The sequence below is a fragment of the Charadrius vociferus genome, unplaced genomic scaffold (genome assembly GCF_000708025.1).
Source record: "Charadrius vociferus isolate BGI_N301 unplaced genomic scaffold, ASM70802v2 scaffold43, whole genome shotgun sequence".
In the NCBI taxonomy this organism is placed as follows: Eukaryota; Metazoa; Chordata; class Aves; order Charadriiformes; family Charadriidae; genus Charadrius; species Charadrius vociferus.
Genome location: NW_009648043.1, coordinates 4,701,843 through 4,773,931, shown reverse-complemented (window position 1 = coordinate 4,773,931; position 72,089 = coordinate 4,701,843).

Sequence of the window (72,089 nt, the reverse complement as noted above, 5' to 3'; positions counted from 1 at the left end):
ACATCACATAAAACTCAGCTCGTGGCAGTGAAGGCCAAAACTTTTATGGTTAACTGGAAAAGAAGATCTGCAATGAATTTGAATAGTAATTGTATTAACAGGGCAGTGCTCTCTGCTCCTCAATTTGGACGAACAGAAAAGAAAATACATATTATAAGCTTTCCAACTCACATCACAAGCAGAGTATTGTGGAAGGATCTTTGCTCTCTTTGTTTCTATTCAAAAGGTTTTTTTAGATTGTTAAAAACCCAATAGTTTAGCCCTTTCCCCCGAAGCCCACCTGTAAAACCCACTAAGTTTTCTCCAGAAGTCAACCCTGGCCATCAAAAAACACCTTGTCAGAAACACTACCTTGCTGAGAAGTCTCTCATCTGGCTGGAGCAGCCACTGTCATTGCTGAGCTAATGGGAGGATTCATCTGCCCTAAATCCATCATCTAACAGTTAGACTTGTATATCTGAGTTTGTTACCCTTGGGTCCTTTTACATTCAGTGGAGAGAAATGTTAACCTCCCGAAGGACATTTTATCTGGCCCTCATAAGGAAGACAGTACACATGAGTCATCTGCTGAAAGCTCTTTCACTCTATTGACTATGCAGAGCCAAGGGTGATTAGCAAAGCTCGGACATGTAACTGCTAGAGGACTTCAGTTAGGGTGGATGAATCCCACCCAAAGTTTTTTTGCTTAACTACCGAACTTCTTAAAATTAGAGACTTCAGCTCTGCGGGGCGATTTCCAATGGGAGTTTTCTCGGCAGACAATGTGTATGCGCAGTGGGTCACAAAGTTTTTGCTTTGGGTCATATTGCTGAGTGTTTTACTCTAAGTGATGCCCTTCTGAAGATAATTACTCAAGGAGTAAAATGCCACACAATTTGCATAAGGAGAGAAAACTATGAAATAACGGGAACTCTTTTAGGCAGCATTGATAAAAGTGGCTGAGAAGGGAACATCTCCGTTTTCCTTCATTTGATACCACCGTATCCCTTAGTCAACTAGTTCCTTTCCACTTTCATGTATAAATATGCATATAAAAATATAAATATATCTTATGAGTCTTTCTAGCTCTGCCTTCTTTTTCTAAGCAGCATTCTGTAATTGCAGAATTCAAGAGATTTTGTATGTTCTACTTCACACAAACAAAAACCGCAGATTTATCTGCTTGAAGGTACCAGTTACTGAGGAAGTCCAGAGGGCCACATAAGAGGATTAAAGTTATAAACAGGAGGAGTTGTGTGAATACAGCTTTGTATTGCATTTTGGCTTTGTGGTCAAAAGAAAAACCCAGAAAAGTGACAGGAAGACAAGAAGGTTTCAGTTTTTAGGGTTTTTTTTAAAGAAATCAAACCGTGACACATGCCGATGTCAACACTTTTAACTCAGGAATTCTTGAAAAGAAATATTACAAATGATTTCTCTCACTTTTATGACCAAAACTATTTGCTAATTCAATCCTAGTAGCTTCAGTTTCTCTGAGATTTTTTTTCAACAAATTATCACTCCAAGAAATGTTGCCCAGTCTTTCTTCGGAGGATGCAGACTTAGTTGTTGTCTATTTCAGCTTTTCACATGAAGCAAATAATCTAAACTTAGCACCTGATCCTGTGTGTTTTGTTGCCTGATTTGAACGGTGAACCAAATAGATGCTATGTATGTGACTTCCCAAAGCCCTAAAGCTGCAACAAGTGCACCCATGCAGGGAGAATGGCAGGGCTACAGCCTTATAAATTAAAAAAAATCCCAGAAGACTTTTTCTGTGATTGTGCTACTCAGCTGTTGTGTTCAGTTTCCTAAATATACCATAACACGGCCCTGTGGGTCATGAAGCTAAATCTCTTGTGCTTTTGGTGTTCTTTGGACGTTTACAGCTATATGAAGTAGGCAGAGCAGCACTTGCTAATCAGAATTGTAATAGTTGACTTTCATTTGCATCAGCACGTTTGTCTGCAGGGATGCAAGACAGTAAGGAATCCAAACAAGAGCTGAAAAGATTACTAAGAAAGAAGCAGGAGGATACTGGAAACTTCATATTCACCTTACCGTGGTGAATTTCAGGAGCCTTCATATTGCTTAAAATGCATCCATGGAAACTTTTTAAAGGGTTTAACTAGAACATGGCTTTTGTTAACACAAAAAAAGGTAGAACAAGTTGCATAAGGATAGGGTTTAGAGTAGCTAAGGTGACACCTTTTTCATGTTAGTTATGTTTCCCAAGGAGAAATGGCTTCAGGAAGTGACCAACCAAACCATACATCCACTGGTTTGACACGAAGGTGTTTTTTTTCTTTTTTTTATATTGAGAAAGTTTTGGTTTTGTTGAATTAATTTTTCCAACCCACCAGAAGATTTGACTGCTTTCAGATAAATGATCTTTTAGCTCAAGTGCTCTATGCACAGTATTCAAATTTCTTTAAAAATGCAGTCTTCAGTCAGCAAGAATTTTTCCCTTCATGTTTCTAGGTTAGCATGGCTATCCTACAGTATTTCAAATTGTAAGGCAGCATACAGCTTAACAAACTCAGTGACCTCTTTGACCACTGCTAGAATGAGAGACTTGCAAAATGTGTCCTCTAAATTTGGCTTGCCAAGGTTATTATACTGAAGGGCATTACTTGTCAGTATGTCCTTTCTTGATCTTCAGACCCAAACATATTCTACTTAAAGAATGTTCCTAATACCAGCAGTGCTGTCTTCAGTGATGATTGAAAGTCAGGTCCAATATTAACGCACAGCTGTAGTGCACAAATGCCTGACAGAATTTAATGAATATGTTATGGCTCTGAATCTTTTCCCTTGACTTTGTGTTTCTTCTCATGACTCGCAATATCTCTGGAAAGACAGTAAATAATAGGGTCTTACTTTTTTTTTTTTTTTTTCTGTGATACTTAAGGCACTTTTAATGTTATTTCACTGCAGAGAGAAATTTGCAGTTCACACTAAGTGTAACAATCAAGGCAAACTAATTACTCCAGGAAGCATGTTGAGTTGCTCCATTTTAACACTAGAGGGAAGTGTGTGTAAAGACACTAAGGACTGTGCAGCCTGCATTGGTAATTTGTTAGATGAACGGCATTTCCTTTTAAACAGATGAGGATTTGGGAGCACTAATGATGAAAGGCAAAATAATACCTTGCATAGGGCAGTGATGTAGGGTTGAGGCAACCTGATCCTGTCACCAGCCTGCTGGGTGATTTCTGGCCGGGCACTTTACCTCTCTTTTATTTGTTTAGACTGCCCGTTCTTTCAGGGCAGCAGTTCAGACCAATTTTACAGTTGACAGGGAGCAATATACACTCCCAGAAGTGAAAACCTGCAACTGTCTTGAGAATAAGGAACAATTTGAAAATAAGAAAGAATAGAAACAGTTATGGCTTATCAGATGCAGTTCCCCTAGCTGTCAGCCTATGGTAGGATGTCCAGTTTTATGCACAGGTACTGTGGGCAACCCACCAGTCAGCTCCAGAGCCTTTCCAGAAGCATTAAGAACTTCAGTGATTTTCCAGCTCCACTTTGGTATAGGGACACTCAAGAAACCTTTGAAATAGAGGGGAAAGATTGCCAACTAAGAGTCAGAGTCTTGTAAGGATGTTTGCTCCATGGTATTTATGATGGATTAGATGTACCCTCCTCATTAACAATAAACAGTAGAATTTAATCTCCTTTGCGGGGAGAGCTTTACTCCATAAGTGCTATTCTTCACTTCTGTTGGCAGATCATGAGTTAGGAGTCTGCATATAAGTAAAGATTCCTCGGTGATTTTATGCTGACCCATGTGAATCGTGATCGAATGCCCACTTCAGCTAGAGGAGAGGGTCCCATGACTTCACTGAGCTTTGAATATGCACATTGATATACATAATCATACTGCTCAAGTGTCAGATAAAGCTGAAGAATGAAAGGAAATCAGAAGAGGCTTAGGAAGAAGAATTGCCTTCAGAGGGTAAAGATGAACTGAGAATTATTTTCCAGCTCTGGTCATCCGTGTGATCATCTGTCTCATACAAATATCTCAGCAGAGGAATTGTTCTTTCTAAAAATTTCGCATGGGAGTACCATGAGAGTCAATAGGCAGGTATGGTATATGGGCTACCTGATCAAACAGTAGTACTTCAGACAAGGTTCTTACAGTTTGTGATGGATGATAAAATAAATGACTTAAATGGTGTATGTTTAAAAAAAAAATAAAGAAACTGTCTTTTGTGTTAAATAAGCAAATAACAATGAATAACATGAGGAAAGTAGTCATTTGTCATAGCTAAAGTGTTATAAGGTTATGTTATAAGATTATGTCTTCACACACATTGAAAATATTAAAATAGGTGACCAGGTTATGCTAACACAAATTAGCACCTGTCATAAAGTCATCAGTCCATTGAAAATGCTTAGATCTTAGTCTCAGTTCTTCCTTACATCTGCACTGCTTTTGGTAACTGCTGCTTCTTCAGATCCCATGCTGTTTCTGGCCTTGCTCAGACTATGTGAGGAATTCACACAATCCTTCAACACCTCACCTCAGTCTTGTGCCACATATGGCTTCTTCAAATCCTCACAGACTATACTCCCCCAAACATGCTTGTACTGGACTCTGTTGAACCTATGCCCGACCAGTGTTTCTGATCATGCCATAATTTTTTTAAATCCTATTGTATTAAAGCTATAGGCCCATTCAATAATACTTATCTATGTGATTTTTTGCTTTTAAATGGAGAAAAGAAAGTGAAGACTTCAATTCTAATCGAATGGAAATAAGAAATTCTTCATCTTTCCTTGCCAAAAGAGTAAAAAATTGCAGTAATCCACTAATTCATGTTGGATGAAATACTCTATTCAGTCAACACCTCCCCCCCTGTGTTTTGTTTCCAAGAACTTCTCATGTAGGCAATAGAGGCAAAGATGGATTTATCATTACTGAGGGAACATTAGTGTTTTGCTCAGCTACTGGTACACTGGTTCTACTCTGCTACTGATTTACTCAGCTACTGGTTGGAGCACTTGTTTCCAATGAGTAAGATGAAATGCAACTTTTTTCTTTACCTGAAGGGGATTGAAGGTGCATCCTCTAGAACTCAATAACTACAGCTGCTTGGTAAGTCAAATATCTCTTCTGGCCAATATTATTCAATGAATAACAGTCCCCCAGATCTATTAAGAATACTTACTGCATGATATTAATAAGATGGTATGGTTAAAAAAATCTGTGGGTTTATTAAGACATTTGCTGATTGGAAGATAACAGAAAGAAACATGATGTTAGAGACCAGTCCTTTCTTATGAGCCAACAACAACATAATCACTGGATTTGGGGTATAGTAGTAAAGCTGTAATCTAAGTGGCAGAAGAAACCTTTATGAGGATCATTCAACATCATATTGAAGAAGCAATAGAGGGTGACAACACTCTGCTGGATTTGGTTTGCCAGGGTAGGAATGACCAGTATTTCCACCATACGAAGATGAAAGGAAAAGCAGACTTCAAAACCTTCTCAGAAAAAACACTTCACCTAAGGGGCACTTTTTTTCACAACATCCAGCTGAATGCGCGTGGGACTGAAGAGTTTGGGAAAGTTTGGATAAGGATTCAAACTCTGAAGCTCTTGAGACACCCTTGCCACTTGATTTTCTGTCTCATTTAACCTACAGCTGGTCTGCATTCACATGTACCTTTGCTGTCTTCAGGCTGGAATATTAACATATTCTGTGCAATTTTAATTCATTGGCTTCACTTTACTACTTACATATCTTGTGGGGTTCTGTTAGGAAACCAATGGACATGTCGCCACAACACCATTGTGATTCATTTTCCTAACCCTCATGTTTACTTCTTTTCAGCTGCCAGCATATCTGCACAATTTCCCATTCCCCCCCCCCTCATTCCCCCACCCCCCCACCCCCCTCTGAGGAGAAAGAAAAGGGGTAGGGGGAGAAACATGCAGTAGCAAATTTTAGGCCTATAGATAATGCATCAGAAATCATTCAGGCACGAGTGACCTGTTGCATCTTCTTGCATGACAGAAGAGACAAGGTCTGTAATTCAAGAGCAGCTGGAACTTGTAATTGTCTACCATCCTGTCATGCTGAATAAAAGCAGCTCAAAAACTTATTGTTTTATTGTTTAATAAATACTTTTTCGTTCTCTTTAAGGCCATTTGGCGCTTTTTTTTTTTTTTTCCTTTCCCACAAAGACATTTTCTCTCTAGTTTTCGTCTGCCTGCAGGTCTCTTTTAACATAGTAGTGGTGAATAGCTGTGGTAGACACCAGGATTACTATTTATCTGAACAGAAAAGCTGAGTGGGTGATAACTTCAGCTACCCAAATGAGAGAGAAAACTGAATACCATTGTAATGGAAATAGTTTTCACTTCTGTATTGTGGGCACTAAACACTTGCACATATCTAAAGGATTATTACTTTAACTGTTCATGAATTGTAGTTTAGCCAGAAAGGGTAAAGTGCTATCATTTCCCCCTCTGTAAGTTTTAAAAGATTTTAAGTGTTTGAGCAAATTTTGCTGCCAGGAGTTACAACAACCGTAAACATATTGACCTCAAAGAACTAGTCAAGAAGCCTAGAATGAAAAATGCAGAGGAATAAAAACATGGGCGTCCATTTAGAACCAAAATGCATGCAGCTGCATACTCAAACTGACAAGACGGGGAACCTGCTGAAAGAGAAGAGGCTCCCTTCATACCTATTTTTGTCAGAGGTACCAGGACTAGTGTGCAGCAAACCATTAACAACTTCTTTCTTCTGCCCTAGCCCTGATGCGCCACAGGTGCTCTTCAGCTTTCCTGCAGTTTGTCTCAGAGCTGTTTCTGCCAAGCAGGTTTTACAGGCTAAAGGTTTTACAGCTTCCTCCTACACCTGACATCTTTTTCTCATAGATGTATACCTAAAAGCATGGCAATGTCAGGGCAAGAGGGAGGTCAGCTAATAGGTATATCAATACTAGTTTAATGCCCAGTTGGGGAGAGGTGGGGAAGATGAAGGGAGGATTTTCCTCCCTTTACTCAAGATTATTCCAACTTTTTATTTATTTATTTATTTATTCTAAAAACAATTATGAAGGTTCCTGCAACCATGTAGACTTCTCCCAGGAAAGATCGCTCCCTCCTCTCTTCTGACTCTTTGCTATCATGGTGCGTGATCCTTTTCAGGGATGCACCTGTACATCCCATGCCTTGGAGGTGAAGGTAGTCGTGTGAAACTGGAGACATGAACACAGTTCTCCTCAGACTGACTAAAGAGACTCTTTCTGGGGAGATTTCAAGCAATGTGTCTTTCAAGGCCTACCATCATCCCCTTTGCTCTTTTTCAGTTACCTTTGTAAGACAGTCCTCCAAATGGGATGCTGTGTGGATGAAGCTATCTAACATTTCCATTTGAGTCACTTGTACTGTCAATGAGAGTAGCAGTTTGCAAATCTAAGCAAAAGGTCTTGTCCTCTTCAGTCATGTAACTTACTGGAGAACAGAGACCCTTTTCATAGAATCATAGAATTATTTAGGTTGGGAAAGACCTTTAATATCGAGTCCAACTGTAAACCTAACACTGCCAAGTCCACCGCTAAACCATGTCCCTAAGCACTACATCTACATGGCAGACGACATTCTGCAGCTAAACTTTTTCTCCATTAACTGGACAAGAATTTCGACAGTTATTTGAGGAAGGTTGGAAAAGAGCTCCTCTGCTTCCCCTCATCCAGGCCAACATGAAGCCACATTGAAAGTAAAGACACGAACTATTCAAATGGCATCCTAACCCTAATTCTCTCTTACTGACTTTAGGATCTAAGATAGAGATGGCACTGCAGGCAATACGGTCATCTTCTGCTGGCTCCCACCCTGTTGGAGTATGCCAGCTGGTACTAAGTTTGCTGTATCAACTCAGCCACAGAATTATGGGGTGAGATGGATGTGTTGTATGAATTGTGTCACAATTTCACAGAACAGAATATCTTCCAGGAATACAAGGAAAATAGTACGTTATGGAACTGGTCCAGTTATTTGTTGCACTAGTGTCAAGGAGAGCTCTTTAATACAGGGAGATCTAAGAAACTTATTTTGGCTGGACTTCTAGCAAAACAAAAAAACCCAAAACAAAACAACAAAATAGGAAAAAGCAATTCTGTTTTCTTCTACTAGCTAGTATTCAGTTGCAGCCTTATTAACACAGCTGGTAGAATTAGCACAGCTGGTAGAATTTTTTCCAGCCAGAATAACCTGACTGTCTAGTGCTGAGCACTCAGATTTCAATGCACAGCTTTCCATACAGCCATGTTTAAGTAATGAGATAGCTCCTGGGAAACACATACGCTTTTTGTATCAGAGGGAACATCTGTAGATAATCCCTTCAAGTAAAAACTTGTTTTTCAGCTACCTTAGCAAGCAAATAAACTATATGAACTGTATAACGGTCTGCCAGAAGTGTGCAGTTGTGATGAATTGGTTCCACACCTGATTCAGCTGTAGAACATAACCTTAGCACTTGCTAGACTTCAAATTTGTCAGAAGAAAATCCCTTAAAGACAAAGCAAAAATTGATTGTATGAAGTGCATAATGCTGAGAGAAGTTTATTTTTATCATAATTTCTGTCCTTTACGTATGCTGTTCCATTTTTTTTCCTAGTCCCTTATAAATACTGTAGTGATTGGTAATAATATTGAATTCTGATGAATGTTTCTATCCATTTATAGGTTGAATTGTTTTAGGAGATTAATTCCTAACCTCTTAATTATGGATGCAAGTAGATGAAATTGTTTAATCATCCACTTTTTTAGCCATGCTGTAGCATGCTTGATCAGAAATTACATCAGGATGCAACAGCTGCTGGATTTAAAAAGGAAGGACAGACTAGCAAAATGGTGAATTTCATGCTTTAAATGATGAAATAACATAAGATTATGAAAAGTAATAAATTAAAAGAGTAAATCCTTTAGATGGCGTTTATCCACTCTCTAATTTAGAATGCAATAATCATCTATGATTTCTTGATGTCCAAGCTTTGATATATCATTCTAATATAAATGTTCCAACAGAACAAAATTTAAAATTTGCATTAGGAAAAATTCCTTCAGTCAAACTATTCTGTCTTCTTGTGCTGTTCTCAGAGCAGGCATGAGCATGCTCACCAGGCTGAGCAGAGAGACTTTAGTGATAGCTAGAGGCTGGCCCAAGTCAACTTTCTATCTCAGTGAATGGTGCTGAAGAACAAACTCACCAAGATGGCCTGGAGGTGATGAAAAGGGAAAGGTGGAGAGTGTAAGAGTGAAAAAGAGCAAGGCAGAACTTCAGAAGGGTGGAGCAAAAAGGTGAAAGACCTGGAGGTTAAGTAGAATCAAGAGTAAGTGATATTGCTGGTTCCAAGACCACAGGCAAAAGGAGTCTTGATGAGTAGAAGATGAGGAAGGCTGAAAATATTAATCATGGTGACAGTTTGAATCATATTTTCAGATTATGTTCCTGCATTTTCTTGCAGGCTGATTTCTTCCTGAGCTGTCTTTACTCTTTCCTCCTCTCTTGCTCTCAAATAAGCTCAGTTGGAAGAGTTAAGAATGAAGTCAGTGAGATGAAACTGGAAGAACTGTGAAGTTACAGCCAGTAAAAGTACAAATGAAAAACTATATGCCAGCACAGTATATATAATATCCTCAAAGAAATTCTCCATTAATACAGAAAGATCAGCATCTGCAGAATAGTTTTCTGCCCATTTATCTCAATTCTTTATCATTTTTTTCTGTTCTGCTTCTCACAAGAAATGAACCTCAGTAACTACAACTTTTGCTGTGGGAAGGTTTTTAAGTAGTCATTCCTTGAAAAGGGGAAATAGTACTGACAAGAAATGAATCTTAGTGATTGTGGTTCATGCCAGGACTGACTTCCATAATACTTCAAAGCTCCACAAAACTTTTAATAGGTCTTTGCAGTGTCCTGCTTATCAAAGTATTGTCTATAGTGAGATGAAGCTAAGATGATTATATGTCACTGAGACTCCTAAGCCAAAGTGACCTTTGATCTATTTTTATCTTTCAACAGATTTTATTTGTTTATATTATAGAGAACTGATTTAGGTGCATGACATAAAATTGGCAATAGAGATTTCCCAGTACAGAAAAATTAAACATCCTTGAGTTCATTCTGTCATTTATTCATTCATTACTGCAGAAGTAATCCACTGGATATAAAGAACAAGTTATGACATTCAGAATTGTTTAAAATTTTATTCTCCATATGATCAAATGTTTTGTGCTGTACAACATTAATTTAAACGCAGCCATGCCAGGTACTAGTGAAAAATTTTCATGAACATATAGAAATACAAAAACGGCCAAATCATGAAGCCTGAAAAACAGCAATGACTTCCAAACCCTAATACTGATTAGAGATAGGCTTAATTCATCTAAATGCCATACGGAATTCAGCTCAAGTAGTATTAGTTATTTAAAGGTCTAAGCAAATCACCCAGATCCTCTTTATAATCAGAGCCAAGAGAAAGTGTCCAAGCGAAAAAGCCTTCTTTTTAACTGCTACTCTCCCTCATTAACTACAGTGGGAACAGTGAAACTCGCTCAGAGTAAATTAATTGGTTGGTAGGTCCAAATGTTACATGATCTTTAGAAAAATGAACATGTCAAATACCTACCAGAAATCAGCTTAGACAAAAGATGAGGATATGTTATTCCAAGACAGTGAGATAATACTGCAAAGGGAGTTCTATGATCCTTCAATCCTGATTTAGCCAAGGATTACGAAAGTTTGGAATTTAAGGAAGAGTGGTCAGGGTGAATTTAGTTAGGTACTTGTGAAAGCGGGTGAAGAATAGGGGTGTGACAGAATAAGTGGCAGCAAAGTTATAATGTAGGGAATGATTAGGGTTGTCTTGGGCTCTCATTTAAGCCTAATTTATAGCAGAATGACTTAAAGTAGGACTGAAAGAAAAATCAAAGACTTTTTTTACGTTGCAAGATATGATTGCTTTAGAACTGGACAGCACATATCATTTTGCCAGAGAGGTTTTTGAGGACTTTTAGCCTTCCCATCCTTTTATTGTTGACAGGTAAAAGGGGCTAAACTCTCCAGAGTCTAAAACTGGAAAACGTTTTATCTCCCCATCTCCCCCCTGCCCAGATAGGCCATATTGGGCAACTTCTTTTTGATATTAGACTATTTAGTTCAAAATATCAACAATACAACCAGCCACCCAGCCAAAAATCCTGCTTACACGAAAAAAAGCTTTGAACAAGCAAATACAGAGCTATTGCCAAATGTTATTCCCTATATTGATACTCGGAAATGCACTGCTCCTGGGTGCTCTTCTCGCTTATGTAAGGCAACTAGAGTTAAATCCTAAAATGAAATATGTATGTTTTTACCAGTAGAGGAAAAACTTAATCCAGTCAATTTTCCTTTACCCAAAAAAAGAAAATGAGGGAAATGGGCACTAAATAGAACTTTGCACAGCAATAGCTGCAGGGAACAGAGATTGATTGCCCTCTCAGTAATTAAAATCACATAATAAGCTTTCAGTCACCACCAATGCAATTATTCAGACTTCAGCAAGTGCACATTAAAGGCTTGATAAAGTTTTTAGGTGACAATTGAATACAGTGCTAAGGATCCTTTCCCCCTAAAATGGATGCAGTTAAAGATCTTTGAGTAGTTATTTTCTCTTCACCAGCTGAATAAAATAAAAAATGAAAATTCATTTAGTTCAACGAAATTTTATATTTTGGTTTATTTTGTCTTAGCCAAACCAGAAAAAAAGTGAAAAATAGTCACGTGTTTACTGAAGCATTACATTGAACATGAGCAGAATACTTGATTTTCAGACACTTTAGGACAAACAATGAAATGAAAAGCTAGAATTAATGATAGTTTAGTCATTGATCTTCTTTTATCCAATTTCTAGGGGTTAGCAAAATCCTCAGGAAGGCCAAAGGCTCATATTCGTTTCTGTGCTTTACTTCAGCAGGTTTGAGCTAAAATATCTCAGGAAGCTTCCCTAAATACATACCATGCTGGTATAAATACCTACGGTGAGGTGTCCTTCCTCTGTCTTGTTGGTCATACAGTGTTTCATATTAATATTAAAAGATTCACTGGAGCAGGGACTGGAATGAAAATGTCCTCCATCCGTTGAGAGTGCCCAGCAGATCGAGCTAGGTAGTGAAATAATTCACTCCTTCACATGATGGTTCAATGAATTTTAAATAGTTTACACTGAGCACAGGAGCTCTAACAGACTGATAGTACTTTAATAGGTGTGCAGCAGATGCGAGTTCAGATCCCTTCAGGCAGAAAGGCTTGATCCCTGGTCCCTCATGCAGTGAATAAGTGCCTAAGCCAGTGGATAAAAAGGAATGCTAGAAACACTGTTCCCTCAAATATATTTGTTTGGCTATAAAACTTTGGAGAAATTAGACCAGGTTCATGAAGAATTTCTAGTTGAAAGAAGCAACTTTTTCAATGCAAAAATAAAAATTAAAAGCAAACATGAAACACTAAGTTGCATACAGGATCTCTGATTTCTTCTGTGTTTAAAAATGTTTCGTTTCAGGGGCACATCTTGCTAAGTGATTCACGTTGTTCCATATGAGTCTTCCTTTCTTCACCATTAAAGATCACTCCCCCAGTGTTGTGCAGCATCAGTACACTGTATCAGCAATTATTTTCTCTATGACTCCAGACCAGCAATGAAAATAGTGAATGGTGGTGGACCAATTACTGTCTTCTGGAGAACTCCTGAGACATATACTTCCCTGATAGAAAGCCCCATGAACTTCTCACCTCAGCATCCTTTAGATTCCTATGCCTGAACGCTATTTAAAATCTTGTTGGTGGTCTGAAAGCTATCTTCCAAGTGGATGGGCTCCCATAAGACAAAACTTTCTTATGAGGAACTGATTGGCAGGGTTTGTTAGACACTTAAACACAGAGGAAAAAGACAGAATATACTCAACCATGTTAGAAAAGTGATTCCGACGTTTCATCTCTGAACCATATGGATGAAGCAGTAGGAGACAAGCTTTGCTGCTGTCTCACATGCCGTAGCAGTTCTTCCGTTCTGTCTCCATTATTCTTGCTTTGGTCTCACTCATCATAAAATTATGTGGGGAAAGGGGGAAATGAAGATCTGAAACTCCACATATTCTAATTAGTTAGTTCTATTGTTGCTAATCTGGCAAAGAGTAGAAGAGAGCCTGTAGAGACCATTTGAAGTCTTTTTTCAGGTACACATGCAAACCCTCCTAGCATTACTTAGTTTTCTTTAAAGGGACTTTTCTGGTGCTGGGCAGAGGAAGGCTCATCCAAAGTCTGACGTGTCTACATGGTGTCACTGAAAATAAAAACACTATACAAGAGACAAGGTTGTTCTTAAGAGTCACAGACACAATGAAATTTCTGTGTTTCCTTTTCTTTTTTCTTTTTTTTTTTTTTTATTTGCCTTGGGGTATACAGCGTAACTAAAATCCCAGAGACTCACAAGATCTGTGAAAATGTATCCAAACTGACAGGAGAGACGGCATTGCCCTCTGGGACTTTCTAGCTTTGTCACACACTTTACAATGTAAATTATGGGTAAACAAGAGAAAGCTTTTTGATTTTAAATCAGAGTTTGGTAGGCCCAGTGGGAACTCTAGCTGTGTTCTGACGTGTAATAAGAAGTAAGTTATCTGGTTACTTCAGGAGTTTTACTATTTGATGAAGAAACAGAGAACCCAGCTACCAAGACAAAATTTACTCCAGAAAGGGGAAAACTAATTTCCACTGACTTTCCATATCACATTCACTCAATGACGATGGAATGAGCAAGGCATGTGTTGGGTGTCTGTCCAAAGTATGGAGCTACATGTTCTATATGCTTTCACTGAGGTTATCATAAGTTTTTATTTTTGATATTTTTAATGAGCTGTAGTTGCTAACAGTCAAAGAAAAAAAAAATCAATGTCAGAGATTTTCTCCCAGAGGCAGGTTAATTTTTGTAATGCATTTCCTCAAATTGTAGAAGATGACAGTTTTCATTGTTTAAGGAACAGGTGTCAATATAAGAAACTGAAAAGGAAAATGTGTTTATGCTGATTTTAACCACCTTTTGACATGTACACCCTTACTGATGAGATCCACAGGGATATATATCCCTCCTTCACACTTTTCAGTCTCAGAACTCGTAGGTAAGAGATCCTGGATGTTACTGTCTCTTTTTTATATCTGGATTGCATCCTGTTTCCATTACTCTGTGCAGCTACTCGATCCACAGGAGAGCAGACAAGAATGCTACCACCCTCCTCTCGCCATCCCCACGCTGCCTGCCTGCAGATGTCAGCCATCTGCCTGTCCCATCAGCACAGCATCCCTGAGCTGGGCAGGACTGCTGCCCTCAGCGGGCAACTGCAAGCAGAAAGAGAACATATGGAGGGCTCCAGTCCCCAAAATTGGTCCCAAAAGGAATTTCCTTTAGGCAAACTATTTGGTGCAAAGATATACTGAATAGTTCAGGGTACTGTCTCTAAGGGAAACAAGTAGAGATAAGGGACTGTACGTGAATTGCACACCAGTCCAGACCAGTGCAGTAGAACCCTGAAGTTTGCATGCAACAAACTCAAGGAAAACAGCTGTTCTGGTGCCAAGAAAAGACCGCCCTTTGATGTGATCCTCGGTGGCATTAATCAAAGGAGCAAGGAGCCCACTTGTGTGTAACTCTGTGAAATGACGTGCTGGTCCTGCTTCTGGGGCCGCAGGAACAAGGAACAGGTCCTCTCTGCATCTCAGGTCCCCACAAAGGTCAGAGGACTCAAGAAGGAAAGTGACTCTGACCTTTCTGAAAATTAGGCACATGATAGATTTGGTATTTAACCTTTGTGTGCATTTGCCCTACTGGGGGTAAAAGATCAGGAGGAGAAAGTGTCCAGCCATGGCTTGGCCCCAGGTCCATCAACACTTGGCCCTGCCTCACCATTGCTCCATGCAACATGCTCCCTGGCCAAGTAACTGATGAACACGCAGCCTTAACCTGCCTGGTCTGGCTCCCTTCTGCTACCCTCTCGGCTGTCTGTGCTGTGCCATGGATGAGAAACTGGCTGCTTACATTGACGTCTCCCCTGTACTGGGGTCTGCCCCCTCCCACCACCCACACCTCAGTGCAGAACAGATCTGATTCCTCTGATGAGCTGTAAATGAACAAATACTTAGAGCTGGGACTGCCATATATATTTATAGACTTTTTATAACATACTGATTTATCGGTCGGGATTTCTTAGTAGAACAAAACTGGACATCAGTATTTGTCATGGGTAAGAACTATTGACTGCAGTATGACCAGTCACTGAAGTTTTGATATGGAGCTTGGCCAGGTTTCAAGGTCTGGTTATACAGCACTGTCTGCATATGACATGCTGTCATATTTTACAAGAAACAGCCAGTCCATGATGCTGATACTCGCTGCTAATTTTTAAAGACAGGAAAAGACAGAATAACATAAGGTTTTGCAGCAAAAACATGACAATTTCTAATATATCACCTAAGAAGTATGTCACCCAACACACCAATTCCTAATTCTATTCCCTAACAATAGCAATGTTACTGTTCGGATCATCCAAAAAAAAAAAAAAAAGAAAAGAAAATGAAAAATGACAACAAATCAGACACTCACAGAATTGCAAAAATTATTGTGTTTTGTATGAGGTAAATTCTGTCTGTTCTGAGCAATAAAGTCCCATTTTTAGTTGAATTGTAGTATTTTACAAATGCCATAAATGTGAATATGCTGAAAGGAGACAAGTTTAAAGTGCTGTTGTGTACTTAAGTGATAAACAATTGTGGCAAACCTGCCAAGGTCCAGCACTTCAGAGTAGCAGGATAACATTGAGCAAAGCCGAAGCAATAAAGCCAAATGCTCTGTACTGATACTTCAAACTTTATATGCATTTATGTCAACACACACAGAACAGCACCTCATCCCTAGTAATGAATTTAGACAAAACAAGTGCTTGGGAAACCTACACTGGATGCAAGCGGTGCTTTAAAAACAATCATAAAAATGAGAACCTAAACCAAATCCTATCTGTCCATGGAGACAGAAAAGATGACAACTTTTATAGGATTACTAAATTAATAGGTGATTCCAATTTTTTTATTGTTGTTGTTTTATTTTCCCTTGCTGTCACACTCTCCCTTACTATCAGCTGGGCAGCCAGGCCAGGAAGGACCTTCACAAGGACCTTCATGCTCTTCACAAGGAATTGAGCTGGGCTGTGAAAGCATCATGTAAATCTGCACACTTCCTTCTTTCCTACACCGATAAGCTTGAGAGAGCTGGTAATTTTCCCTAATTTCACAAAAGAAAAATGGATTCTTTTTTAAAAAATAAATTTACCCTCCATGCAATTGAGTGGGGGGAAACCTCTAAAGCCATGCCTTGGTAGCAAGAACAGGGCAGAGCACAGCATTGTCTTCTTCCACACAAAGCTGTACAAGTCTCAGCTCAGCTGTAGCCAGGAGAGGGAAAGCAATATTCGTTGAGCCAAATAGCCGAAAACATGCAGCTGAGTTCAGCTGCCCAAGTGCTGGGCTGGCTGTGCTCTTTGGCAGCCCACTAATCCAGTCGTCTCAGCTTTGGTGACATACCTTGATTTGAGTGGACAGGTAAAAATTGTATGGCACCCTTGCTTAGGATTGATCAACCCTACTGGTAAAGGACATTTATTTTGCATGAGGAAACAACAGCCTTGATGGATTAGCTGAAGGCAAGCTTCAGGCTGTGTGTCCTCTAAAGGACTTCAGATCAGCTTACAGGCCTTCCCAAACACTTTACTAGGCAAGGTCCTATGTATGGCGATGCTATGGAAGGTAACTAATATGAGAAAGTCCAGTTAGAACATAGGTAGGACCCCTCACCATCAGTGCTATTACAGCCTGATTGCTAATTATTTGTTTTATGGGATTGCTATGGGGTGCAATAGGGCACATAGGTCTTCTGGTCCTTAGTCTATATCCACTCTATCTGTTGCTCATCGCACAGTCTCCAGCAAGATGGGACTTGATTTTTCTCATGTTACCTGTCAAATGGCAATAACTGTATTTGTCCTTTTGCCTGCCAGGTGTTATGAAGACTATCAGATGTCTGCACAGTGCTTTCAACACAGAAGCGTGATAGGAGCTATTACTGTTGCCCGTTTTGAATGCCTTATGTATAGTACACCAGTTCCAGTTAACAGGCACAGTTTTATTTTTATTTATCATGTTATTATCTCTCTTCCAGTTGTTTTGAAATTTGGATCATGAAGCAATATAGAAAATCTTATGTGTTACGGAGTGTTCAATAAACTTGAAGGTATTTCTTTGGCCAGTAGTCAAAGATACGCAAGGGCTTTTCATACTGTATCTAGAACTGACTTTATTTGAAAACTCAAGTTTCTTAATGGGTTCGGGGACTCTTCCTAAAACTTTACATGAAGAAGAAAAAGTTTGAATGTCTTTTCTCCATTGTGATTTTAAGTTAAGGATATTTTAAAGTATAACATGAAACTGACAATTTCTATGGAGAAATACTGGGAAGTGACTTTCTTGAGGAGTGTTAGTTACTTGTGGTCTTCTTCTCTAAGAAGAAAACAAAGGAAAAAAAAAAGGACATTAACTGAGAAGCTCATCGTCACACAGTGTCTTTCACTGAGACATGACCAGTCTAAGGAGAGCTTTTAGGGAGTCTAATTTTGAAAAGCACAATGGACAAAAAATTAAGAATGTTAGCCTAGAAGGGTTTCACTTCTATTTGATTATCCCTTAAGCTGTTGAATCTTCATAGTAATGGAGGTGATTAGAAAAAAGAAAATAGAGGCTTTACCATTTTTGCTGTCATGTGAATAATGATCTTTAGCATGGTGCTCAGCTGCTTACTAAACTTTAGTGCCTACAGCACTTGGAATTGCATAGTTGGCTGTGGTAGGTTCAATTCTCTGACAAGGAACACCCTTGGAAAAGTCCTTGCCATTAATCCTCCCTTTTTCACCAGTAACAACCTCTGATTCATCATTTGGTTTTTAATATAAGAATATATCAGAAGAGTGGCTGTGAGAGATCCAAACAAAGCTCCATCTTGCCCAGTGTCCTGTCTCTGAAAATAGCTAACAACAGATGACACAGAAGGAATGACGGAACAGGAGAGGCATATAGTAATGCTTTTCAGGAGAGTCTCCAAGGACCAGGGACCTGTGCTTCAGACATTTCTAAGACACAAGTCTTAGAATTGTCTTTAGTAGGTGTCAGCTGAATCCATGTGTCCATGTCTGCAACCCCTGATTGCACTGCACTAACCTCATCTAAACTTAGTCTTGATAGGATTAACCTGACACCTCTGAGTAAATGTTTATTCACGGGTCATCTACTTGCAATATGACATAATGTAAGGGATTCTTTGAATTTATTATTTCTGTAATGATAATCCAGCGTTAAACACTGAAAAGTTCTAGATAGATCACAGCAGAGACAGATTAATGAAAAGGCACACTGATGTATGCTTGGCATCGCAAAAATAAGGAATCTTCTATAATGTGTTGCAAAGTAAATACTGCAGAAGAAAAATAGATTAACAGAATGGGTTTAATCTTATTTATTTATTTATTAGTAAATTCAAAAAGAACATATTTTGATCAGTTCTTTATCCATTTGGCTCATGTATTATGTCTTTTACTCACTGACTTTGTAAAAGAGCTGTCTTGAAAACTTAGATCAAAGTAAATATCACTAATAAAATAACTCAGAAGTGTTGGTTGGCCTTTTATTCTGTGTCCCCATAACCCTTTTGGATCTTCGGTCTCTACAATGTAGTAAAAATAAACATTCAGAAGTATACATTAACAATAAAGGATTGTTGTTCTCTTCTACTTTGCGTATTAATCTTCTTGTGAAGGAATCAGTGGTGTTTCTTCTGCAGCAAACAGCAAGATTGGTCCCAAAAGATTTCATCTACTTTTTCTCCTCTTGCTATTTAGTTTTGTGATCCAAGTGCAAGTCTGGAGATGGAACTACTGAAGAAAACAAATATTAGATTTTAGACAAATTTTCTTCTCTATCCAGCTCAGGTAAATCTAAGCTGTCAAGATTAAGTAAATTGTAAACAATCTATGTTCTTGGTAATGGACATAAAATGCTATTTATCAGTCTCTGTGGTGCCAAAATGAGGTGCAATGCCAAAAAAGGGTGTAAATATTGCCATTTGTAGTGCCATTAAAATGGAAATTAAGGAATCAATCATGGTTTGTTGTGCAATTCATAATTTAGATGAAGCTTGTGGTGCTTTTTGATGCTGCAGATTCAGGTTCGACAGTCTGAAGATGATAGCACACCATTTTTTATCAAATATTGTTAGACCATGATGCTGTAAGTAGAATTTACGGGGCATATTTTAAAGTGTGATGAAATGCAGACGTGCCCTAGATAGTCACTGATCTCATATTCAGGCATTAAATAGCAGTCTTGGCCATTTGGGATAGTTTCTTTTATAGTTCCATCTTCATAATATCTCAGGACTTTCTAGTAATGGATTAAGCAACATGACAACCATCTGTTTCATGTAGTTAATTCTCTTCCTCATCCTCTTATGCATGCAGTATCAGCACTGATTTTTGACAGCAGTTTATTTTTTAAGTATACATCTAACTGTCTATGCCGCTAAAATCTAGCTGAAGAGTGTTCCTTGCCTTTGGAGGACACGAACATGGGAATGTTAGTTCTGCTGGTCAAGAACACGAGAATGAAATCAGTGGCAAAGTACAGAATTTTATAACTGCACTTGCTATTAGACCTGAAGCCTAACAGGCTTGTCAAAGGATAAAAATGGATAAAAATGTTAGGCTTCTCATTAAAGCAAAAACACCTGAGAAAACACCTGAGAATAAAGAGGTATGAAAATGTAATTACATTTCTTTTCCAAATCATAATTTTCATTGTTACTATGGAGCCTTTTCATTTAGCATTTTTCTTCAGTAGTGCTGATATTTTGGAAAAAAAAAAAAACAAAAACAAAACAAACCCCAAACACTTTTGCTCTCCTCAAACTTTCAGGTAGATGTAATTTAGCACCTGCAGCATAATTCCATGTTATCTCCTACAGTCAGACAGGGAAGATGTTGAAACAGTTTAATAGAAGACAAGTTCCATTTTTTGCTATGACTGTTAGAAACCTTCTAATTTCCATAAATGTGTTAGTGGGAACATTCTAGACATAACTCTCACTTCTGACTTGCGCTTATGCCCTGGCTTTTTTTTTTTTTTTTTTATGCTTATCATTTACTTGCCTTATATATTTATAGAAAGCAATAAATCGCCCTCTCAGGCTTCAATTTACCATGCTTGCTTGGATTCTCCTCACAAAGTACAGAAATTCAGCCCTATATGCTTTTTCTGTGTCTCTTCTGTTTGACCTCATCTTTCTTTAATGTAGGGGATCCAACAAGTTCTAGGTATTGCAGGCAAGGGTTTAGCAATGCCATTTTCAACGGGACAAATATCAGCAGTTTTACTGTTCTACTAGAAAACTCTCTTTAAAACACTGTAGAGTCACTTTTACATTACTCTGTCCACATCACATGGGTTACTGAGTTATTCTTGAATTCAAAACCACTCACATCATCCTTCTATGCTGTTTCTTCACAAAGAGCTCCCAACATGCTGTTGTTTTTCCTATGATTTCAGAACTATTGCTAGTTAATTTTACACTGTTTCACTACTTTATATTTTCTACTCCTTTAATCATGTCTTTCTCTTTGTATGATACTTCAACATTTCCTGCCTTGATGCTGTTTTCAGTGTTGTGCCGGGGATGGATTTCACGAGCACGGACTGCAGTATTTCATGCTCACTGATGTAAACAATGGCTCCTGATGAACTGCACTGGTTACCTCTTTCTGACCAACTATCCCCCCCTTCAGCCCTACCCAGTTTCATTTACTGTTTGTGACATTCTCTTCCCCGGTGTGACAGGACCCTGAGTCAGCTACAGCTTTGAAATGAGGTAGGTATGACCTTGTTGCAAACTGTCCCAAGAAGTTCACAAAATTTTGAACTCAAAAAATCTGCTTTAATTAGAATATGAATAATTAACTTCCAAAACAGATTAAATGAAATGTAGCTAGGCAAGATAGAGTAGTAAAAAAGGGCTAATTGATATTTTCCTGCTGCCCACTTGGCCCTTGCAGAAAGCCTGTCTCTTCTGTCTTTACCGTCAGTTAGCCCAATGACCTGAGTTGCAGCAAATTGCCCAGTCATCTCTGTCTGACTGGAAACTCTTTCTGTCCCCTCTGAGACCTGCCTGTCCTCTCCCATCCTCACAGAAACATTGGAGTTTCTTTGCTTGAGCTCCAGCTCCCAGCCCGCGTGTTGTCTCTCTCCTTCCTTGGCCTGTCACTCACAGCAGTCTCCCAAAGCTGCTGACCTTCAGCCATGTCAATTTACCTCCAAAAGAAGGTGCAAGCTTCTGCTCCTTCCAAGAGTTGCACCTGACCTACTCACTCTTTTAACAAACTATAACATAAATGAAGAAGAAATAATTAAAATAAATCATATACTGTTTATAATGTAGTCCTTATGGTTCCTTTATTAATCCCTATGCCTGCCAGCTTAACTAATATTTACACATTTACAGAAGAACATCAAACATTTACTGAAATCCAGATAAATGAGACATACTTCATTTAGTTTGGCCAAAGACCATCAAAGAACATTTCCAGGTCAATCTGTCAAGAAGTTTCCTTAACAAATCACGTTACGTTTCATCTCAGCCACCTCTAAAATTTGACTGACCCCTTCCTTCCAAATGTGCTCTCCAGCTTGTTATGGTGGAGTTTAGACTGAGAGGCCTGAAATTGCTCACACCACTTTCCTAAATATAGGTACCTCATTTGCTATCTTCAGTTATGCAGAAGGACTGGCTAAAATATTTGCTGTAGGATTTATAAATTCAGTACCAATTCTAAGGAAATTATCTCACTACCTGACCTATGTTCTATAAGCTTTTTCTCTACTGCCGTTGTGACAATTTCTAGTTTTAAATATGCATTTTCATCATCTGGTTTCATTTTGCATTAGTTTTCTACATCATCAGTCTTGGAAGCTAACCAGAGTATATTTAACTTTCGACCACACAAACATTATATACTCTTTACCCCTTTAGTATTCTTGTGTCCCTGTTTTATAATAATTTATTTATATGGGTGAACAAATTTTCTCTCTGTTGTCCTTCAGAAAGCTGAATTCAGCTTGATTTTTTGCTCATTACCACAGCAAACTGCCTGACTTGACATCCAACGAATAGATGTCTCTGCTTTTCTCTATTCTCTTCTTATTTTTAATACCCTTCTTATTCTCAGGCTTCTTTTCCCCTAAATATTCCAGTGAATCAGATAGCCAAGGTTTTAATTCATTAGGGAATACAGGCTCCTGATCACGTTAGTTCCTTTGATATGAAGAAAGTCAATTTTCAAGGTTTTCTGTGTGCCTTCATCCATCCAATTTTACTATGAAGTTTCTTTAACTTTTCAATACTTGGTTATTCAAAACAGTATTAGTTGTAGACCTATGTTTTTATTGTTTGATATTACTTGGACAGAAATAACTCATCACTTCTCAATATAAGATTATTTTCCACAACAGCTTCTGAATTGTCTTATTACTTGAAAAAATCAAGTCTAAACAACATCCTTTTTCTTGTTTCAGTGACTGTGTAATGAAGAAATCTGACAACTATGACACCCAGGAAAATGTTTTCCAAGCTGTTTCTACTACCGTCCTCTATGGAACAATTCCAGGTAATAATTCTCTCTCTAATAATATTACATATTCCCTATCCATATATTGTAGCACACCCAGAGATTCTCTGACAGACTGCTGGCATCGGTCCAGGGGAAGCTGTTTTACCATCTTTGTTTTATGTCCTTGTAAAAAATATACCTTAGGAGATAAAATGTGAAATAATTTTATTCCCACTCAAGGAACTTTTGTCTGAGTGGAATTCATTATTTGGTTTTGGGATGCTATATGGTGCTTTGACTAACTCTGGACTCTGCATCCCCAGGTAAAATGATTAATTTTAGGTCCATCCTGGATATTTCATGTCTGAAGTAGGCTGCTACAGTGGGAGCAGAGGATGCATCCTGCATCTTAGGCATTATGATGGGCAGATATCTGTTTTCTCTCATGTTACTGGAGTGATATGCCAATTTAAGGCTCAATACAGTGATTATGAATAAAAATATTGAGGGATATCCTGTAATCATGAATTGGGCAAATCTTAAGAGTTTAGTGTTTGTGTAAAGAATAGATGCAGAAATGTCCTTTGCATTTTAATAAACTGAGAACAATTCTGTATATGACTATTTAATGAGTGGGAGGACCAGAATGCATTTGGGAGTGAGGGGGAAAGAAAACAAGTGTAAATAACATTGAACTTTATATTGCTGATTGCCTGGTATTGAGCCCTAACAGCATATGATGCCATATTTGTCTCTCATCTAATTAAAGATTAATCAAAACAAAAAAACATTTTCTTAGTCATCAAACATTCATTTTACACCCAATTACTCTCCTTTGGAGCAGAGTTTTGCTATTAATTTTCTTTATGGTGAAGTTTTACCAGAAGTTTAAGTTGATCTAAATTCACACTACTACCAAAGGGCTGACCCCTCCCCATACCGGCTAAAACCTAACCACATGTTGTCTTACCTCAGTAGCGCCCATGCAATTTGGGTAGACCTTATCCAGCTGTAATACCATTCACTTAGTAAGCTATGATTAATTCTCAGGTCATCTTGTAACCACTTGCATACCAGAGCCAGCAACTCCCAGCTGGCACCTGGGAAAAGGTGTGGATTATCTTAATCTGATCTTAAAAATGACTCTTCAGAAAAGACCCGAACGAAAGCGGGATGCCTTTACCTCTGCTATAGTGATATGCTTGGCTATGAGATCTAATCTAATATGCTATAAACATGTGCAAATATAGTGCATGGTGAAGGTTATATTTGCCTAACTGTGATTGCGTTGCTTTAAAGGCAAATTGTCTGCCACCCACATTTGTGAACACACAGATAGTTCACATAATATAACATCTATGATGCATGAAGATACTGCTAGGCGTCAGTTTCACAAAAACCATACAGTTAAACAATTTAGAAAGGACACTCTGGGTTGCTTTTATCTTCATGCCATCTTATGCCATCTTAATGCAGGTTCATAAACCAAAGCTGAAGTGTACAACCATCACTTCCTGCTAAAATATATGTTTTGCAAGATGTATACTCTCTGCACCAGGAAAAAAAATCAAATGAAAGTACAGACAACACTAGATAAGACTTTATTTTGACCTTTGTTGACAAAGAAGGAGATTGCAGGTAGAAATTTGTTTTTGGGCTTTGATAGAGAGTATTGCAAATTTAGGGTGTGTTTCTGGAGCTGCTATTGGCAGCTGCAAGAGGTTGTTTTTCTCCTTGAACTCTGCATTTTTTTCCCCGTATCAGTTGCTTTCTTTGTCTGTTAGATGCTGGGAAGAAGAATGTCTCCAGAGACAGGGACAGTTTTCTTTCTTGACTGGTTCTGTCTAGAAAAGTTTTCCTGCTGCAAAGGGAGGAGGAGATTTAGGAGCCAGGCATTGCAATATAAAGGACAGGATAAGTCTAGATCATATATGATCTGTTTTTATTTACACTGAAATATTTCACACCTAGAATGGTTTGTTGCTTGCCATAGGTCTGCTATCTCGAACCACTATATTCTACTAGGGGTGTTTGCTCTCTGTTTAAGTACATGTTGAAGGGAAAGTTCTTGCAACCTCTAAAGGAGGTCATACCCACTGCTGGGAGAAAATGAGGGCACCTATATGCAAGGACTTTCCTCCTGCAGCCAGGAATTAGATTTAGCAATGCATATATATATGCAAAGGTCTTATATGACCAGCATTCATGCTTGAATGACTTCATGCCTTTGACCTGGTGAAGTATTTTCATTTCCTAAGAAACTTTATAAACTCGCTGTCAAGTAGCACAGTTGTTTAGCATTGACACAGTATGGAGAGCTGTGCTACAAATATGTACGCAGGTGTTACCAGGGTTTTGTGCAGTGAAGGTACGTGGCCACTACAACATAGTGCCCGTGGGTCCTCAGTAACTGTTGTTTCATAAATAGCCATCACAACTAGAAAACGACCTTTCTCTCGTTGCTCTCTGCATTTCTTTGGGCGAGTGTAGCTGCCGCAGATTGTTTATTTTTGACTGGGATATTGAATGGCAGTATCATAGAAATTGGATTTAGAGAGGGATACCTGTGAGTAAATTTCATTTTTATGAATGCCTCAGGACAGTGTAGCACACATATGAAACTGAACTAGAATGCCCTGGTTTGGGTGGGATGGCCTCGGTGCTTTGAGAAATGGGGCAGATCTGAGCAAGACATTCTAGGTTTGAGCCATTTTCAGTTCACTTTGGATATAAGCAGGTTACTGGTTGAAATGTCATTCCCAAGAGTACATTGAGAGCTTTTTTATACGTGTATGAAAATCTCCTTGTTGTTCTGGAATTGCTGGTGCTTGAAATGCAGGGAGGGATGTGCCCTCCTGTTACTGCAAAAGAATTAACAGACTTTATTATAGGAATCTGAGGCATTTCACAGTTAATTACTATCAAGGAATGTACACAGATCAATAAAGCAGGCTTTTCGTTAGAACCATCTATTTATTTTCACCTGGATGAGCAAGCCAGACGTCTGCAACTGTCTTATTGGTATCCTGGCTGATCCAGTCACCGTTACAATATAACACCTGAGAGTGTGCGGGGATGCTCATGCCTTGAGCATTTGTCATCTTGAGAGTAGTTTCTGTTTGGTGGGGCTGGGGGTTCTCTCTGTCTGACCCTGCAAGCAAGGAGGGGATGTGGAGAGAAATGAACTAAAGATTTACTGTTGCTCTAGCAAGCCAAAGCTACAGTGAAAAATAATGCAGAAGGGGTAGCTGGAGCTGCCTGATAACTCATACAGATTCATGGGGAGACCGAAGCCAATGAATTTAATCTCTTGGTTCGTGGGTGGTGAGGAGCAGAGCCAGGATAGCATGCAATGTCATGCAATGTGGCAAGAGAAGGAAGAAGAGAAAGAATATTAATCTGGAAGCTGTTTATATTTCTGAAAATAAGCTGGGTGGTTTCTTTGGTTTTGCTTTTTTTTTTTAAACAGCGTTTACATCTTCTGAGTGTCCAGGCAGGCTGAGAGGATAGGTTATGTTATGATGCTTCATCTGCCAGAACCGAATGCACAAATTCAGTTTGGTTGGGTTAAAATAATTCTGTAGCCATGTTGCCATGTTGCTCTCTTCCCTGTGTAGCTCTGTATTTTGCCTGTGTTTTGGAAGCGCAGTCTTCAATCACTCACGCACACTCACACACACACACACACAAAGACTGCAGAGATAAAAGCTGATTCATCTGAAAAAGTGGAGAAAACAAACTGCTACCAGTCTTAAATTTGCTAGTCACTGCATTCTCTCCCTCTCTTTCCTGAATGAAGGTTAGGTGAAAAATATCCTTCAGGCACAAGGGAAGGGGCACAGCTCCAGGCTGCCAAGATTCAAATGTGTGGTGTCATCTTGAGTATATACAGGTGCTCAGAGGAGGCATGTCCCCCAAGTCTCCTCTGTTAAATTTCAAGAATTCAACTCAATTCCTTCTCTTTTGTTGCACCCAGAAGCACAAAGTAGCCAACCCCAAAGGCAAGATTTATATTCAAGACTCTCTAGGAGACCTGAAGTTGATTAACAATTTCAAGAGAGAGCTGAAAAGGTGAACAAATCCTGACTAGCTTATTTACCCTCGCTGCAGTGCTACCACTGGGCTGACAGGGAACAATCACAGAATTTTCATACTCAGGAAAAAGGAATTCCATAAAGCACTTAAGAAGGGAGTCCGAAAAAGGTCTTAGGTACTGTGGTCCTGAACTTAGAGTTGAAGGAGAGAGCTAGGTGTTTGAGAGGAGGATCCACAAAAACCTCCCTGAGTAAGCAACAAGTAAATGAGTACATTCATGAAGGAGCTGGCTACCAACCAGGGCATGAAATTCTCAACACCTCCCCTTGCCAAGGACTGCTGGGAATAATTACTGCCTAATGCCCAGGTCACTCCACCTGCGCCAGGGTTGACACTGGACTGAGGAAGACACTGGAATTTGCTTTCCCTGTTACCTTCTACCATGAAGTCATTGTGTCAAATGATGTGTCTCTACCCCGGCTTGACTGTGAAGACGGTAGCCACCACTCTACTCTGTGCTGAGACCAAGGCTGCCTGCAGATGCTTTGAAAATTGGAGAGGAATAAACCATGGGGGAGAGTCAGGTGGAAAGACATCTGGATTTTGCCTTCTCAGCCTGAAGCAGGTGCTCGGCTGCCTAGCTGTGCCCATACTGAGAGACTTCTAATCTCGCAGAGGTGAACAGTGCTAATAGCCAAAGTGTGTCTCAGTCACTGTAGGTTTCCTTCAGAGGTTCAGGGAAGAGTAATTTCCAGACAGCAACTCGTCCAAACTGTTTTGGACATCTCCTTTAGACACCTGTCTCTGAGATACAGAATTCCCAAGTGAGGCATTTGATTTGTTTCTGAACAGGACTCCTTAAATATCATTCCGGATGATGTTCTTGAGAACTAAGACTAGAGATGCCTGGAAAAAAGCATGACCAATTTTGATCTGCTGCATTTTGATGACAAGTGACTCTAGGGATGAAATTGAACATTTTCCCACAAAAGCATCCTTGTAATCTAAGTATTTGGGACTTTAAAAAAAAATGGAAATATTTCAAATAGAAGGTATTTTCAATTTTTTAAAAGGTTTTATTCTAAACTGAACTATTCTTCACTAAAATTCAATAAGGCATTGATGAAAGGTGATTTTCTATATGTTTTTCTCCCAGGAAATGAATCTACTTTCCAAACTTCCCATCACGGGATAGATTCTATTCTTATCTACATCCACCCAGATCTGTGCAGCTACAGGGAGAGCTGCAGACACAGTTTAGCCCTCAGATTTAGAGTTAAGTCAGAGTCAGTATCAAAGACATGGTCAAAATCTCCCTTCAATTACCTTCACACAAGCCTCCCCCTTTCACAGAATAAATGATTTTTATTGCTTTGTGGGTTTTGCCAAGCCCTGAACATTATTGTGCTGTGGGTTTTACGCTTTGAAATAGGTTACAGGATAAGAAATCATAAATATTCATTCTTTAGCAACATCCTCTGAACAGCGTCCTCACTGCTGCTGTCTGGGGTCTGCCCATAATCGCACGCAGTCAGGCTCCCTGCCCTTTGCCCTTCTCGCTCAATCAGGACAAGAAACAAGGCAAAATAATGAAGCAGGGGCTTTTAAATGTTGATTTCTGTGCATGGGGCACACCATGTGGTATTGCTCTCAGGAAAAAAAAAAAGCTCTGAAAGAGGCGTTTTCAACTGATGAAATTTCATAGGTAAACTACGGAAAAGGGGTTGCTTGCTGTGGGTTCCTAGACCAAAGAATAGGCTGGAACACACCATGGCACACTGGTGGGAAAAACACAGAATATACAATTTCTCTATACAAAACAACCTTTCTCAGGAAGAATTTACAGATCATTTGCTGATAGGATGCAGCAATTAACCTCTAGCCATGCTTTGTATTCAAATATGGATGAAATGGTCTAAATGAGAAGGAAATGGTATTTTGAGCATGCTGAGAAGCCTCTCATTGATCTTCTAACCTTTTGGGGATATATAGCATATGCAAGCCTGGAGAAAGTTGCTTTTGAAAGGGAATTGAAAGCTCTTGGCTATACTGAAGGGCTTTTTAAACTGCTTTGCCAAAGTCATCCCTTCTCCTGTTTAGTTGGGGGTTAACTGTCCATCAGTCATGCTCAAAAGGAGGGCTGCAAAACACATAACCCACTTACAACACACAGCTCTGAAACATCCCTGTGAAGTAAGTACTGCATACTAAACGCAAGCCCAATGAAAGCAGTCCTCTCTGCTGTTTGCAACATTTTTGGTTGCTGTGGCCTTGACTGTTTAAGGCATTTTGCTGATCTGTGCCCTCTGTTAGTCTCCGTCTAACTTCAAAGATAAGGGACGGTCATTATTGAGTTGCTGTGGAGCTACAGAAAGAAAAGGCAAAAAGCTTGAACTAATGCAAACCCCAGAAATATCTACAGTTTCTTTGACATTAGAGAACTTGAGGGCATTTTTTCCTGCACTTTGAAATGTGACTTTTGCCATGTCACAGGCAGCAAGGGAAACCCAGAGGCTTCTTCTGAGCAGAACTTCTAGATGGAATTGCCTTCAAAAGAAAGGAGTGCATAAAGCTACTTCTTCCTCCTCTTGATGTGCTGTGAGCTACCAGCAGATTTTCTTTGTCTTTTTTCAACTTTTGTAAATCCAGACTGACCTTCAGGTCTTTCCTTTTCTCTTCTGAGCTGTGAAAATACCCCCTAACGCTGTCTTCTCCAATGCAGTGCATACGTGATTATAATCCTGAAAAGTCACATTTAATTCAAGTACAAGAGAGTGCTCTCTGCCTCTGTCTCTCTGCACGTCTCATTTCTTTACCAGTATTTTACTCATTTAAAGCTACATTTAAAAAAAAACAACCAACAACAAACAATAAAACAGTTCCCAAATATGAGAGCACTCTTGAACTGACTGCTGTGATTTCAGGCCTGATACCAAAACAAGTATATTCTGATCTCACATGTTTATCATTTAAAGTTTCACACATTCCTTTGAAGTCTCCAAAGACAACTCACACACTAGCATACTCCATGGCTACATGTCTCATGTCAATTAAATGTGTCCATTTCAGACAAGTTACAAGTTTCTAAAAATCCTTATTGAGTCACAATGACTACTGTTCTTCTGAATAAATCAACACTTCAATAAAGGGTAAAGCAGAAACAGAGAATCCACATGGCTATTAAAGAAAACACCGAGTAACGCGTTTGCTCCATAGATTATCATACTGCTACAACAAATTGTGAAATGACATAACCGTAAGAACAGTTCTTATGAGAGCAGTCTCCTTGGATTCAGTGTGATGATTCACATGAAAAGGAATTTGCAGAAGACGGCAGTTGCTAGAGTTATTACTGGATTCATAATTCCCGAGTACTCTTTCTGTTAGCTCTGCATACAAAATCACATTGCAGATGCACTATAAACTGACTAGAGACACTAGGAAATAGAAATACATATTTAATTAAGAGGGGGACAGTATGTAACCCCTTTCGGTTGTCTATTATTTGGTATGCTACCAGAATCCATGAGCTTTCTGAAGTTGTTAGTAGTGCTTGGTACACAATCCTTACTGTTCAGCTACAATAGTGTGAACCCAAAAGAAGAAGCTAAATTTGCTGTATTATCAGGTATATGGCCTCACAGTAAAAGTCAAGAATGTTGCATGCCTGGTTGTTTATCTTGGCAATTGTACAATAGCATTTTTGTCTTAGGAAGTGCTGGTAGATTGAGTAGGATCTCAATCTGCAGTGCTTTGCTGTTAAATCCTTGCTCTGAAGATAAGAGACGTTCCCTGTATTTTTCATCTTTATTTTTTTTTAATTACAATGTGTGCATATTAATGAAGACCTGCTGTTTGTGCTTTCCAGCCTGTCATCAAAAGCAAATGCCAGCAATAAGACTCTGCTCTGGAAAAGTTTCAAAAGTTAATGCTTTCATTTGGCCACAGCTTCCTACAGGCTTAGCATCACCAGCCTTCCCCACCTGTGGGCTGAACTCACTGTATTTTACTATTTAACATACAAGGCAGTTTCTGCCTCTGACTTTTAACCAGTTGGCATGGATGTGTATTATCCCAAATTCCTTTAAGGTCTTCTTTATGCTACTACGGGCACTGACACTTTCTCTACAGCACACCTAAGTAGTTTGCCCTGCATTGCCTCAAGACTACATATTCTCTAATTAGCATCCTATCTTGTGTCTTTATCTCTCTCTATAGCCTCAGGAACATGTGCGATTTCAGAGTAATACACTGCAAAATTTATCATTTCACTACATCTAGGATCCCCTTTCTCCTCTAAAAGTAATAATAATAATAATAGTAAAGCAATGATGATGTTATTTATAAATAACAGACTATTTATGACTAATTACTTCATCAAGAGAGTGACTATCTTCCCAAAAACTCTTCAGAATAAACAGGTAATGTGTCTTCAAAAACGTGCATTTAAGTTTCTAGAAAAATGAAATGTGAAAATAATTGCTCCCAGCGCTGGGATGAATTAAAAAAAAAAACCACCAAAACCAAAAACTGCACATCAGAATCAACAATCAATAAACTACCCTAATCTTTAAGAAACACGTATTTTATATACACGTAAGGATGTGTCAGATCACTGTAGAAGTGCAGTAAAAATAAGTAAACAATGCTGTTCTATTGCATAAAGCTTATTTCAGAGGATTTGGGTTTTCAAAGTCTTTATCTAGACTGATTAAAGGTGGGCACTGAAGTTCAAAGTCTATAGGAACATTTGGGTGTAAAATATGTGCAATTTAGACTTTTCAGATTTTAGTTTCACATCGGTCATCCTTAATTCATAAAATCCCTTTTTTCTTTAAATAATTGTTGTCATACTACTAGGAATATGATGGGGAAAATAAAAGCAATCATTTGAAAAAGACCATGTAGATCCAGTCTCTGCATCACTGTTATCACTAAAGATGAGGCAGTGCTGTAAAGAAGCTCCAGCACTGCTGAAGTACACACATGATGATACAACAAATGAGTCCCTATGTAGCAAAAATGAGCATAAGAAGGCACAGTAAACTGGCTTCAATGTAGAAGGTTATCTTGGGAGTGCTTATTCTCTGCTCTTATGCACAGTTTTGGTGCATCAGGTCTCCTTTACTGCATTCTTCATTCCATTTTTGCTGTGTGAATTTGTAATAAATCAATGCTGATTTAAGGGAAACACTGATTTTTTTTTTTGTCAGTGAAACTTCTGGTGTACATCAAATGAGTGTAGATGGCAACAAAACCTTTGACTCTGTGAAGTCTTAGAGATAAGCAAGAAAGCATTATCTGATACTTTTGAAATAAATCCTTATGTTATTTATTTTTATACTGGTGATCCCTGTGTTGAAGGGAAATTGAGGTTGCTCAGCATGAAAAATGGACACGGATGGGGAACAGAATTATAATGGCTCCTACTCTTTTTATTTTTATGCACCCTGGAGAAAAAAGTTGAGATTCACCTCAACAAGATATAGACAATGTCTCTGTTCATAGCTAAGCTAGTTATCAAAAATCTCCTGTATAGACCTTATCTCCACTGAGAAAGAAAAAGGCATTTTACAGTGAGCTTAATCACCTCAAAAGTAGATGTCCTACTTAGGTCAGATGATTCACTTTAAAAGTGCGTCTTTCTCTACACTGAGTATAAAAGGAAGACAGGTGACCAACTCATTCATTGTCCCTGATGTCTGAGAGGTATTTCATCTAAGGGACCAGAAGTTCAAGGGAGCTGTGTGGCCTACAGGATACAGAGCACCTACAGCGTCAGTTTACACAAGTGGAGTGAATACTGTGTCAGTATAAGCCATATAGAAAGCTTGTACAATTTCAGCAGCAGCTTATTTGCCTTTCAGCATGTTTTTATTAACAGAATGTAAAGTGTTGGCTTAATCAGTCATTCTGTTCTCTCAGAGTTGAGTTCACCAGTGTAACCATAGGTGGCTTATATACAGGTATGGTAGCATAAATGTCTTGGTAGACTTAATGGAACATGCAAGACCATGGTGGTTTTCACCAATGCAACCTTTTCACCAGTGCTACTGTAGCACGGTGATGGTGGGTTCCAAAAAATTGGAGAAAGACCAGAGCAGTAGAGGGCTTCAAAATTATTTAAAGTGGATTTCCTGTGGTTTTATACCATCTTGTGTTGTAAAAGCACATGAAAAACTACAGATGCATTATCACCATTACAAACACATGTTTCAAAGCTTTTGCAAATCAGGTATCAAAGCAACAGAACTCTGTGCTCAATATGATTATTCTGCCCCAGCTGGCTTCTCTGCTGGCTGCTCTGTCTCACCCTAACACTAGTTGCCTGTGCCCTATCCAGTCCCATGCTGTGTGGTTTCACCTTGTCTGTGGCAGATCAATTGAAAATATGGAGTTACATTTACGGACATCAGTGCTTTCAATGGCTTTGATTGTGTAACAAATGAATTCACTTTGTCAATACATGTCATTTTTAGTCAGTATGAGTTTTAGCGGGGTATTTGTCCCCAGTAACACACTTCAGCAAAGTATGCATCCTCCAAAGAAATTTTAGCAAGTTTTTTTTTCCCTTCAGTAGATCTCAGCAAGCCACTTTTTTTATGTCAGTGAAAGCTTTAACAAGTCACTTTTGTCAGTTCAAGCCTAGTAATAAAACTATCGTGCAGCAAAGAGCCACCCTATATAATGAATACTCTTAACTACAACCAGCACTGTCTTAACTTCAAATATGCCTGACATTCATTGCATGATGCCATTAATGGCAAAGCAAATGCATGGTGTGTATAAAACACAATTGAAGGTGCATATTATGCTCCAGGAGAGCTCTCCCATTGCAAGGCAGGACTTCTCTGTCCACGTTTCTGAACAAGCAGCAAAGTTTTTCCAGCCCAATAAGTATCAGATATTGCTCTAATGATAACAGGACTTGGAGACCGTTTGAAGTAGGATGTGTGCCCTGTTTTGCAGCGGCACACTTTTGTAATGCATAAGGCCCAGGGGAGTTGAGACATCGACCCCAAATCCTAATTCATTCGTGAATTCTTCTAATGAACAAGTTATGAACTGCAGTGAAGTAAAAGCCACTTGTTTATCTGAATGAAGCTACCGTGTGCTATCCAGTTTGAAGAGATTACATGAGGCATCTCAGTTAATATTATTTTCTGGTGCCTTTTTCTCTCCACATTTTTATCTTGTAGACAAGCCCTAACTCTGAATATTAGGAATATTTTGTAAAGCAGGTCCATAGCTAGCTCTCAAACTGCATACGAGAATGTTATCATTAACGCTGGCTTGTTACAGTTAAATGAGCCCTTACATCAGTGTGTACATTTTATTTATCATGTTTACCACCAGCTAATGAGGGAAATACATCCTCTGTTCTTGGTAGAGCCCACTGATTTGCATGCACTGCTGGGCTATTGTTAACTTTGAAACCACAGACACAAATAATCCCAATATTTCTTAATAGTAACTACTGTGGTTTATCCTGGATATAATATGAGGTCTAGAAGTTCTCTCAGTTCCACTTCACAGAAAGCAATAGTGGAGGTTTCCAAGATGTGCATATTACTTTCTTTCCAAGCACAGTTTTTGCTTTCCCATGTTTCAGCACTGAAACCCTCTTATGAGGACCAGACAGTTTAATTATTCAGTTCCAATCTACAAAACTTTAATCTCAAACTCTGCCATACTGATGCCATCCTAGAAGAACATTACTTTCTCTATCTAAAAGTTGAAATCATTTTGGAAGGGTGAAAAAATCCATCCATGTATTTATGTTGTGGTTGGGTAACAAGCAGTAGGTTTGTCCTGAAGCCAATCTGATGTCCCACGGACTCCAGCTACTTCTACTTCTGCTAGATCTTTCCTGTGAAAAATGCAGACTACTTCTATGACGGGATGTACACAAGGAGAGAAAGACTTCCTGCCCTATTCGTATTGAATTCATTCCCAAGACTGCTGGCTGCAAATAGTGGCATCTAAGAGCACATAAATTTAGAAGACTCTGCCTGAAGATGATAGTCTTCCAGGGTAGGAAAGAGAGAATGAACTACATTTCGCAAGTGACCATCCCCTAGCAAATGCGTTACAGAAAAGCACTCAAACGGTGTATGGTAATGAGTGCAGGACAAAGAAAGAGCTAGAGTGACATGGGTATTTATCACTGGCTTTTGGGATAAATGTTTCTGTGAAATCTCTACAGTTCTGACCTTTATATCATGGTTTCAAACAGGTTGTTAAGCTAAACAAATGATAGGATTTAGAAGATATCCCAAATAAACTACCTTATTTTTCTCCCCTTGCATGCTATCAAATCTTGTTTTATTTCTTTGTTTTAGATGAGCCTGTGTTCTGCCAGGCAGTTGAATGAGTCCTCTTGTCTCCGAGCCCAGACGTTCTTAATGATGTTTAACATCTTTAGATCAGGAGGCTATTCATAAACCTAATAGCAGCATGCTTCTTTTTCTTTTATTTTCAATACATCTCAGATTCCCGTTCAGACTTCATAGTATTTCAGAATTATCTCTCTTGTTGCTTTCCTATGTTATGAAAGAAACACAAAATTAAAAGTGGATGCAGAATAATTCTATTATTTAAGTAAATGCAAATTGTAAGTCCCGCATTTATACACTTCTTCTCTGACAGCTTTTCTAGCTTCTAAAATACAGAAGACAATGGGGTCAGTAGAGTGCTCAAAAATATCTAATCTAAATGCCTTCTACTCACAATGATTTGCAAAATCTTCAGCTAGCAAATTCTCTTAGATGTTATTTGGGACTCTTCCCATATCACTGTTAAACTACAAGCTTCATTCTGAATGGAGGCTTACCTACCTACCTTCTCTGTTGATTTTTCTTATTAATAGCAGGTTAAAGTTCAATGTGGAAAAAGCACTGATTGTCTTTGGGCACCCAAAGTTGGAATGAGGTTGAGGTAACCCGGGAGTAAAAGCAATTACACAATGATCATGTGGGTGACATTGAGCAACATGGAGCTATAACAGAGGATTATAAAAGAAGCAAAGAGTTACTCACTGGCTTAGAGAAAGAGACCAAAAGCAGACAGATGGCTCATGGAGGGGAAGACCTGTCACAGTCTTGAAAAAGAGTGTGCTGTGGAGTAGAGGAAATGTTCCAAACACAAAGCTGTAAAATATTCTGCTCAGTTCTGTCCCCCTCTAGAATCCTTTGACCCAGTTCAAAACAGTCCATATAGCCACTTTCTTGCTGTATCTAATTCTTGATTTTTTGTGTCATTCCTGTATTATTCACTCCATATATTCCTTAAAATTAATGTATATGTGCATCAGAACTTCTGAAGTGCTTATACGTCCTTTTGCTTCAGCTGCTTCACTTCCTAAGCCATGGCAAGCCAGTACGCCTGGGAGGTGGTGTTTTTGGAAGGGGGATTGTTTGAGCAATGAGAGAGATGCACGTAGTCAGTACAGTCTTGTGGTTTCTCACTCCCACAGGAGGATGAGAAAATGCTGTCTTGACTCTTATTTACTGTGCAAAACTCATAGGTGCCAGGTCCCAGACAAACAAAAGACAACACAGCTTCATGCTGGGTAACTGTAGAACAACTTTCTACATTATGTTGTGGATAAAGCAATTAGGCAAATTCATGGAGGGAAAACTCACAGCGGGAACACGTTTTGACTCAGGAATTTCCTGAGTCATAAATCACTGGACAATGGGAAAATACTCTGAAGAGGAGTTACTTTATTTTTGTCGTGTTCCTGTATTCCTCTCTTGACAACACTATTGCCACCAGGGAGCTGAGGTAGGGTGTTGAGCTATATGGTACAACTATTTTCATGTACTAGTAAGCACAAGAGTAATGTCTTGCCTTTGGGTGAAGTCATAGCTTCTGTTGAATTGGGAACTCCGTAGGAAATGTCAGTAATCCTGACATTTTGAAAGAAGCGTCAGCTCCCGTGTCACAGGTCCCATTAAGCTCAGTGGGAATTAGAGCCTTATATTTCCTACAAATATTTTCTTTCTGATTTTGGGAGGAAAAATGCCCTTCAGCAATAACCCTTGAAATATTTCCATCCTTTCCCTGCAAAATAATATTTTCCATTCTTCATTTTAATTCCCTCTGTGTTGCTTCAGATCAAGTCCATAGCAAAGTAGGTATTTTTATTGTGCTAAGACAGCTGGTGGCCCAGCTCAGATTGTGTACTGGCTCTCACCGCGCTGTGCCACACAGGAATTTGAAAGAATCCCATCAGCAGTCAGTGACAGAAGGAAAAAAAAATCTACTTAGCTTTCCTTCTTTGTAATAAATAAGGCCATGCCTGAAATAGGAGGATTTGGGGCCTCTTCAAAATGTTTAGGCATATTTTATAACTTTGTTATTGTAAGCTGTGCATCTTTGTTAACTATATATTCAGACCAGCTTTCAGATTTTACTAAAAGCTTAACTTTTCATTGTTTTCTCTTCACTTCTTGTCTCTTTTAATCTTTTCTAGAATGTTTACTTCCTTTGAACGGCAAAATCTACCTCTTTTTTTTTTCATTCTTATTTGCCTCATCCCTCCTAAGAAAGTGCTTGCATAAACAAAATAAGAGACAGCTGATATTAGAAGTGATGCTTAAGGGAAAAATCTTCCAAATGAAGAAGTATACCACCAAATTAACCCCAAATTGTCCCCAAGTGAAAAACCATGGGAGCAGTATGAAGCAGGCAATACAATTCAAGGAAAAAACAGTTTTCCAGCTTCTGTGGAATTACTATTTAAAACATGAGTGAATTTACTTAATGCTTATAATAATGGTTCTACATTATTTAGATATTTTATGTGTTGAACTGAAAACAAAAATGTATTTCATTTTGTTGTAAAATATTTCTAAGACAAAAGAGCTTTCTTTTTGCACTGCATTTTACTCTGCGTTTATTAAACAGAGATCAGTCTTCTGAACAGGGTCTCTGTCAGACACATTTTTGAATAGTGACGTCATTCCGCACAATGTGTAACTCACATTAGAATTCATAAGTATTATCCATGCAAATGCTTATTGCAGGGGAAAGAGACTATATCATATTGCTCCTATTTTTCTTTCCTGAAAAAAGGCCTAGATGGAAAGGGACTAGAAAAGCTTATTCTTTGGTCAATGCTGTTACGTTTCATAGTATAAATGCTGGAGGGACATATTGGAGAGGTAATAAATTTATTCATAGTGCTGAAGCTTTTGAGAAAGCATAAAATGGGAGGAAATTGAGCACAGAGCTTGATTTGTTCAGAAAAAGGATCAAAGTTAAACCTTATTAACTAAATAATACACTTGCTAAGAATGCACTCAAGGAACAGAAAAAGGCAGGACTATATGGACATGGGATTCACTCTCTAAGACGATAAAGATAAAGAGAAAGGAAAATGAGAAAATGTTCAGAATGAACCCAAAAGAAAAAAACACTACTGATGAGTTTATATGTGATCAAAGCATGTGTTAAGAAGCACAGGAAAATGCCTTCTCTCCAAGGGAGAAGTCAGTCGTTCCATGTCTCAATGCCATCAACTACCCTAAACATAAATGCCATTTTATTATGCATATGAATAATATAATCTTCCAGTTGGGTGCTTATGTCTTAAAATCAAATTCTGAGTTAGTGTGTATGTTGACTGTGACTTAGAAATCGTTTTACTCCATGCATCACAATCATTGACTCTTCTAAATATAGCAAATATAGATTTTATTATGTAATGGAATAACATTTCCTAGCTGGGTGCTTATGTCTTAAAACTGAAATCTGCATTTTCACCTTTGAAAGCTGACAGCTGCAGAGGCTCTAGGAACTCAGACTCATACCCTTGATACTGAGGCTTTGCACTAAATACTAGTACTGACAAGCTTTTGTGTTTGCGCTCTATCTATAATGCTGTCAGTTCAGTCAGCTGCTGTGGCAAAGCGGCAGTAGCAGCCTGCTGCAAAGCTTCTTTAAAGCCTCTACAGGTTCCTGGGGTGCAGGTGAGGGGGTAGCAGGAAAATGCTCTCAGTGTGTGTGTGCATATATATGCGTACATGGAGTATATAGTGGAGAATTTTGGAAAGACCCTGTTGAACAGCTGGTGTAAACTGTATGTGAGCCTCTTCCATAGAACCGATGCAGCTCAAATTCTGCAAGTGAAAGAGCTTAATGAATCAACACATAATTCTGTCCTCAATTTGCAGCTGAAATAAGCATGGATCCAAGGATGTGGAGCACCATTGTTAACTAAATGTCTGTCTCTGCAGTTCTGGTGGCTCAGAATCTGAAAATGCAAGGGGAAATGATTTCTTGTTTGCTTCAAAGACTTAGGAGGCCCTGTAAGAGGACGGCCATGAAACGCAATACTCCCTGGAACATTCTGGTTTGAACCTGTTGTTGTTTATCAGTTTGGCTGGCAGCCTGTTGAGAGAGAAAGAAAGAGGCTTCCCTGCCTCTTGCATTAGCCATGTCCTCCCATGTTCATTAATTTACCTCGGTCATAACAACTCATTCCCAGCTCTAGCTCTGTGTTGTCCTTTCTCACCATCAAAGAGCACTAAAACATCTGTCATCTTTCCTTCTCTCCTCTTCCCACTTCATCCTATTCAACCAGAGACTGTCAAATCAGAGGATCTGAGAAGAGGTGGAACAAATGCCTCCATATTCTTTCCTCTGTAAAGCAGTATGGCACACCAGCAGCCCTACTGAAAAACTCAGGAGAGACGCCGTGTGGCCTGGATTTGCTGTAGATACTCCTTTCCTCCAGTGGGGAGTACCCAACCCAAGGAGGACAGAGGCAGAAGTCATAGTAACTAAAGGGTACTAGGGGATTCATCACTTGGACAGAGCAGGAGTAGACACTGTTTCTTTATGTCCAGTGGAATTCAAATCCCTTAAAAAAACACTGGCTTCGAAGGTGTGAATCTGCCAATCTGGAGGGCACCTTTCAGAGTTCCTCCCAGGGAGTCTGCAGAATGCAAAGAGGGAACTTTTAAACTGCGAACTTCTACCTTCACCTCCTGTTTGTCTCTTGTCCTTTGGCATGGACAAGAAAAGTGGAAACATCTCAAAATCACAGAAAGTGATGTTCAGAGTACTGAGATAAGCCTTCTGAATTCTTGCTGTCGTATTTTTCTCACATTTCCGATGCTAGGTTTTGACCCACGTTCAGGTTTTGGCAGATTGGAACACATATAACTAATGGACCATGAAATTCTTGCAGGTCCAATTAAAAATATATTAGCTCAGTAAAAATAGATTCATGCAATGGCATTTGATACTCATGGCTGTCAGCCTCTAAAACAGGAAACCTTCCTGCTTCCTTAACGTCTTGTCTCTTTTCTTCCAGCCTGGAATAAAGAAGTCCAGACTTACAGATCTCAACTTCATCACTTCTACAGCTGGATAGCAAGGTTTTGTTTAGCAAATACACCCTGCTCCTTTGTGTATATGTGTGAATTTTCTGTAACATGCTATTATTTCTATAAACATGCTTCATATTTGTAGTTAGAAGGCAACTCCCATGTGCAAACCAGTTCAAGCCTTATCAGTTAATCATGTTATTCCTTGTGGCTTTCCTGTAAGCATCCTGGAGTTTGCTAATGGGTTTATGCGAGTAGTAATGTGGCATCATTTATCCTGCTAGTTTGAATGGCTGATGATTATATAAAGAACATTGTTCAGACTATTAGTTTTGTTCTATACACCTTGCTGTGTCAACAATGAATTAGAGAAGGCTAAAAAGGTGTTGGCTCTGTTACTCATACTTGCAGCAAGGTCCTTAAGTCCTAATATAAAGTAACTTTCCAACAGAGAAAGTGGTTTTGCTTCTACTTCCCATAAATCTTTCTTTTCATTAATGTTTTTATACATCAGGTTTCATGTTTTTATTTTTTTTATTTTTTTTCCTGAATTTTCATATTCTCAATTACATCTTATAACTTCTTTCCAGGTATGTTACTCATTCCATCACCATCCTGACAGCACATTTCACCAGTTTCCTATCTGACTGTGTGTAATTTCTCACCCAGATTCTTTTTACAAGGCATTCTGCCACTGAGATACAGCAGTTCTGCACTGGGTTTTTTTGGTGGTGTTTTTTTTTTGTTGGTTTTGTTGTTGTTGTTTTTTTTTTCATTTTGCACTTGTGTTTGTTCTGACCAAAGCCAGTCAAACGTCATTTCTAAATGATGTTTTTAAAGTCAGTCAGTTATGGTCTTCTGAACAGAGTGTTTGTACCACCACATATTTGGTAACATATTTGCAAGTAATGAGCTGCTATTTTGCTAAAATTGTCCTACGAAATGACTCTTAAATGAACAGAGAACTGTATAAGGGAAACATTTCCTACAAATGGATTATCTAAATTTGGGGCTATTTCATTAACTGGAGTAAGAGGTTGAGTAGAAACATTTGGATTTTGTAATACGAGGTCCATATATACTTTTGCACTGAAAAAAATAAGACTTTTTGTGATTTATTGAGCACAGACAAGCCTTGAGCAGCAGAAATGTTGTCATGTGTGCTCTCTCTTACCACCCAACATAAATATCTGTGACAGCTAAGTACATGTTTTTATTATGTTTTTAAAAATGAGAATGACTGTGGAGGTTATTGGTCTGTTCTGCAGATTCTTGAACTTCTTGGCACGGTAGCGTAGTTATTTGGTATTTCACTGCTCTCCCTGACTGGAGATTTTCAGAGCCATCAATTCCATCTTCCATCAAGACTCACTTACATTGTGTCACCCCTCCAGGACTTGATTTTCGCTCCTGTTTTACGTTCAGTATGTTTGTGTTCACCTCCTGAGGATTCCCCCTTCATTCTGCATGCAGTTCCACGGGCTGGGTGTCACTCCGTGGTGCTGTTTGTGAGAGAGACTCCTTTGTTGTGAAGTAGCTATGCTGGAGCAGGAGGCATCACATTGTCGTATCCCTCTGGCTGCCAATGCATTTTTCTCTTTAGTGAGGACTTCAATGGGTTTAGGTTTATGTGTTTCTCAGCATTTGCACATCATAGAGAAAAAATTAGAGTGTTTAGAAAATAGGTCTGGAAGAGATTTCAAATACTGACCAAACCATCCAACCTGCGAGAAGGATGGCTGCATCTACATAATTTCTGGAACAGGTATGTCTAACTTGTCCTTAAGATCTTCCTTTGGAATTTAAATTCAGGTGATGTGATAAGCACAAACAAGGAAATGCAGATTCATCTAGCTTTCTAATAGCCTTCAGCAGTGATATTTGTTGTTGTAATCTGTTGTCTGGAACTTCGTCCTCATATATGGGAGATGAGCACCGTGGTTACCTTAGCAATTTTTCCTTTGTGATTTCCGTTAGCAGTACTCTAGCCAGAGCTCCTTCCCCTTCTTTTGGTATAGACAATGGTCAGCTGCATCTCACTGAAAGCCCAATTTTTCAAAATGTTGTTAAGTCCAAAACCTATCCATACCAAAAAACAACACTTCTCTCCTATATCGGTCATGGATGCTTTAATTTGAATAAGGACTACACGTGCACTGATGGCATAGAGGGAATAAAAATATGTCTGGACCAAGATTGGTCAGGAATTCAAGGACAGAGATAGTAAGTGGACTCTATGCCATAATTTAGTCTTACATGGTCACATGTAAACAACTAAAATGTTCAATAGTACTCATTTATTTCCTCATCTCATTCACTGTAACGAAACCTTAGCTTTAACTGACTTTAGATGCTGATATTTGGCATTTCATCCTTTACCAACAGTTGCCCTCCTCAGAGAAACTTTTGTTTGTTTTCCCAAACTCGAGGCTTGGATTTCTTGTAGGAACACAGAGAATAACAGTATCTCCTCCCTCTCCCAGGCAGTAGCTAGTTCACTTTTCGGGTCTCCTCTTTGGTTTGTGGCTGCATACATGCCTGCTTTTGCCAACTTCCTCTGCCCTGCTCTCATCTCAAGTCATTAGACACATTCAGTGCTACTAGGTGAACAGTTCTAATTAGAATATCTTTGCAAATCCTTATTTATGTGCATCTCCTGGACCTTGTCCCAATGTACACACAATCTTGGAAACCGACAACGTATGCATAAAAAATTGTAAAGCAAACCTGAAGACTTCATTTCAAAGAGTCTTTCTGACTGCCTTTTGTGGCATTCAACCAGCCAATATCAGCAAATATTTCCTCTACTACTGTGCTATAAAGCTTGCTTTGTATTGCTCACACTGTAGGTCAAAAAGGACTGGAAAGGATCCAAAGGAACTGGGCAATTTCTAGGGAAAATGTAATGACATATCTGAAGAAAAGTTATTAACTGATGTTCAGAAATACCTGCTCTCAGTTTCAGTGTTTCCACCAAAAAGTGCTTTTGTCAGGGTTTTGTACTTGTTATTTTTGAGAGATTAAAAAGGTTTTTATTAGGATATTTCATTCTGAGACTTTTCCTCACTAGGATGAGACCTTTGAGGTATTGCACTGAGATATTGATCAGACTCTCATTACTATTCCATGTTATTTTTATCATCTGGGGGAGAATTTGTGCTGAAAGGAAAGATAAAATGAAAAATGAGTTGGGTACAGTGATGAGCTGTGTGTGCTCTGTATTGGAATGGAAGCAGTCCCAGACCAGCTTCCAAAATTGTTCTGGCACCAGCATCAGACTGGTACCAGATTAGGTACCAGTGATTTCATTGGGAAGCACATTTCATTAGGCAGCAGGACCTACTTGCATTATAAAAGAAAATAAATACAAACTTCTTAAAATATAACCATAAAAATTAAATAATAACAATAAAATATGGCAACTATTTAAAAAGCATTATTAGAGGCCCAAGGTTGGACAAACTCAAGGAGACTCAAACTGTTGTATTCACAACTGTGTTATACTGTTTCTCGCTCTGAAATTTCACTAATTATATGTTGTTTCATTTATTTTTTACAAGACGTATAGCTACTCAGTAGCTTCAGCTAGATGTTTAGTTTTAACAGTTCCCAATGAATTTAACAAAAGTTTAAGCACTAAGCACATCAGAGGATTGCTCCTGCAAAATCAATGCCAGATGTGGTATACTTTCCCTTTGATATCCTGAAAACAACATGATTTATCATTTTTAGTGGCTTATTATTTTAGATCTACATTTTTCATTAATCAGTGTTAGAGCAAGACACTAATCATAAAAGCATCTGAGACTAATACAAGAAAAATGGAAATAAGCATCTCTCTGATAAAGACCTCAAAATGTCTTGGGATGCAAATAAAACAAACATAAGAAGAATCTGCATAATCTCCTACAAGCATTATCCAGGCAGAGAAATCCAATTGTTCTCACATACTCTGACATGATGAGTTTTAAAACAGTTCAAGCAAGTACAGGATAGCTGGACATTTAAAAAACATGATTCCAAAGTCTACAAATAATTGTGTTTATTTTATATCAGTGCTTGCCAAACAATTGAATAAATACCTTCATTAGAAGGTAGAAGAGATACGAAATTTTCACTAACAGGAAAAATTGGTATGTATATTAGAGGAAAATCTGTTGATAGAACCACTGCCAGCTGGACTGTAAAAATTGAACCAGGGCTCTACTCTGGACACAGGCAGTAGAAATCTTCTCAAGAAACCACCAGGTAGTGTTAACCATTATCAGAGACATCTCTTCCTTAATCCTGTCCTCATTTGTCACCACTCTTGTGAACAGTCTGAAGCTCAGATTCATTTCATCTACATTTAAACACTCAGCGTTTAAATTAGTATTGCAACCACAGGGACAGATACTTCCTGAAGCTATTTAGATACAAGAGGTCTGATGTGGAGGTGTCTGTCACTCTCTGTGGGCTATAGATCACATCTAACTCCTGGTCTCACTGATACAATGGATATCTCAGCTGTTTACTGCTCTCTGACTCTGATGTTGAAAAATTCTGCACACTAAAATTGGGTGTAAACATATGAAATAAGATACTGAATGATGAGTTTTTCATTTCTGTTGCTTAGGTGCTAGAATGTTACAGTTTATGCCTAATTACATCTTTATCAGATTTAGCTAAGTCATAGGTCAATGGTTACCTCCAGGTGATCAGTTCATACAACCAACCACGTTGTGTGTAAATAAAGGAGCACAAAGCAATACGTTTGGGTTCACAAAAATTCTTCAAATATTAAATGGCCTCTGCTGACACAAGGGCAAAAGCCTGTCTGCCTGGATAGCCTTCCAGAGTCTACTTTCTGAGTTTTAGCCATTTCTTCTAATAATTTTTATTGTCTGCACAAGCCTAATTTCTACATTCCTAGTCCTGGTGTTCTTCCAGGATACCCTTCTTCCCTAGGTCTCAAAAACTCCCCACGTTCCTTAGTTTCACAGCATTCCATGTGGCTTTGGAGCATGCTCTTTCCTTGTTCCTCGATGTGACTCGTCTTCTTGCTTCTTTGCTTGGGTCATAAGTTAACATACGATCCAGACCTTGCACTGGAATTATCTTTGTCTACTCCAGTTCCTCAGCATGTCACATCCTAGCTTTGATTCTACCCCAGCTTCAGCCTAGCCAGGACCACAGCTGGACACCACTGCTGTGTTCCTGTTGAAACCTTGCGACGTGCTAAAGACAGTTGATGACCATATAACTGACCTTGCATTGAAAGGTATTAGGAGTTGTCACATCATTGAATCTAACAGTTGCAGGAGCTGTTGTGCCTCAGAAATTCCTAAATTCTGTCTTTTAGTTGAAATCATTACCTGATTGCAACAGCTCACGTTGAAATCTAATATGCCAGCGTGAATGAAACTTTGGTGTGCTATAAGGCATTTTGACCTGCATAGACATGATAAGAAAGCAATGCAAGAGGAACCAAATATAAATTAAGAAGCAGTTGAAATTCAATAAGAATGTATCTTTTAATCAAATTTTAAGCAACACATAGAAACTTGCCTTTATGATTAAAAACAAAAACTCCCATCATTTTTAGCTAAAAATATTAAAAAGGATATTTTTTTAATTAATAGGCTCTGCCTTAAATAGCTCAATTCTATTAAAAAAGAAAAAAGTAAGCCCCTCCATATCAATCAACAATATGTTCTTGTTCAGAAAAGCTTGGTTTGCAATCTTGGATTCACAAAGTGCTGGAGCACCATTTACAATAATGGAAAAGTAAAATAATCACTCCTTGGCTAAAGGAGTTATTATTATAGCTTCAGCCATCCTCTCTAGCCATGTAGACAGCGATAGGAAGTGTATAATTAGCAATCCCCTCAGGATTTTCTGAAAATGCACATGTTGTGTAGGGGATCCCACCATTAGCTTTATCCAGGCATTCATCTGGATCTTTATCCAGGCTCAAAAACTTCAAGTTGATAAAATTGCTTCAAGACTAATGATTCAGTCCTAAGCTGCAATCTCAGCACGTAGTGTAAGTGAAGAATAGCTGGGTTTGTGACGTGGCTGGAAGAAGTCCAAAGAAAACTGCTGTTCCTGAGAAGCCAGTGGCTGGCACTCAGTGTACTCTGGGTCTCTGTTGAACAAATACTACCCCAGTGAGGTGGTAGGTAAAGCTCCACTGCTGGAGACAACCCTTTCTGAACACATACCAAACTCTGGGACCCAGAATGCGTGCTAATTAAAAATCCTTTAACAGTCTTGGTAGCAGCAAAATGTTAATTTCCACGTTCTGGCTATCCAACACTCACTCTTTCATATCTTGTTTTTCTCCAAAGGTTGGATCAACTGCTCGTATGACTTGCTTATTAGCTTGAGGCTAAAGCTTACTGCTGTTTTAGTGATCTGCTATATTTTTGAATGATGATTTATGAGAAGGCTTTAACTTATGAACAGGTAAATTACTACCGGAGAAAAACAGAGTCCTTCCAAAGAGAGAGCTGGATCTCTGCTTGCTTTTCAGTCAGGACATCAACTCACTGAGTAACTAACACCGTTAGTGCTTTTCACCATTGCACAGAAGTCAGTTACCCGCCTGGGCAAGCAACTGGGAATTGCGGGGGCCCAGTAACAACAGGGAAAGGAGTGACGAGAGCGTGGATATGCGCAGAGGGGAAGATAGTGTTGCAGGGAGGAGAAGATGAGCTGAGCTGAACCACTCAGGGGGTGCAGGCTGGGATGGGATGGAAGAAGAGACCATAACTGGAATGATGGCTTAGGAGGGGGAAGAGGGAAGATGGCTGTAGAAGAACAGGTCAAAAAGACAGCAGAAGAGGTCTCAACTAGAAACAGGCTGGGATGAGTCTGTGGTCACTAAAGAACACGGTCTCCCAGAGCCCATAAAGGGACCTGTAACTCCACAAATTCTCCTGTAGCCTGTGTATGTTGTGGGCTTTTTTTTGTGTTTTTTTTTCCCCCCTTTGTTTGTTTGGGTTCTTTTAAGGGGAACTAGAAGCACACACAAACATGTAAACACACCAAAAATTCTAAAGTCACTGTAAGACCATCAAGATTAAGTGCTCAGAATTTAGGAAATGCCTTTGGGGGTGTCTGTACAACAGCCCCTAGGTGCGTGTACAATATGATTACAGGGGGTTGGTAATTTTCCAGGATATAATTAACGAGAGAGCGTCAGAAACTGCTCATCCTTTAAAACTGAAATGGTTTGTAGAACCCTATCAGACTGCGTGAAAATAAGGCAAACTGCACTCAGAAATGTTTCGGGTCCTCTTCATGGCCATGCTCATAGGAGCTTGCAACTAAACATCTGCGACTGGCCAGCTGCACAGCTTCTTTCAGCGCCTATAGGCCCAGGTCTTCTTATGTCTATCATTTCTGGATTTCTTCATGTCAGACTCAGGGGTCCTGTGTCTTTTCTTCAAAAAAGCCTTAGTTTAAGTGGGAGGGTGTAGGAGTACCTCTGCTGTGTAAACAAGAGTCTAACAGCTCCGGATCCCACCGCTGAGGCTTCCAGGGGTTGCCTTGGGATCTCTCTTGGGATCAATGTATTTCCAAATGTCTTTAAAGCTTTTACATTAAATGCTTTTCTTGCCTCTTAGATATTTTTTCATTCATTGGAATTTTGAAAGTTTGAATATTTTAAAAAGGAGCAGTTATTTTCAGTTATTTTAGTCTAACTCTTGACCAGCTCCAACTATGACAATCTTAATTTACATTATCCTTCACTCTTTTTTTCAGCCTTATTCAGTGCACGGTTTAACTGGTAGCTACTTAATGAAATAATACTTGGTATTTGTTTCATGTTTAGTCATTTGGTTTATGACCCTTTGGGTATTTACCTCATACTGCTGTGAAGAGAGAATTAGTATGCTCAGCGGCTTTTCATCACTGAACCTAAATGTTTCACAGATACTAAGGAGTGACTTTTTATTATGTAAATATTGAATAGTTGATATAAGCATGGCTATGTCCTGTCCTTCATGTGTTTGGCTTTCTAATTGTGTTTTAATATATGTAGAGCATGTGTTGCAGAATCCAAGTGTAGAATAAATGTATTCTTCATGCTTTGCAAAATTTCATTAGAGACGAAGGCTACTCAGCAAAAAATACTAAATAGGTAATCAGACAACCTGAAATTTATGGTAAGGTTTCTACTGCATTAAGATCAAATAGTGCTGGAAATCTGAAGATTTTCAAGCAAAGAACAGTTGCAAGCACTAACTGGGCCCATAACAAGTATACATTATACAAAAAAGACTCCACAATAGACATTAAAAAAAAAAAGTTTTTGAAATTTTCCTTTTCTCCTTTTGTTCTCTTCATTGTACTGTAGAAAACAAACAGGTGTTAAGGTACAGGCAGGCCAACCCATAACTCAAAAGCTGATATGGCTCTGATGAGATTGATTTACGTCTCTGTGTGTAGGTGAACTGTTAGGTACTATATCTTAGAAGGTAAGTAATTGCCCTTGAAGGAACTTTCGACAGAACAATGCGACAGAAACCAGACACATAAAAAGACCTTTCTAACTAAAATGCCTGCAAACAATGATTACTCACTATAAGAATTAAAAACAAAACCAAAAAAAATTTCCCCTCAGGCTCTCAAAAGGATTAGTAAAATAATATATGTTTAAATTTCCATGGGGAAAAAATCACTCATATGAATACAAGAAGATATAGCATCACCCAAGTAAGACGAAATTAAGAATTTCTTAATTCCATTTCCATTCTTTCATTCTTCCATTAGGCTTAAATTCCATATTTAGGCAAGGGAAGGAGGAGAGTGAAGACAACGAATCACCAGCAAGCAGCCTGGAACACTCAAGGTAGAATCATGCCTGCTCGTCACTGGTGCTTTAATCAGCCTTTAAGAAACCCGTGTTCCTCTTTTGGCGGTACGAATTACAAAGCTTCATAGCCATGTGTCTATCACAGATGGGCCGACTGTGCCTATATATACACAAGTTGTGGATCTAAAACTCAGCATCTCATTTTCCAATATGATGAAGGCTGCTACTGTCATTGGTTCCTTATTTCAGCACTACTGAAGTTCAGCATTCCTCTGTCCAGTCATCAGTCTGTGTCTTCCAATTCATCTTTGTGCTACGTGGTGAGGTTGATAGCAATATCTGCCTGTTGTTCTCTTGCAACTTCTAGTTATTTCCTTTACTTTCTTTTCTTGCTTTTATTTTTTGGTGCTTTCTAGATTATGGCTGCAACCTTTAGACACAAAATGAAATACCTCAGCATGGTATTCTTGTTCTTAGAGCAGTTTTTAGAATGTTACAATAAATTATTTTCTGAATACATCCTTGCATATGTGTACATGTACTTGTTGATGAATACAAATAAATTAACTGAAAGCATCTTCCCTGAGTGTTTGAAGTCAAAACCCATCTCTATGTATGGTTATTTCACATTTTTCTCCTCTCTACATTATTTGCATTTGTCTTCACTGAGGTTCTTTTGCTATTGTTTTCATTTTCTCATCTTATCCTCTGATATTCTTCATTTTCCCCATTAGATTTGCATAGTTAGACCCAATTAACCTAAATAATTTGGCATTGTTTGTATCTCTTCCACCTCTTTATTCACCTGCTCTTCCAGGTCAGCAGTAAACATTTACTATCATGATTCCTTCAAGAGCCAAGAGGCATCTGCATTTTAACCTACTTCTCTTGCTTCCTCCTGACCTGTCACTGGTCTTTTTGTGTCACCTATCATCTGTAGCATCTTTCCTGCTACCTCCCAGGCAGCATGCTCATTAAACTATGTAGGCTACTGAGCATGTAGTGTACTTTGCTGTATATAACCACAGAGACCACAACATTCAGATTTGGTAACAGCAGATCTCCAGAGCCCATATGTTTCTGAATTTAAGAGAGGATAAAATGGGGAAAAACATAGTGCAAAAAGAAGAAGAGTTACACAGCCCTTTGCAAAAGCAAATAAACAAACTCACACGCAAACCACCCCCAGTTCCTGAGTGACATGTAAAAAGATTTAGTGGTTCTCCTTACGCCAAGCAGCTCCCAAGACTGTCAGGAGCTCATTAAAATCAGGGAACTGTGGCAGTGAGAAGTGATAGAGGTGAGCACAGCAAGGGGTAAGAGCCTGGAGAAATGAGCTCACAGGTGGGTGAAGTATGGACTATTAATAGGCTTCTGAGAGGGGGAGATGTGACCTTTGAAATAAGCACTTGTAGAAAAAAATGGAGAGGCAGGGTTGGTATAAATACATATATAACAATTGACTTAAAAGAGTGTTTTGTCAGCACTAGATTTCAATCTCTGCTTCAAGTGCTTAGTGGTTTTTAACAAAAAAAATGAATTTGTTACTAGAAGTTTTCTTTTAAAATTCTGAATTATTTTCTTATGAAACATTTGCACTTTCAATTAAGGAGGGAATTTAAATTGCTGACAATTAGCTTAATTGAAGTGAAAACCTGAGAAGATCCTATGAGGAGAGAATTTCCCTGGTGAGCCTTGTGAAACACAGCTGGGTTTAAAAGACAGGATTAGAAACAAGTATTCAAAACATCCAGGAAATGTGACTGTTAAGGGAACCTCTGTAGCCCAGCAGGACAAAGTTCTGCACAGGCTACAGCTCATGTTTTAAAGTGCTGCAAATCTTTGAAACCCATTAAAAGTAGCCACAGAGCAAATTAGACTTATCAAAACTAAAGGAGAGGGCTTTGTTAGGAGGAAACAGTTAGTCTATCCTGGGAAAGCTGAAAGGGGATTCATACCTGTGATGGGAAGAATAGAGCTGAAAAATACCAGAACTCTAAGCTTTGCAGACCTAAATATCATGGTATTTTCATTTTTCCATTTATATCCTCCCTTAAAGAGAGGTGACGTTACAAAAAGCAGACTAAGCAGCTGAATGGGCAAAGACGTTTTCAAAAGGATTTCAGCTCAAGTGATAATAAGGAAATGAAACTAGCGGATGGTTTGAGGTAAAAAGGAGTCAAAATGGGCTCAGGAGGCACAAGAAGGTGCTTGTCACATATGCAGTTATTGAACTGCAAAAGCTGTGGGCTCCCTCATGGTAGGTGTAGAGCCAGCCATTGCAGAAGGGACTAAAAAGCCCCAGAAAATCAGGTGTCTAAGAGCAGTCTATAAGCAAAAGCACCACCATGGCTCTGTGAGGGAGCAATGCCCTCATGTTGCTGACATGTGATAACAGCTGTACTGGGATGATAAAATGAACTGGATTCAAAAATCTACCCACAAAGTATGGGCAGCAGAGACTGACCAGCCATAGGGAGGCAACTAATTGTTCTTTTTTTTCTCAGCATATTAATTCTTTTCTCCAGTCTTTGGGCTATAGAATAAGACTTTTTCTGAATGGAAATTCTGCTTTTCAACACTTCCATTTTAGGGATTTTCTAGTGAGTTAGTAGAGCATGCAACTTTTCATTGTGTTTTCTCAGGTTGTTTCTGTCTTAGACTGACTTACAGGAGAAATATTCCTTGCTTCAGAGGAAAAACAAAGCAATTGTGAATTGTTGGCTTGATTTTTCCTCTAAAAGCAGTTGAGAATGCTGTTCCAGCCAGGCTCATCAAGAACTTGGATAGCAAGATGTAAGTAGATTTTCTGCAGCTAACCTCTGGCACAAAATGAAATGAACGTTGGGGGCCAACTCTTAAAAGGTGAACTGGGCTGTCACTTGAGGATGCAGCAATTTCTCCTCACCTTCATTGGTTCGTCTACCAAGAGGTAAAACCTTACTGAAATGAAAAAGACAGGGCTCTGCTTTGGCTGATGTGGTGTTGCAGATGGATTTGGCACATACAGCTACTACTAGTGTAGTTTTACAATCCAAAATAAAATCTCTTTGGAGACAGAGGTTTAGAAATAAATGTTTCAACTAATTAAACCTAATTCTGTCAGCCTGAGGTGGCTGATTAGTGTAATATGCACAATTGCAAGCTGAAGACTGCACAGGATCTCCAAGGGTTCAGAGTAATTGAGTATGAAGTACGAATGAGAGCACTTTCAAGCAGGGGAGAGAATGAAAGTTAGTTTAATAAGAAGCTGAGGCAAGGCAAACCAAATTCATTACTTCCATAAGAGCTGGAGGCATGGTGGGTCTACGTAGTCCCTTTCTGTCCTGATTCTGAGACATAAAGAAGTCTTATTTGGTCTAGAACTAGAGTTACGCAACATTGTCAAGCATACACTTAACAGGGAAGCAGTACCTGGCAGAAGATGAGAGTGACAAGGACCATAACTTCTCCTGCTTATAGTCTATGTTAATCACCTTGCTGTTGGAGTAATTAGGAAACAGTGTTATTCAACTATGTTGGGTTTGCTGAGATTGACGAGGTTTCTCTTTCTGCTTCCTGTAGTGCAGTTTGTGCCTCGACAGGGTATCAGATACAGGGCACAGAAGTGGCTGTGGTACAGAATAAGGCCAATGTTTCACATAGTTGCTAATTTATATTCTGGCTTTGAACAAACTTAAGAATATGCTCACTAAAGGTAGGTGTCTCGGATTTCAGTATTATTCCTGTAGCTGACAAAATAATTTATGTTTGAAAAAATGGAGGTCATTTCTCCAGAACAGAGAAGGACTGAAAAAAAATCCAACCCATGATCATCTCCATCTCCAAAGTATGGTGTCATTCAAGCTGATTAATACAAGTGTTGTAGTTCACTGCATAGAGGTTTGACATCCAGGCAAGCTGCCGTCTTGCTTTATTGTTGGTTGTAGTATTTTGCGTTGTTTATTTTAAGTTGATATTGAGGCTAAGAGACAGATAGTCAAATGGCAATGCTATCAAGACATTGTTCTGAAAAGTCAGTGAGAATTAATTACAGAAGTTTTCTTTGGTTTCAGTATACAAATGCAGACTATGCCGCTTGATATGTCCAGTGTTTCATGAACATTTGCACGAATGATTATATTTTGGAGTGATCTTCCCTAAATACAAACTTACAGGTGAACTTTTTATGAAGTCTTTCTGTTTTCTACAGACATATAGTATGAAAAGGTCTGAGAACTGCCTGTGTAGAAAAATCCTGTTATACAAAGACACTTATTTTGATCTCTGCATGAGTCTATATAAATTGTTCGCACTTTTCTAAAGGCTCTTGTGTCTAACCATCTTTTGTCCTCTACTATAAACTCTGCATCCCCTCTCTCTTTGGGCTCTGAAGACATGATAGCTTTCAGAAAAGCAGCAATACTAATGGAAGGCAATTTGGGGGACGATAATCTCCATTTACATCTATTCCAATAACCTCCATGTGTGCCACAGCATGCCCTAAAATTAATGTCACCTGTACTTTATCTCTAAATATTGGACTGGGAGAATTTGTGTGTGTAGAGCACAGTGAGATCAAGCTGGACTACCTCCAAAAGAACTGGTATTTCTTGGTGTGAGGATTCTCTATTTCATCGACAAGACAGAATAGCTAAACTTGCACAGGCTTGGTTCATTCCATGAAAAATGTGAGTGGACAATAGATTTCAACTATGCTATATTTCCTGAAAAGGTTGCATGTACCATCTTCTACCTGTGAAAAATTTTGTAAATGGTTTACTTTTCAGCTCAATTGTAGGAATGAAAGATTGTCAAGAAACCCATGAAAAATGATAAATCGCAAAAAAAAAAAAATATCAAAGGTACACTTGTTGACAATGTATATGAAATATCACTTCAATTCAGCAATACTTTTTCAGTATCAGAGAAATAAGAAAAGATGTCATGAAGGCTGCTTCAGATTTTGGGAAGCAAAATTTCATACCTTACCACATCTTACCATACCACTGAGTTTTAAAGACACTGAAGGAAGTAGGAAATAAGAAAGAATTATTTAAACTTTGATCCTTTTATTTTTCCATTTATTTTTTTATAACAAGATCTGAGGAAAAAATGTATCAAAGAAGATGAAGTGCTTCTTTTGACCACCTGAATTTTTAAGAAAACCTACGTATTAAAGGTTATATCAACATCTTGAAGCATGACCTATTGAAAAGTAACTGACAGAGACTTCAACATCCGGCACTTAAAATAAGTTCCCACACACTTCACTCCGATATTTTTCTTGTAGTATTTCATATGTCACACTGGGATTGTAATATATATGCTGAGCATAACATTACGGACTTGATATTATTTAATGTGTCGAGGTCCTGCTTCAAAGAACAATATATCACGTAAATGCCTATGTGTCCAGTTCCTTTATTTATTTGCTCTATTAACTGCAGCATAGAAGTAATGTATATTTCACTTATATCCTTTCACCACTGAGCATCTGATGACTGTGCATAGTCACACACATAATGTTAGTCACTCAGTGGCAGTACACATACTACATAGTGTAACAGAAAACATTCAGGTAAAACTTTCCAATTGTCTTTATAAAAGGTTTATACAGTCAGATTGGCTTCTGTTACAAGAAAAATAATTAATGTAATGGTCATTTCCTTCTGAACAAAGTCATTAAAAGAAATTTCACAGGGACAGGTTTTTAGGGCTTGAGCATCTTGGTAGAAGAGAATGGATTTGACATCAATGGACCAGGATGGGTGCAGTTGTATTGGGCTTATGTGGCAAGGTTTTTTGGTAGCAGGGAGGATGCAGGGGTGGCTTTTGTGAGAAGACGCCAGAAGTTGCCCCCATGTCAGACAGAGCCAGTTCCAGCTGCCTCCAAGATGAACCTGCCACTGGCCAAAACTGAGCCCATCAGCGATGCACCTGTGGTAGCTCCTCTGTGGTAACATATTTAAGAAAGGATAAAAAAATGCTTCACAGCAACAGCCAGGAGACAGGAGTGAGAATATGTGAGATACACAGCCTTGCAAACAGCAAGGCCAGTGAAGAAGGAGGGGGAGGAGACCTTCCAAGAGCCAGAGCAGAGATTCCCCTATAGCCACTGGAGAAGACCAGGGTGGGGCAGATTGTCTCCCCGCAGCTCATGGAGGTCCATGGTGGATCAGATATCCACACGGCAACCCTTGGAGGAGCCTACACTGGAGCAGGTGGATGAGCCCTGGAGGAAGCTGCAGCAGGGCAGAGCCTGCACTGGAGCAGGCTCCTGCCAGGAACTTTGGCCCATGGAGAGGAGCCCACACTGGAGGAGGTTTGCTGGCAGGAGCTGTGACCCCATGGGGGACCCATGCTGGAGCAGTCCATTCCTGAAAGACTGTATCCTGTGGAAAGGCCCCATGCTGTAGCAGTTCTTGAAGAACTGCAGCTTTAGGAAGGATCCATGTTGAAGAAGCTCACAAAGGACTGTATCCCATGGGAGGGACCACATGCTGGAGGAGGGCGTGATGAAGAAAGAGCAGCAGAGACAAAGCATGATGAACTGACTACAACCCCCATTCCCAGTTTCCCTGCACTGCTTGGAAGGCAAAGGAGGTAGAAGAGCTGGGAGGGAAGCCGAGCCTAGGAAGAAGGGAGGGGTGGGTGGAAGGTGTTTTTAGATTTTTTTCTTATGTCTCATTATCCTACTCTCATTAAATGGCAATAAATGAAATTAGTTTCTCTAAGTTGAGTCTGTTTCACCCATGACGGTAATTGGTGAGTGGTCTCCCTGCCATTATCTTGACCCATCAGCTTTTCATTTTGTTTTATTCCCCCTGTCCTGTTGAGAAGGGGAAGTGATAGAGCAGCTTGGTGGGCACCTGGGGCCAGCCACAGTCAAGCCATCACAGCAGTTTAGGTGCTTTATAACTCAGAAAACTGTCTTTGGTGTACTTAATGGTGGGAGTAACTCTATTCTTTGAGCAAAACTTAGGTACTCTGGCAGCTGGAAATGTCTGGGTTGGTACAGAATTCATGGTACTGTCTCACTCTCTGGTGAAGAGTTTGCTAGATACATTTTTACTTTTGTAAAATAAGTGGAATTTAGAACACATTGCACATTTATACTTCAGTGAAACTATCTGCTTCATTGCCTCCTGGATGAATATATTTTCCCTGTGGTAGTTTCCAGAGTCCTGATTCTGACTAAGAGGCTGTTGTATTACATTGTGTTGTGTAGGGTGACATTTCCTACTGAGAGGAGATGACATTTAAGTATCCCACTCCTGCAGAAATTTACTTTTGTGCTTGTTTTTAGACCACTTAAGTGAGACTAACTTCATAAAGTTAAAAAGGTGGAGAGGTCCCTGAGGACCAGAGTGTACTTCAGTAACTATTGAATAAAAGTTCAAAAGGCACAACAGCCAGTAACCTGGAGCCACAGATTGCCAATTGTGGTAAAGTAACTGTAGTGTGCCTGACTAACCTGAGTTTTAGAAACCCATACTTCCAGCAACTGCTATGACTGAAAGAGGGCTCGAGTGGTGGGTTGGTAAGCAGTGTTGTGTCTGTGACACGGCATCACTTGAGAGTCAGTGATTGATGCAAGAAATTCTAATGATTCAAAAGTCCAAAATTAGCAAAATAGTCTGATGTTGCTGAGACCTTGGGAATGGTATGAGTTTTCATGAGAAGACGCCAACAAGCCCTTTTCTGCACCCTCATTTTGTAATGGATTTTCCATAATTAGAAAAAAGCAGCCACAGAAAAGTTTTTAAAGCTGTTTCAAAATACTTGTTGTGTACCGTTTATCCTACACCTCTGTCTGGCTCCCTTATAATTTTAATTGGTCACACCAGACATGAGAAGCAGAGAGAAACTTTATCTATTAATACATTTTGACAATCTAAAATATGTAATTTTTCTTCATAAGTGTAAGTGATGCCAGCATCTCATGTCCATTTCCTTAGGATCTATGGAGCTTGGAAATCAGAAGGACTTTCAGATTTGCAAAGATTTGGTGCATCTGTGATTAGTCCTGATAGTTCATGAGATACTGGGTGTGAAATCTGTTATCCATCCAAGTATATCCAATTGCCTATGTTACTATGTCTGTTAGTAATCTGTAATTAAAGGAGTTATGGAGAAGACTTGGATAGTAGTTCCAAAACCAGAAGTGGCTGGAAAAGTGCTATCACAGTGCTTCTGTCCTCTCTGTCCTGGATAAAGAGACTGAAGCAAATGATCAAGTCTTCATTTCTTCCTGAGGTGAGTGTCTTCTGAGCTGTAAAACTGATGCAGCCACCAGCTCAATATGTTGAACCCGGCTCTGGTGCAATGTACGCCTGAGGCTAACCCATCTTCCAGCCAGTCTCAGGTTTAGGGAACACAAATGTGGCTGTAAGTCAGCTTCTTCCCATTATTTAGATGAAGGTGAGGATCTACCTCCAAAAGTGTAGTGGTCACATCAGGAAGTTACATTTGCTATGACCTGAATATAATGGAGATGGTGACACCTATCCTTAATGTAGAGGATATCTCAGACAGATATGGCTGAAAGGCCATATGACCATGTTGAAGCTGTTGGAGGTCCACTTCACCTGCTCATTCTTCCAATTAATGTGTTGAAACAACACTTTACAGAACTGTCATTGCCAAATGTGTGGCCAGGAGGTGTTTCAAAAAGCATGAAGAATTTGTACTTAGTTCCAGAATCAGTACCTATTCCATAACAGATATTTTTACAGCCAGTTCCTGGACCTCTACTGTTGACCAGGTAAACATCAATCAGGTAAAAATGCAATTCTCTTTCATTAGATAGAAAGCCCTACATTATGTATACCTTGAACCCATGCCCCCTTGGGCTGATTAGGGTGGTGAAATCATAAACACTGTTTAGAAGATGAGGGAGCCTTTTAACCATGAATAGAGGAATATTTTGTTCTGTCTGATCATGCATATAGAGGATCAGATTTATTCCAAAAACAGTGTGGGGTGATTGACAGATGGATGAGGCGTTCACATGCCATTCCCACACATATAGTGTGTACATGAAAGCTAATATACCGGATTCACATGCAACAATACCCGAGACTTCTGCAAGCAAAAGCATTCAAGTGCTGCTCTGTTAATACTATTACTGTTAATCTATCATAATGCTAGTGGCAAGTATGTGCATCAAAAATGTTACTGGATATTTGTCTATGTAAATGTAATTAATGCAAGATCAGCTTAAATAACTTGAGTGAAGATTGATAACATTGAGAGTACAGCTAAACGGATAATGGTCGGAGAAGGTTTGAACAGCATTAAGAATGGGATGCTGTCTATGTTGTTGAAACACAGGAAATGAAAGCTTTAGTAGGTTGGTTTGGATTTCATCTCTACTCCCACCGAGACTTTGAAGCAGTGATAGGGATGTCAAGAAGGATGTATGGATGAAGACACAAAAAAATCAAAACTGAATGGTGAAGACAAATGTGTTTACAGCCCTCTCCTTATCTGCTTGAGGAATTAAGGGAGTTTCACTAAAACATATTTACTAGCTTTGAAATCAGTATTCCACTTAACTATAACGTCCTAATGTCCCTGTTTTATGTTACTCAAATCCATTATGTGGCCTTTAGTTTTGCATATTTTGCATATATTGAATAGAGAACTGGATCGGAACGTCTGAGTCATTGAGTTCACAGCAACTGCAGATAATTGCGTGCACACTGTAGTCCAGAATAGTTTCGGAAACATTTGTTCCAGTGGCACAGACTTGTCTCCACATGATGTAAGACATACCTAGAAAATTATGTTAAAATTAAGAAGCATTTCTGGGATGTTAGGGTCACTACAACTGCAATAAGTGGAAAAGTGAGCATGTGCTACTACATTACTGAAAAATGGGAACTGAGGGAGGTGAGGGAAGTCTGCAAGGATTTTGTATGCAATCCAAATGTATTTGTGAGAGGAAAAAAAACAATTCATCTTATATCAGTATTCATTATATTAAATAAATCTTTATGGAACTGTCCTCCAGGAACTTTTCCTTAAAAAGTCAGCAAGCTTTCATTTTTGGAAATTCTCTTTAATGTTTGTTATGCAGTGCTTTTGTAGAAACGATTATTGGAAAGAGAAATCTAAGGGAGTAACAGCCAAGCTTGTTCTCTGTCATGCTTCCTGGAGTCGACTATTGGCCGCTCAGTATCCAATATTTGTCTTAATTGGTGAGATTTCTGGAAGAAATAATTACTAATTAGCCATCTTTTTCATTCTAGGATGTGTATCAGGATATAAAGAAAATAGATTTCATTCACTGTATTCTGACTTCATCTTCATCAATGCATACTGATATTTTCACCTCCCAAATCCCCTGAAAGTTCTTGATATAAAAAATGTGACACATAGCTAACACACTTTTACACAGCATTAAAAATTACTTCGTAGTTTATTTTAGTCACATCTACTCTTTGTTACTGTGAACTTATATACTGTCAGGAAAGAAGGCTTCCCTTATGCAGCAGATAATACTGAAATCATAGGGAAAAGCTTGTGAAATTCGTGTTGGATTAACTTCTTATCAAGAGCAGAATAAGAAGGATTTTCTTAGGTCGGGTAAGCATTCCTTCTGACCCAGTGATTATTCACTCTTTATGACTTCTCTGAGCAAAGGACTAAAATGAGTTTGAAAAAAACATGTTAAGTCTCAAAGAAGTGGATCCAAACATCGCAACTCTGAAATATATCAAAGGAAATACCACTGACACATCACTTCCCAACCTAGATGGATCAGAAATGATCTAGATCTGAATCTGTATGTACTAAATATTGGAAGTCATTGTTTAATTCAGCACAGTTAAAGACATATCTAAAAAGCACTGGTGTGGACATTGTTCCCAGTAAACATCCAGTAAATAAGTTTTGGTAAGCATGGTCTGCCTTGTGACTTACTAATGAGACATGACACTCTTATATATCTCTTATTTTCAGAACGTGTGAAGAATCAAAGCTTTAATTTATTCTGTGCTACAATAAACATCCTATATGCATGGCACTTGCAATTCTTTCTGAAGCTTTTGCTGAGCTCTTATATGTGCTGCTTTTCACAGCTCCGTTAGGCCTTTTGAAGACATGTAATATAGGATGAACTATAGTAGTAGCATGAGTCAGCTGTAGTGATGTATTTGAAGAAAAGATTTGTTGACAACCAGAACAAATGGCCACATCAGTCTTGGCATTTTATATCAGCTGAACAGCATTTAGTTCCAAAACCTTAGGAACTGGGCAAGGGCAAGTATATTGGTTGTCATGACCACCGTCTCAGGCAATGTTGGTTATTCCCTGCCAGATATTGGTAAATCAGCAGGAGACTATCTTATTATCATTAATTTTAATAGCTTTCTGCCTCTTAGCACACCTTATGCAGGACTGTAGAGACCAGGGACTGTATGTTGAGCTCAATTCTGCTCTTGTCAAAACCTGTGTAGGAAATGAGGGTGGCTTTGGAGACTGACACACAATTACAGATTAAATGGAACGTGCAGGAATACATCTAATGTATCACATCAGGGAAAGGAGGAGGGAAGGAAAGGAAGAAACAATGGTTTAGCTTCCCAACTAATTGTAGTTAGTGGGCACAACAGCAGGAGTTTGGCTTTAGGCACGAATGAGTGGCTTATTGACATCTGAATGGTTTATTTTTGCTGCTTCTAGACTTGTACAGAGAAAGAAGGGACAGAGCAGGGCAGGAAAAAATTGCCAAAGGACTTACTTGTTAAGGGGGGAAACAGTGACAAAGGATGAGGAAAAGGCTGAGGTACTTAATGCCTTCTTTGCCTCAGTCTCTAATAGTAAGACCAGTTGTTCTCCGGGTACCCAGCCCCCTGAGGTGGAAGACAGGGATGGGGAGCAAAATGAAGCCCCCATAATCCAAGGGGAAATTGTTAGCAACCTGCTACACTGCTTAGACACACACAAGTCTATGGGGCCAGCTGGGATCCACTCAAGGGTATTGAAGGAGCTGGTGAAAGTGCTCACCAATTCAATTTCCGTCATTTATGAGAAATCCTGGCTAACTGGGGAGGTCCCAGATAACTGGAGGTTAGCAAATGTGATGCCCACCTACAAGAAGGGCCAGAAGGAGGATCCGGCCTGTCATTCTGATCTCAGTGCAGGGAAGGTTATGGAGCAGATTGTCTTGACTACCATCACATGGCATGTGCAGGACAACCAGGAGACAGGCCCAGTCAGCGTCGGTTTATGAAAGGCAGGTCCTGCTTGACTAACCTGGTCTCCTTCTATGACAAGGTGACCCACTCATTGGATGAGAGAAACGCTGTGGATGTTGTCTACCTAGACTTTAGTAAAGCACTTGACACCATTTCCCACAGCATTCTCATGGAGAAGCTAGCTGCTCATGGCTTGGATGAGCTTCCTATTCACCAAGTAAAAAACTCTGGATGGCCATGCCCAAAGTGTGGTGGCGAATGGAGTTAAATTCAGTCAGTGGCTGGTCACAAGTGGTGTTCCCCAGGGCTCAGTATTTGGGCCAGTTCTCTTTAGTATCTTTATTAATGATATGAACAAGGGGATTGAATGAACTCTCAGTAAGTTTGCAGATGATACCAAATCGGGTGGGAGTGTTGATCTGCTTGAGGGTAGGAAGGCTCTACAGCGGGATCTGGACAGGCTGGATCAATGGGCTGAGGCCAATGGTATGAGTTTCAACAAGGCTGAGTACCAAGTCCTGCACTTGATTCATAACAACCCCATGCAATGCTACAGGCTTGGGGAAGAGTGGCTGGAAATCTGCCCAGCAGAAAAGGACCTGGGGGTGTTGGTTGACAGCCAGCTGAATATGAGCCAGCAGTGTGGCCAGGTGGCCAAGAAGGCCAATAGCATCCTGGCTTGTATCAGAAATATTGTGGCCGGCAGGACTATGGAAGTGATTGTCCCCCTGTACACAGGACTATTGAGGCCCCACCTCGAATACTGTGTTCATTTTTGTGCCCCTTGCTACAAGAAAAACATTGGTGTGCTGAACTGTGTCCAAAGTAGGGCAATGAAGGTGGTGAAGGATCTCAAGCACAAGTCTTATGAGGAACATCTGAGGGCAGTGGGGTTGTTTAGCCTGGAGAAAAGGAGGCTGAGGTGAAACCTTGTTGCTCTCTACAACTCCCTGAAAGGAGGTTGTAGAGAGGTGGGGGTCAGTCTCTTCTCCCAGGTAACAAGTGATAAGACAAGAGGGAATGGCCTCAAATTGCACCAGGAGAGGTTTAGATTGAATATTACAAAAAAATTCTTCACAGAAAGGGTTGCCAAGCACTGGAACAGGCTGCCCAGGGAAGTGGTTGCACCACCATCCCTGGAGGTATTTAAAAGACATGTAGATGTGGCACTTAGGGACATGGTTTAGTGGTGGACTTGGCAGTGCTAGGTTAAGGTTGGACTTGATGATCTTAAAGGTCTGGGGGGGAGGGAGACAGAGGGAGGGAGGGAGGATGGGAGGGAGAGAGGAGTTCATTTGGTGCATCAGCTCATCAGCTGTTTGAACCAATGCAGGAAGAGAGGCTTGAAGACTGGTGACTAGCAGCAAAGATCTTGAATTAATTCTGTGCCCTCCCTACCCATAAATGTAAACACCTTCCTTTCAGAAAGCGACATTTATAAGCAGATTCTTCTACTTTGCTTATTTTTAAATAAGCCACTGGTACATGCTGAGATATTATGGTCATGTGACTTGCAATTGCCACAGGAGATCATGTCCTTTGCTTTCTCTGAAGTGTATTTTGAAGGTAGAATTCTATTATTATTATTTGTCTTATTATATTTTGTAATGACGCTTTCATTTTGGATACTTTCCTAGAATCTCTCTCCTATCCCAGTTGCTGTTCCTCTTTTTGTTTAATGGACTTTTTTGCCGGTCCTTCCTCCTTGATACTGTTAAAGAAGAGGTAATCTTTAAAGTCAGGTGGGTGCCTCAGAGCTAATTACTGGGGTGGTCTTAATAAGAATGGTTAGAAGCTGGTTTTTTTTTTTTTTTTCTGAAGTATTCCTACTTGAAAAATGCTATAAGTACAGTAGATTTTACAGCCTTATCCCTACGCTTAGGATGGTAACACACCTTTGCCATTTCTCCAGATGAAATTCCTAACCTCTGAGCTGCAGTCAGTCCCTCACTTGCCCTTACAGCTGCAGTGGTTTTCCATTCCTGACTGAAGGTAGCCCAGTTTCAACAGAAAACAGGTCATGTCCTACAGGGGTTTGAATCTCTTCAGGCAAGGGGTTCACCTATTCATAAAGTGAGTGCTCCAGCCAGTCGGCTCTTATGGGAAAGGTGAGCAGTACTAGTACTATCTACAGCTTCTGTCTTGTAAAAATAAAGGTACTAAATCATTAGGTGTCTTGACGTTCTGCACCATATGCATACATACCTTAAGGATACAGTGGGCAGCTGGGGACCTGAGCTCTAGGTACAGCAACTTTTTAACCCTGTGTTTGGTGTTACCTGCTGGCTAACAGTTCAGAGGTGTCTGATTTTCTACACGGGCTGAAAGGGAGCTTATTTATCCAGCTGACAAGAGATTAGATCAGAACTCCCAACTTATTTTTAGGTGCTGCATTGAGTCAGGTGCAGTTGGTCACCTATATCTGGCTCTACATGCTGTTTGGAGAGGATGGATGTTTGGGAAAGAAGTTATGTGAGAAATTCAAGGGTTTTGAGGTTACAAGGAAGAATGTCCAGAGACAAAACAGTGTACAGATGCAGAAACTTGTAATATGAAGGAAAAAAAGGAAATTAAGTGATTCCTGCTAAAAAGCTTGTTTTGTAGGCAACCTAGTTGTGCATAGAACATCAGAGGCTCCATTCTGCACTCACTAACCAGGCCCAGGCCCCAATTCATGCTTTTGATGGGACTGGATGCACACTTAATACCTCGCTTCGTACTGTTTCTGTACGTTTTTAGATCTGTTCTTTCATGAGAAGTCTCATAAGAATGGGAATTTCTCTTAAAACTTGAGAGCTCTTTTCTGTCTCATGCTCGTCAGTTGTACCCTTCTGTTGATGGGTGCAGTTTGTATTTCTGCCTTTATATTTTGTCATGTGTATAAAGTATTAAAAAGGAACTAATGGGGAAGAGGGAATCTTTAAATTTCATTTTAATGAAACCTACTGGTTTTCCCATCTCTTCCCACTGCCAGTGGCATCTATGCCCTCTTATAACCTTGTTTACCTCTTCTTCTGACAAGTGCTCTCTGCTTTGCCAATCAGCCTCTTTTTAACTGTCTGCTTTTTCAGTTCTCATGGAAAGTCAGCCTGTTATGTTGAGATCATTAAATCTGTTCTTTCTTATGTTTCCTCTTTTTTTCCCCCTATTTCTTTGACATGAAGAGAACTTTGCAGAAGGCTATGGCAAAAGTGTCAAAACTTCAACCAATTTATTTACTTGTTTATAAAAATTCAAATAAAAAGAATACATTATATGCAGTAGCTCAAAATGATCTTAATGATAAAGAAATGTATGCAGACACCTCCCCCTCCCAACTTTCCTTCAAGGCTCTGTAGTTTGTGGACTTGATGGTTGCTAAGGTGAATATTTGCCACCTTCTATGTCAGTTTTTTCCCCTCTTTGATTTTATACAGTTTTTGCCGCTGATAAATTTCTCTATCTTTTCTCTCACAGGCATCTTGGGAATCAGCATAGCTCATTGCTGACTTTCTGTCTGCTCTTAAAAATTCTGATCTACGTGATTTTTTTCTGCACTGATAGTAATTTCTCAAGTGACTGTGAACACGAAGTCCTGTAACAAGTCACCTTTGAGAACAGCTACATTAATCCAAAATTATGTTTTTGCTTACTTCTTAATTTGTCTTTTTTTTGCTTCCTTAACTAAAGTCGATTTCTAGAGCTTTAATAAAATTACATGTACAGGGGAAGGCAAACTTAATTATCTTAACATGGACTTCTGTGGGCTCAAATTTGAGGGCATCTCAGCTTGTGATTACTCCAACATAAGCTGAGAGCACAAGCTGTCATTTAAGACTACAGTCCAACATCCCAGGCAGCTTAATAGCTCTACTGACTGTTCGTGTTATTTGAGACACATTTAAAACCTGATCTTGCATGTACCAGGAAGTCAATAGGAAACTTAATGAAACTCGAGTACCCAGAGATGTAGAAGTAAACATATATAAAAGGATATGCAGGATTAGAGTGTTGCAAGTGTGCAAGGGAGATTTTTGAGTGTATTTTAAATTCTGATTTCTGTGCTCTTTTTGTTTGCTCTTTTCCCCGTGTTTTCCTTAAAGTGTTGTCACTATATTATACATACGTGCAAGCTGAAAGTTCTCAAGGAAAATGTAGTTTAGCTGAAATTGGAGTTCTCTACAATAAAAATCTTACATTTTGCTATTTTTATTAATAGCCTTTATATATGGTAGGAAACTTAATCAGCCATCTGGGTTGATTGAAATAGGATCATTTGTCATATTAAACCTAAATGATTCCTTTTGGGACAGGTGTCTGTCTCATGAATGTTTGGATCTGTTTCTTGAGATGTATTTTCCTGATTTGTTTGGTTGAGGCAGAGATTTGAAATTCGCTTTATAATATCTAAGTTAAGTAGTCCTAATTCTGGAGGTCTTGACTGCTCTGGGCCAGGGGAAGGATTTGACCTTCATTTCTGTCCTTGTTGAAGACAGAACATGTGTTACCATAGAGAGTGTAGGTCTTGATGAACTGGTATTTTCCATTTGTCAGGAGTTTTCTGACAAGCACCACGCGACATGCGTTTCTCACATACCTGAACTCTTTGTGCAATTCACTGGTGGCTTTGCCTGCTACACAAGGAATGTAATATGAAGTGGAGTTAAGTCTTAGATTTTTTCCAGGGAACATTAGCATTCAGTTTAAGCCTGACTATTCTAGCTTTTGCTTTTGAGTCATCAGCACATATAAAAGCCTTCCCATTGAAATTAAATGTTTGTAGGCTTAGGCAATATTTATTCACCACAAACCTTTATTCCTTCTTTCTCTCTCTTCTGGTAATGATATGAATATAAATGAATGCAGTGCCTCCTGAAGACTTTGCAATAGATCTCTATTTTATTTTTATGTTTATGTTGTCCTAAAAAAAAAAGTGGGTTTGTTTGTTTGTTTGTTTGGGTTCTGTGGTGTTTTTTTGTTTTTGTTTTTTTTTAGAAACGCATCCATACAGTGAAGAGGGAATTCATTAACAACTTAGTGGTTTGTTTTTTTTTTTTTTTTGTTGAGGAATTTGCCCCATACTTTCTCTTTGACTGTAAAAAACAATCAGGTACTGGGACAGTGCATATCAAGTTTACCAAGGCAGCCTAAGCGGTAATGAAGCTTTAACTTGATTCTTGTTCTTATTGTGCTTGTGCATCTGCAATGTGCTTGCTGAACACAGCACCTTCAAGCAAGCTTATACCTATATCTCTTTTTACCCATAATGTGAGGGTATATAATAGTGACTTGAGGTGGTCTTAAAATATTTTAAATGCCACGCCCCTTACACCAAAGTTTCCAAGAAAAAAAGGACACAATGGAGAGCAGCAGAACTTTTACATGCTACAAATCACCCGTCTATACCCAAGACATTCTGATTACCCAGATCTTTTTCTTCCACAGTCTTTTAGTCTACACAGGTTAAACAACAGAGGATTATTTCTCTCTTCTTCACCTAAGGGCCTGTTACACCTCTTTTTTCACTGCTCTCTGAAGCAGAAGAGAAAATAATTTTTTTTCTTTTCTTCTTTTTTTCTTACAATGTTTTTCCCATTCTTCTGAACTTTGATTTCTGGGAATAAATGATAAATGAAGAAATCACTGCTAAGTTCTTCAGAAATAGATTAAGGGGCATGTAAAGGTCTTTTAAAAGTCAGGTTCCTCTCTGTATAAATAATGCTACACCTCGACAAGCCTGTCTCTTCAAATTAGAGAAGGCTGAACACAGTTGCTTAGGAGCTATTGTAAAATGAAAAGGTACAATTTATGTTGGGGAAAGTGACTGTGCTGATCTGGGACAAAGAGACACCCAGGTGGCTGAGCAGGCGAGTGACCCAGTGCCACGATAGACGAAGTTGAATTCTTTGTGCCTTACGTTAAGCAAGAATTACTCCCAATAGAAAATAATTGCAGCAACCGGCAGAGAGATCATTTCAAACTATGCAAGAAGAGAGCAAAGGGAGGGGCTGGAATGGAAAGTTCATTGAACTGATTGACTACAGTCAATCTTTTGCAGTCATACTTTTTAAAAGAATTTGTCTTCATGAAAGCAGGGACCCTGAACCCTGTGGTGGGAGGCTCGCAGAATTCAGTGCCAACCATTCCCGCTCCTGAGCAGGAATCTCAAAACATCCCCGTGGTTACCAGACATGGCTTGAGAAACAGCACAAGATAAACAGGCAAGTCTGTGTATGCTGCCATCAGTGCTTCCAGGCATAAATTAAAATTTCGGTGTGAGTTACTGATAGGCATTTTTTTTTCTTTTTTTTAATTTGGAATTTCTCCAAGTCTGAAGATGGTAAGATTTGTCCTTCTTCCTTTCACTATTTAATTAGTAACATGCTCATACCAGTCTGTTTCTCAGACTCCTACATAGTACTGAAATATTTGAGGTACAGCTCTGGAAGGAAATTGTGTGCTTGTTTTTTAAATGTGCCAGTGCAAGTAAAGACTTCAGTCCAATGGGAGTCTGACCTTCCAATGTAAAAGATGAACTTATTGAGCTTAATTGGGGATGCCATTTGCTTAATCCTCCAGAAATCCTTATGATTTCAATGCCGAAGAGAGGCCAAAAAAAGAAGAAAGAATATTTCTAAAAGTGTCATTTGTACTTCCATCACTAGTTGCTTTTCTGAGCTGGATATTCAGTGTAGTTCATTAGAGCTACTCTAAATGTTGTTTGCTAAAAAACTGTCTTGGTGGAGCAGTTCTCTCCCAAACAAGAAATAAGTTGTTAGGAGCAGGATAGAACCGAACAAGGAGGGAGACAGCCTAGGAGCTGAGTCTTCTCCCATTTACACAGCCTGATACAGAGCGCGTTTTGTTTGATGAGAAGAGGGAAGAGAAGCTGCTCTTGAAGTGGTTGGTGACTTCTTCTTCCCTGTCATGACTGCATCATGACTGCAACCTGCTCTTGGAGGCGGATGGGTACTGACATCTCCTGATACTGATGCCACTCTAGCTGAATTAGCAAGGGTTATGCATCGTTCAACACAAAATATGAGCTGTCAGGAGATGTGCACTCCAACATAGTGGCTGTTTCAGATGTTCTTGGTACATCCCCTCAGATGTTTAGGGGATGTGCCACACCTTGAATCCTGGTTTAGTTTGAGCAGCTCTGTGGTTTAAGGAGAAAAACCTAAAATGCTTGTGTTTCATACTCACAGTTATCCCCTGCAGCAATTTTGAAGGCGATAATAAGGCAGACAGTTCAGAACCATTTAAAATCATAAGTCATACCCTAAGAAATAATCCAATTAGGTTTTAATAATAATGTAGGGTTGGGTTCTTTTTTATTATTTTATGGCTTTGAGTCTTAAAAATTAATTCTTGTAATATATTCAAGATCTTTTTCCCCTTGAGACTGTATATTAAAAATTCCTCTTTATTTTTAATTGAGCTTGAGATTTCAGCTAATAGCTCACCTCTTGAAGTAATGTAAGAAGCATTTTCAAATGCTGTATGACTTTAAATGAACATGATGTTTGGGAAAAAACCCAAGCAAACTACTTGAAGAAAAGTCTAGTCATCCGCTGAAATTCTAACTCTGTGTTCCAGTAGGAATAATGGGAGTGAGAGAGCACCCTAATTACTTTAAAAAAATTGAATTCAGTTAATTTATGAATAGGATTGAGTTGTGTAAGTCATCAGTTTGGTTTTCTTGCTCCATGCAGCTCTGGGTTTACACTGTTTTCTGCAGAAAATTTGAAAAAGCATTAAAGCTCAGCTTAAAAATAATCCACATATCGAAACCAGTAAATGCTGATAAGCGCCTGCCCCATAGTTCTGGCGTCCCTGCTTAGGGGAGGGAGCAGCTGGGAAGGAAGGATTCTTGGTCATGCAGATGGGCAAGAGATTTGTCTTTGAGAAGAGTTTGAGGACCTGCAAGTTTTTAGGATTTATACACCACTGACACCTGGCATGTATGAAAACATGTACCTCTATCCTCAGCTGTGCAGTCTGGTCAAGAAGTGCTTAATGGAAGGCTAGAAAGTAATCGACCTACTCATATGAATAAGTGCTACTCAGAGAGAGAGTTGATGAATCGTGCCCTTTGGGAGGCAGAACTCACAGACTGAAAGTTAATGCTCTGGGCATTATTTGCTTCCTTGAGGTCATAGGACAAAGACTCCACGTTTCCCAGGAAACGCGCTACCCGTTCTGACTAATTCCTGGCTTCAGCTGATCCAGCTGCTCAGTCACTGTGACTATGCTGAAACACAAACATACGGAGCACAAAAAGGCTCCCATCATGTAGGAAGCATTGCAATTCAATACAGAAAAATTAGTCATGCAGGTTCTGTATTCCAGTTACCTTACCAAAAACAAAAAATGCAAAAAAACCCCAGCACCTCCAAAACACAGGAGCCCAGTGCTTGTACTTTCCTGTATGTTCTGCTTGAATCAGAAATGAAACTGAACCCTTAGGACAACAAATTTACTTTTCAAGCCAATGTTCTACAGATACTTCACAGGTAGAAGTTGGAGATAAGCTATCTATTTCAGATATTTAAATGTCTGCTGTATCTGAATGTCTAAGCATCCGTATATAAAGTGCAAAACTTCTGTTCTGTTCTGTTCTTAAGACATAAAGCTCCAAGTTGCTTTATTTCAGCTGTAGGCTTCAGCCAGATTTTAAAAACAGCCTGCAAGTTTCCTCTAACATGTGGATCTGGATCGGCCAGCACTGGTCAGCTCTTACTGTCAGGTTCCCAGAAACCACACTGGGAGGTTTTAGCACAGGGCTGAAGATTCAACAATGTATCTGTGTGCTTAAAACTTTAGCTTAAAGTTAAGGTGTAAAGCAGAGGTTTTTTATCTATGTAAAAATATCTGAGATACTTTGTTTTATATATGGTTATGAAGGGAACCTCTGGTGAACAAAAGCTGGGTCACCATAAGTAAGCAACAAAACCCCTAGGTTATTGCACCTAAACTGAAGCTGCCTCTGGTACGTCACATTAGTTTTCACAGCAGCCAAATGCAGTATCTTTCAGGATCCTTCCTTTAAGTACGGAAAAAAGCCAAGAAGTGAAAACTAATTTGGAAATTCCCTTACAGGAGAGTTAAATATAAAAAAAAAAATACATATGTAAAGCAAGAAAAACTATTAAACTAAAATAGAAAAGAGTTGGAACAAAGGATGATCTTCAAGATGATCCTTTCTAACATTTCTTGCATCTTACATCCAGCATCATGTATACCAGTCCCAGGCTAACTCCATATAGCCGTGATTTTTCTCAGTAATATCTCAATATATTAAGTGTATCTCAGTGATTTGGAGTTACGAATGGCTTATGTTATGTGCATGAGTGTTGGACACAAATTGCTCACAGTCGTGTGCAACTAACACTGAAAACATTCACATTCTGTTGTCAAGCAATTCAGTATAATCTAGGATACTGAAAATGCTCCTGTATAAAAAAATGTTTTCAAAGTGGCAAGTACAGGACCGAAAAAAAAAAAAAAAGTCTAAATATATATATTTGTTGATTTTTTAGATAGTCACATAATGAGAATTTAGATATTCAGGATACTTGTGGATAGCACACAAGACATACCAGAAAACTCTGTCCTTCTGAAAATGCAGCTGGAGGCCAGGAGGGTTCACTGAGGGTCTCTCATGCCTATGTTTGGGAAAATAAATACCAACAAAAGTTTCAGTCAGAAATCTCTCCGTGGCTTATAGTTACATGTAGATTTTTTTGTAGTGATCCATCTCCTGAATGTATTTAAAACAGGTTTTTATCTTCTTATAGCACCATACAGTAACAACATGTAGATCTAGAGAGAAAAGGATGGTTCCGTATATTTTTAATTCCATCTTACTTACTGGGTTGTGTTTAGCGAGAAAGTGAAGAAGCCTTTTTCAGTTTGACAAAGTAAAATACTTTCATGGTTATGTGATTTACTTTAATATTCTTTTCACATCTTCTTCTCACCTTCTTAAGATATTAAAATTAAACTAGGAAGTATGAAGCCTCAGAGTTTAATTTTATTAGATTTAGTTGGGTTTTTTCCCCCTCCTTTTTGTTACATCTAACTTCTTTGACAATTTATATCAATTGTCTGTAATGTTTACAGTTCAGCATTGAAGTGGTAACCAAATAATCAGGTGAAAGAAACAGAAGGAATACAAATGGAAATGAAAATGCAGGTCCTGCATTCTTGGACTGCACTATTCCATTAAGCTGTTGGGGAAGACGTGATTTGTGGATGGAGCCAATAGCTTGATATTAATTGCAACAAGAATTTACATCTTATGAGAAGACACACACAAGGAATTACTTCATTCTGGGAAAAGAAAATGATGTCTTTGCCGAGAGAAGGCTCAAAAAGAGGATGTGACAGCTGTCATTAGGAATGTAAACTCCAGAACTCAGTCCTGAGTAGACAGAAACTCCAGCAAGCTCCTTATGACAGCCCAGTTAGAGAACAAACACCTCATGAATAATGATACTAAAATCCAGAGCTCAGATCTCAAGGTTTTACGAAGGAAATAGATGCTACAGACCTCACTTTAAAGAAGAGGACGTACGGAACCAACCAACTTGAAGAGAAGAGGAGGAAGATCTCTGCTGAGTGCCCGCGTTGTGTCAGGTCACCAGGCAATGGGGGGTTAGCTCTTCTGTTGCAAGAGAGATGCTGTTTCCAGCAGCTACCAGATCCAATGTGTAAGAAAAGACAGGTGAAAAGACAGCCTCTGCCCATGCTGTGTTCACAGGGTATGGAAGGAGGATTCTTCCTTGCTTTTTATCTCCAGTACCATTTCTACTCCATTTTCTGCAGCCCAGAAATTAAAGCCAAAAATTTGACTTCATATTTTGATTTTAAAGGCTATGCAGGCTGACACACAGACTTTGTTCTGCTGTGATGAATTTCATTCACACAGGGCATTATTCAGCTGGTTTAACTAGTAAAAAGTTACCCAATGAAACAATATTTTTTCCTTGCAATTTAATGAGTGAAGA